Raw genomic sequence first — 62782 nt, 5'->3', positions numbered from 1 at the left:
AGTTGTGCTCAGAATTTACTTCTTGCAGAATTTATTAAAATGTGAATAGTTTGAACAAAATAAGTGAGATCATACAAAATGCTTGGTGTTTTTATTTAGTACCGTCTCGAGTAAGATATTTTACATAAAATATGTTTACATAGTTTACTACACCAAATTCAAGTTGAAATTATTAAAAAAGCCACATGCAAAAGTTTACATATGCTTGGTTTTCAACACTGTGTGTAGTTTCCTGATGATCTACGAGTGCTGCTTCTACTTTGTGATTGTTGTTCACAAGTATCTCTTTTTTTTTTTTTTTTTTGAACAGTTAAACTGAATGCTGTTCTTCAGAAAAATCTTCCATCTCCTGGAGATTCTTCAGTTTTCGAGCATCTTCTGCAGATTTGAACCCTTTCCAGCAGTGACTGTATGACTGCGAGATCCATCTTTTCACACTGAAGATGATTTAGGGACTGCTAAAAAAAAGGCATTGAAAAAACACAAGGCATTGGGGTGAAAACTTTTAAACAGGGTGAAGATATCCAATTTTTCTTATTTTATTGAAATCTCTTTGTTCCTTCATTTAGCACTGCCCTTCAGAAATAACAGAAAATATTTGGATTCATCTCGTAACACAAATTAAGTGCAATTTACCTTGATCTTCAGATTCTAATTTATTTTTCACCTTCAACTTTTAATGCCACTAACTGTCATTGTTAAAATATGTCAAATAATATCACACTTTTTTATTTAAAATGATTAAAGCTACTTGCTGACAAAAAGGTAAAAGTTGGTGATTTGCTGAAAAGCAGCAAAATAGAAACATTTAAAATCACAAATAATTTATATTTGGTTGCTGCATTGTGATCCTTAAACACATTCTTTTATTATGTCATCAAATAATTGTTGTTCTAAATGCCTGACTTTTTAGTTTAACATATAAACTGTCATTATGAACTATATTTTGGTATATAAACTACTGTTATTGAGTGTTTTTTTAAATGAATGTATGAAGGCAATAGAACACTTGAATTAGCTATGTTTTTTAGCTATCTGTGAGGTCCACATCAGTGGTGTGTGTGTGTGTGTGTGTGTGTGTGTGTGTGTTTGTGTGTGTGTGTGTGTGTGTGTGTGTGTGTGTGTGTGTGTGTGTGTGTGTGTGTATAAGAAATCATTCTCCAAGGCCCGCGTTCACTCTGTCTTTTTGCTCCCGAGGGATGGAGCTGCATGCTAGATGGAGTCAGAGCAGTTTTGAGCATTTTTCTTGCTTCTAATTCAGCTTCCGCATTCTGGACAAGCTCTGTCTGTCATCCGCATGTCTAGGTTTGATTTATCCAGCTCCAGGAATGCTGTTCTCACGGCCCAGAAGTTTGTATTTTTTGGTTTTGCCCTGAGTGATGGTATCAGTCATTCCTGGAGATGTACAAACCGACTTAAAGTGGCTGAAAAAGCCACAGACTTCTTCGCCCGAGGCGGTTTTACAGTTCCTCCAACTACTGATCAAAATCTGAATGTTCACTCTTAAAAATATAGGCTTCAATCGCCTTTATAGGCTTTGATTTTTAGCAGTGATGCTATAGAAGTGTCATTCTGGGTTCCAAAAAGAACAGTTTAGTGAACATGTCCTAAAATATAGACCCAAAACTCTCAAAACAACTTAAAAATATCCACAAATTCATATGAATTAGGTAGTATAACGTTCAATGGATAGTGAACATTTTTTCACTATTTGCTTACCCTTAAAGTGGCTCCAAACTATTATGAGTTTCTTTATTTTGTTAAGTACACACAAATACATATATTTTAAAGAAAGCTCAAAACATCTATCCATTGACTTCCATAATATAAAAACAAATACTATGGTTACAGTCAATGGTTACAAGTTTCCATTTGCTTCAAATGATCTTGTTTTGTGTTCAATAGAGTAAAGAAGTCATATGGTGAGTAAATGCTCACAGAAATTTTGAGTTTGGCATTAAGTATTTCTTTTCCCAGAGATGGGTTGCGGCTGGAAGGGCTTCCGCTGCATAAAAACTTGCTGGATAAGTTGGCGGTTCATTCCGCTGTAGCGACCCCGGATTAATAAAGGGACTAAGCCGACAAGAAAATGAATGAATGAATTAAGTATCTCTTTAAAACTGTATTCAATGAACAGATTTAATGATTTAATGAACTGATTTTTAATTAAGATCAGTTATGGGGCCATTCACATATTGTGTCTTTTGTGTGTGCAAGTTCATTACTTACAATGGAGGCACGTGGCTTGCGCACGTTTTCCAGGCACCCTCAATTGAAAACATAGCTGCTGCCTCCAAAATCTCATGTCTTCATACTATATAGTACGTTATGTTAACAGTATGCTAACCGAGTAGTATGTCTGAATTCTTGAATTCAAAAAACATTATGCGAGAAGTATACACGGATGACCTATTACTTCCAGCGAGATTCTGAAGTGTGCATCTGATGGAATCTACGTTATCTCATGATGCTTTATAAGAGAACTCATGAATGGGAGTGAAGCGACACAACTGACGTGATCATGACAAAATGGCGGATGTAGTATTTCTAATTTTCATTCATACTACTCACATTCATACTGTATACATACTTTTCTAACGGTCGAGAAGTAAATTTAAATTCAAAATTAGTACTTAATGAGTAGTAGGTGATTTCAGATGCAGCCATGAACTTTTCAGAATGCCACCAATCAGCTTCACGCTTTGTATAGAATATACACTGCACTCAAAAAATATTTTTGCTGCTTGTTCAAAATTCTTATTTATAATGAGCCGAATCAACACAATTCTTGAGGGTTTTGTGGGATAACTGAATTGTGTTATGGTCAATCAACTTAACTTTGTAAAAACAATTAAGTTACCGGAAGGAATTATGTGGAATCCTGCAGTTTTTTTACACAATCAAAGAAATTTATTTATTTATTTTTTAGCTTGTTCAAACTACTTATTTAAAATGAGCTGAAACTTGAGATTTCATTGGGACAACTTAATTTTTAATGTTTAATTCACATAAATTTGTTAAAAGTGTTAAGTTAACTTAATCAATTTGTGTTGAGACAACATGAATGAATTGTGTGGAACCCTGCATTTTTTACCGTGCAGTGTGTGAAAAAAGATCCACAGAAATTTTTCATGTTGTCCCAATAAAAATGTATTAGGTTAACATAATTGTTTCTACACATTCAAGTTAGTTGAATATAAAACAATTAAGTTGTCCCAAAAAACCTTTATAACTGTGTTTTAACTCATTTTAAATAAGTAGTTTCTCGCTTACGAGCTGACCACTTACCTCCATATGAACGGCTTTCCTGCCATTACCAATTTGTCCAGTTAGCTCGCCATATACGTCGGTGGACCTGAGACACAAAAAGGAGCTGACCACAACGATAAGGTTCAAATCCGACGGAGAACGGATTTAGAAAGCTGGTAAGACAAAAACAAAAGCCAAAAAAAAAATAAATCAGTTAATAACAGGGTGAGAATGTGGTAAAATCTGAAAACTTTGTGAAAATCAGGCTTTTATTTTTCTTGATTGCTTTTGAAAACTGTCGGTTGGCTTTAGGGAAGTGGGTGGCCGGGCTTTTGAAAACACTATTGGTTGGGTTTATGGAAGAAGGAGGGTGAGTCTGTCAATCACTCAGTCAGTCGACAGCGGCCTCTGGTAACAGGCGCGAACGCACTTGTGAGAGAAATTTGAGAACTGAAAAAATGTTCACAGTGGCCTCTGTTGGATTCACAAAAACTGCAAAAAAAAAAAAAAAAAAAAAAAAAGCTCCTGGGACGTATTTGACACTCTTCAGAAATGTATATAGAGGTTTGTTTTCCGAATGAACCTGGGTTGGAAACAATGGTTTGTCAATCGCTGAAGGAATGGTTGATGTTTGCCTACAGACTGACAGATGCCACGGTAGATTGTAAAGCAATTGTAAAGTGCATTGAAAATGTTGAAAGGCTTAAGATTTCCACACACTTTTAGACATGTCATGCGAATGGCCCCTATACCGCTATATATACTGCTTACAAATCTCTTAGATTGATTAAATATTTTTTTTTTCAAGTTCCGATAATTAATATTAAATGTTTAACCCTACCAAATCAGATGTTTGGTGCCACATTTTGTAGAATTTAGTGGCATACTCTCAAAAATTATTCCTAAGCTCTGCATGTTTTTAATAATTAAATATAATCTAACTGATGCTGTTTAAACACTGTGTAGTTCAAACTCAGATTGATCGAAACTCTTTTGTACTTGTCCAAGTATCGACAAAGTGCTTTATTCTACTGCTCTTCTAATTACCCGAGTCTTTTTAATAGCTTATGCAACCACAACAGGGCTCCTCAAAAAAGGGCCAACTTCACAGAATCGATCCATGCGAGTCTACTACGATCCAATCAGAGAGCTAATTAAAAGGTTAACGTGTTGCTGCTCAAAGAGAAACGGAGAAGCTTACATTGCTGCGGTTGAAAATGGTAGCGGAAGCCCTCCTCTCTGGCCCCTGAACCCTTCCTTCAAAGACGAGCTGGAATCCTCCAAGTATTGTGCGGGCAGGCTGTCTTCCAAACTGGCTTCCTTCTTCCTTAAAAGCTTTTCAAGAGGATGGGAGAATGAATGAATAACATTGATAGCGTGCACTGCTTTTTAAGACGCAGGCTGAGAATGTGGCACGGTGCCTAAGCAAACCCTAAAGCGCTATGCCCCATTGCAGCGCATCCTGACACAATGCCTCGTGTAATAGAGGCCTAGAAAACAATAGCTTTCTTTCAGTTTTATCAGACTCATTGTGGAGGAGCTTTCATTCCCAATGGCATTGCCAGAGCTGAAGGTGTACAAAGAGGTGATTCCACCCTCATCTTGAGAAAATTTGCAGTGAAACCGGAGACTGCACGCATCTGGCAGAGATCCTTGAGTGTTTTTAAAAAGAGGTGTATATCTAATTCCATTGTGTGTGACCGGAGTGAATTTTTTATTCAAGCTGATATCAGAAAAGCCTTGGTTCTGGCTATGGGGGAGATATTGCAGAGAGTGAGAGTGGATTTCTGTTGACAGCACCATGTGAGAAACTCATCTTTGGCACTGAGACACTTCATATTTAGGGTTCTGACAGCTCCAGCTCCTGTGAAAATCCAAGAGAGGCCTTGGGGAAGACCTGTGTCAAAGACTCCACAGGAGATTCACTGCTTCTTACATCAGTCTCCTGTTCAAAGAGAGCGCCTCAGCCACTGGCAGCATCAATACAGTCTTTCATACATGTTATGTAATCTTTTTGAAGACTAACATGCTGTATGATCTATTTTATATCTTAATACATGTAGATATTGATGTAGAAAGGCGGCACGGTGGCTCAGTGGTTAGCATTGTCACCTCAAAGCATGCAGGTCGCTTGTTCGAGTCCCAGCTGGGCCAGTTGGCATTTCTGTGTGGAGTTGGCATGTTCTCCACATGTTCATGTGGGTTTTCTCTGGTTTCCCCCAAAATCCAAAGACATGCGCTGAAGGTGAATTGGATGAACTAAACTGGCCGTAGTGAATAAGTGCGTGTGTGAATGCGAGAGTGTATGGGTGCTTCCCAGTAATGGGTTTCAGCTGGAAGGGCATTCGCTACGTAAAACATATGCTGAAATAGTTGGCAGTTTATTCCACTGATGCGACCCCTGATAAATAAGGGACTAAGCAGAAAAAAATGAATGAATTAAATAATATGTACTTATTATATATATATTATTATATTATTATATTAATATATTATATATATTACTATTCAAAAGATTGTGGTAAGATTTTTTTATGCATTAAACTGATCAAATATGACAGGAAAGGCATTTACACTGTCATAAAAGATTTATATTTCAAATAAATGCAGTAGTTTAACAATTTTTATATTTGCAATTTCCACAAAAAATGTAAAGTAGTAGTTAAATGTGGATTGAAGGTAATAATGTTATAAAGAATGTTAAGGGGCCAGATTCTCTCACACACACACACACACACACACACACACACACACACACACACACACACACATACCCACCTAACAAACCAATGAGGACACATGACTCAACACCCTACCTTTGGGGACTACCCTTTCTGAAGGGTCTAGAGACAAAAGAAAGACATGACTGCACTACTAAAAATGTGCTTATTATGAATATCAGTTGATATTTGCAAAAAAATACTTCTATAAAGACCTGACAAATTACCTTCAAAATGAGGACAGTATTTTATAACTCACCTTTGGGGACATGTACACAAACTCCGGTATAGTCACACTTTGAGGACCGCAGTTATACACAAACTCAGGTTAAAGTATACTTTCAGGACTCGGTTATCTGAATATTTCTAATATAATATTATTAATAATTATAATAATGTTAGTGCAGAGAGACATATGATAAAGTAAATAAGATCACTGAAAATAGACAATTACATTTTTTCCTTCACAAATAACTCAATCTGGTGTCAGAAGGTCATTTGGTGTCAAGTATTGTTCATGAAATGACATATTTCTCTCATAAATAGTATGTGACAGAAAGCATGTTAGCAGAATAATACATACAAACTAATTTTAAAAAACAGTAAGGGAGAAGTAAATGGATGACCTTACAGTGAGTTTATGAAGCTCAATAGACACATTAATATCCAATGATATGAGAAGTGATGAAACTCTACTGATAAGTCATAAGATGGTTAATATAGTACATCTAAAATCCATTCACACTAAAACCCATACTGTATAAAACAAGGGTTGTGAAGTTCAAATCCATATACACTACCTACTTACATGCGCCATAAGACACGTTTCTCAGTGAAAACAATTACTGGGAAAGTCTTTATACAAATGATTAGTTAAAATAGGAGTGTCTATAATTAATTTAGTTTAGACTACAGTGGAAATACACACATTTGAGGACTCTGTTGATACACACACACACACTGCTTTAGCTACACTTTGGGGACTCAGTTGATACACACATACCTTTGGGGACTCAGTTGATACACACACACCTTTGGGGACCTTGGTGATACACACACACTGCTTTAGCTACACTTTGAGGACTCTGGTGATACACACATACCTTTGGGGACTCTGTTGATACACACACACCTTTGGGGACCTTGGTGATACACACACTGCTTTAGCTACACTTTGAGGACTCTGGTGATACACACATACATTTGGGGACCTTGGTGATACACACACACTGCTTTAGCTACACTTTGAGGACTCGGGTAATACACACACACACACCTTTGGGGACACTGGTGATACACACACACTGCTTTAGCTACACTTTGAGGACTCGGGTAATACACACACACACCTTTGGGGACACTGGTGATACACACACACTGCTTTAGCTACACATTGAGGACTCTGGTGATACACACACACACACCTTTGGGGACACTGGTGACATACACACACACCTTTGGGGACACTGGTGATACACACACACTGCTTTAGCTACACTTTGAGGACTCTGGTGATACACACACACACCTTTGGGGACACCTACAATGATAAACACATAAGAAACAAAGATGCATTAATGTCCTGTTTAGATGAGAGAAGGACCCCCACGGATGACTATTTCTCTGTGATAGAGTTTTATTTGTCCATGTTTTGTTCAGTTGAGTGCGGCAGGTCTGATCATAGTCACATAAGTGATAATCAACAAGGTTACATTTGTATTTGCTAAAATCTAACACAATGTTGTGCTTGGAATAATTCTGTTTATTGTTTTCTGAGTTTCATTGTAGATACAGTGTTGCCGACTCGTTGCAGCCATGGCTCTAATTGTATTAGACTTTTGACTAGACCTACAGACAAAACTATTGACTGAGCTCAGTAAAATGTTCTTTGATTATTTATTAATAATCTGTTTAATAACTAAAGCCAAAACAAATGGTAAAATAGTAGTTGTAAATTTATGTAATATGGTTTAAACAATTAAATAAAACATTTTAAATATATAAATATAATATATTTAAAAATAAATAGGTCATGTTTTGAATAACACCCATGTCCATGTTTATCATTCCATCGAATTAAACACAAATAAAACAAACATATTTATTTCAGGTTATATACAGAACTTCTTAAGTTGAATTTAATACCTTTTACTACCTTTTTTAATGCCTTCAAAAAAAATGTAATACCAGCACGACTTAGAGCTGCAACTGTAGTGGCGTAAATTAAATCTTTCTAAATGCAATAACATATTGCAGATAACATATACATTTAAGTAAAGCAGAGGGATTAATCTAGATGTCACAATGGGCCTTTGTTTATAGTTTTTAATCAATGTTATGCATGTCATTAATATCAATAGCCGCTCTTCTAAGAACAGTTCAGTACGGTTATGGTTGTTTCTCCACTGAGCCTGGATCAGTGCGGCACAATTACACACCGTTCTCAGCACGGTTAGACAATCGTGCTGAATCAATGATGACAATAATACTAACAAAGAATTACATTTGTCATTATCATGCTGCCTTGAATGTGGGTTATCTGCTATATAAAGTCCTACTGTTACTTCATGAAGAATAAATGTATAGTTTACATCAAACAAAAATATGTTTTTTTATATGCGAGTTAATTTAATGAATAATATTTCTACTACAAAACAAACAAAAGATTATAATAAATCATTCAATTCAAGGCTAAAAGCTGCAAACAGTCATCAGTAATTAAATAGAAAAAGAATATACATCTCAAAAAAAAGTCTCACTTCTGCCACTCTTTGAAAGTTTTGATTTTGGTTTGTGTCATTGTAAATGCTCACACTAGTTATGAGCTGATTTACATTTTTCTGTGTTTGTGGAATAAAGCAGGCGGGTCAGCCGACCCAATAAATGAGCAGGCAGAGCAGGATTCTCGCGATGACCAACAGCGCAATGTGGTTCTTTGTTATGAGCTGCAGTTTCAGTGTAAACTTAGAAGGCCTGCTTCTTTGGCGATGATGTGTACAGTATTAGATTTTACATTTAGCGGACATTTGTGCTGAACACGCAGTGAATGCAACGCATCCAGATACGGCCACCTTCTCCGAAAACACTCAATCTCGGTTGGTGGATCAACATTCACCACATGATAGTGGTCATCTGTGCCATTATTTGTAACTTTAGGTGGGATTTGCAAACCTGTGTACTTTTCATTCTTCAGGCGTTTGCAATTCCTGCAGTCACAAAAGCTCCCTGTCATCTGACAGCGGAAAGCCTTAAGTGATTGACAGCTAATATGAACCATTTTAATGGCCGGGAAAAGCGATTCAGCACATCTTTAGAAAAAATCTAAGCAGGTCGCACTACAACCATTATATGCAGTAGTCGCACACATGCTCCCAAATATATTATGAGGTTGCATAGCTTAATTTTTGGGCGCATATGCAACCAGAATAGTCACAATTTCGAGCCCTGGTGTGTTGACGTTGCGGCTTTGTTGCCAAGTTACCATACCACCTCACGATATCGCTCCGGTCCTACTCTCAACATTTAAATAAATCCACGCAAATTTTAGAATAAAAGCCTGTACTCAACACAAACTGAAAATGTATCTAAAAATCTAAAAATTTATCTTGAGCTCGAAAATGTAATACCTCGTCAGATGACATTAACTACTTTTTAATACTTTTTAATGCCCTTAATTTTGACTAATTTCATTTACTACCTTTCACAACCCCTGCGGACACCCTGTATATTCTGGGTATTTGACAAATCAGTAAATATATGCACTAAAAACAAATTTAAAAAGTCCATAGGCTTCCTTTACCCGTAGGCAAAACTAAAATAGGCTATTAGTAACAAATATAAATAAAAGATGAAAAACTTTTTGTGAAAGCAAGAGATAATCTTGTGAGAGTGCTGTTATAAAAGGAGTCTCAGGTGACCAACAATTGTGCATTACTGCAACACCATTTATTCCAGAACATCTGAGCCACTTTCAGTTCTAAAGTTTTCATTTTTGGTTTTATTTTATTTTTTTAAATCTATTTAAAGCTGCAGTAGGTGATCATCTTCAGAATCATGTGTTGTTGTGCTGGTCGAAAGTCTCTTCACAGTCCAAAAGTAAAGATTAAAGAAAATGATCTAAATGTGTTTATATGTATTTTTATATTCTGGGTAAGGCATAAAACTAAAACATGTTCATCCAATTAAATATTGTCGGGCTGACAATTCTCATAATTCTTATAAGTAGTTCAAACTATCAGCAAATGTAGATTTGAACCACTGGGCATCTCTTCATGCAGATTCACCATTTGCATGTGGATGCGTGCATGTGCGCCGCGCGTTTATGTGCAGACGAGCAGTCACAGTTGCGAATCAAATGCTGAATAAAAACCTGTTAAACTCCTGAATCAATATTGGAGTGAGTTTTGCACGCTGGAAGAAGAATAATACCATGACTGAAGTATTTCTGTTAGGCAGGTCATGTTCTGTGTTAAACTCTTTTAGTCACACAGAGCTGATGTAGATTGTGTTGTTAGGAATGGGTTATTTGCACAGAAGTGTTGTTCAGCCACTGAAATCTCCCCGTGAAAGATTGATGCGACTATTTTCAGTTTCATAAGGTCCTTTTACAGCATTGATAAAGTAGATTTATATTTAGTTTAACAACAAAACATCAGTAAATAGAGCTATTCGGCCTAGCCTACTTTACTGAGCTGAAGATGCTTTTGTATTTATATTGGGTCATTTCTGAACAATGACAGCCTGTGATGCGCTCTTTATATTGTTCACCACTACTCTGAATATTCATGTGAAATAGCATGCAAATATGGTTTAGTAATAAGTGTAATTCCTGCACACCACCGGCCAAACACTAGCTACATTTATAAATGGTGAATGACATGATCTAGTGGGTTGTCCACTGCCATCTTTACGATGAGCATTCGTGTTTTAGGAGGCGTGGCTTTGGATGGCAGGGAAGGGACTGTGTTTCAAAGATATTATGCCAACCGGTTAGCATTTTGGCAGATCACCTACTGCACCTATAACTTGTTTGTTAATTAAATCCTGTTTTGTTATTTAGCCTATTATTTTTAAGTAACAGTGAAGTTGCATATTAACTTGATATGCAAAGAATGGGAAATAAATTCTTTTTGACATGCTGATTTTGGTAAAAATTGTGAATATAGGTAATACTCGCCTTGCAATTTTAAAATCATTGTATTTTTTTTCCTATGAGCAGGCAATTTTTAATTTAAATGATTGCTGCTGCAGTCTGAAAGTCTCGGTTAGGCAATGCTGACGGACACAGCTAAAGCTGGACAAATTACAGTTAATTGATTATTAATTCTGATAAGAATAACATCAACAACAAGATAATATTAATAATAAGTCTTTTATTTAAAAATGAATTTAACACATGTAATAGGTCTACATAAATGTGAAACGAACCAAACATCATCTTTAAAATAGTCAGGCCTCAGCTCTCTGTGATATCTCTCCCTATCATCGATACACAACACTAGTGTCAATCGGCACAACCCTATCTTGTAGTAAACATAACTCCAAACTGCAATATGGTCATTTAAATGTCGTTCACGCATCGACGTTCAGGGGTTCGAATCGAGATCGCCATCTTTTTACGATTAACTATGCAGTCCAACTATCACTTGCCAGTAATTAACCAATCTTTTATAGTAAAATCTGTATGTGTACTATTGGTCATACTGTATGAATTAACTCCAGAATATCTGGCATGTGAAAATACATAATTGAGCTATCCTTTCATCTTTAAATAAATTGCTTTAAGACACAATTGTATGATGTTATATAGTTAGAACAAGATTACATTTTAAATAAACCTGCCAAAGGGTCTGTCTTACCTTGTTCTGGTTACTCTGCCCTGTTCACTTAGCAGCAAATATCACTAGATAGGCTACCTGGTGCCTGAATGAAAGGGTTACCGTCTTATTCCCTGATCTTCTTGCTTTGTCTGACTGTTGTGGCTCAGTTTGTTTGTGAGGATCACTCATCTTCACGTTGTCCAAAGCAGGTGAGGAGACAGAACATTATGGGACTGGATGTCAGAAAAAAAACAGAGAATATCGAAATCAGAAATATTTGTCAAGACAGAACAAGTATATTCTTCTTTTTCTATATTCAGGGTTTCTGCAGATATCATAATGTCAAATTTAAGACTTATTAAGACCTTTTTAAGACCATTAAGTATTAAATTTAGGACCTATATCGCAATATCAAAAACACGCATACACATAAAGAGATCAGAAGAAGAAGAAACCGACAGTAAAATCTGACAAATAAACAGAGAAGTAAAAAGCTTCTGGAACTAGGTCATATCATTAATATCATTCAGGATAATCGTTTTTAATTATTTTATAATTAATTATAAAGATTTTTATAACCATTCAAGATTTTTTAAATACATTTTTTATCTAAATGATGCATCACATGCTTTTCTTCATATCTCAGACAGTTCTACCCATTAAAGTTAAATATTAATGGCAACAGATCTTGGGTTGCTCTACAATTATATTTTTTATTAAGGCAGAAATAAAAACAGAAAACAAGTACACTCACTAAAAATATTGAGGTTTTTTATTTTTTATTTTGCCCACTCAACAATTCACACATCACTTTCTGGCTAGTTTAGTTATTACCAATAAAGCCTAGAAATTGGGCATCAATATACTGTAAACTGATACATATATTCATACATTCCTTTCCAGTTGAAGTCAGAATTATTAGCCCCCCTGTTTATTTTTCCCCAATTCCCGTTTAATGGAGAGCAGATTTTTTTTTCAACACATTTCAAACATAATAGTTTTAATAACTCATCTCTAATAACAGATTTATTTTCTGTTTGCCATGATGACCGTAAATAATATTTGACTAGATATTTTTGAAGACACTTCTATACACCTTAAAGTGACATTTAAAAGCCTAATTAGGTTAATTAGGTGAACTTGGCAGGTTAGGGTAATTAGGCAAAATTTTGTTACTTAATTTTAGTTTGTAACTTGTAAATTGTTTTAAATTCGAAATTGTAATATAGGTCTATACATTAGTGTAAAACCTATGCATGATGGAAAAACATTCTGTAATATTAAAACCAACTGGGTCTACACTTTTGCATGGACTCTTTTTTTAAACAAACTTATCCCTCAGGTTTTTCCAAACTTTTACAAAAACTGTCGTCCTTTCCCACTGCTGTTGCAATTTCTAGCCAAAAAGTATTGGTCATCTGGTTCTACTTCTCCCTATGATCACGCATGGACTGATCATAAAGAAGATGTGTGTATAGGGCTGGATGATATGACAAAAATTTATATCACGATATACTTCTTAATTTCGGCCGATATGATATAATTCCGATATCGACATGGACAATATTAAAAAGACATAAAAAAACTGCCAAGAACGCACACAATAGATGTCTGTACCTACAAATATCTGCAAACTGAATTTGCAAAGTCTATAATACCTCCAGGCTCTTATAACTTTTCTTTTAATAAAAAGGTTTAAAAAAATTTTACTTGTTAACTTTTTCAAATGTTCACTCTCTTTTTTGTATTTAGCCTTTACAAACAGACATATATATATATATATATTAGGGATGTAACGGTATCAGAATTTCACGGTACGGTAATACCTCGGTATCAATGTCACGGTACGGTATTTATTGAATCATTTACAGGAAAAAACAAAACTTATGAAAATACTTCAAAAAAGTGCCAAAAGTGTCAATGACATACAAATTAGCCATCTATCTGTAAACTTTGAAACAGGAACTTCAATTTTAATAACAAAAAAATATTAAACCATGTAAAAAAAATAAAGTTTTTAATTTAGTATTGTTATCACTCACTCACTTAGATAGAGATGGGTTTAAAGGAAAATTATCATATAACTATAATCTGGTAAAAGCTGGTATCTCTGGGCATTTACAATGTCCCCTGCAACAGAAAAAAAAAACCTCTCATTTGGGACTGAGGTTTCTGGGACAAGAGAGATATGACTTATATGACTTATTTCTCGAGCGCCGAAAACGGAGCGTTTCGAAAACGCTGGAGATGCCGTTTTCATTCTAAAACGCTGCTGCTCCGTCTCAGTGTGGATGGGGAAAGACGGAGACATCTGAAAACGGAGGCGGGGCTGCAAACGTTCGCATATCTGATTGGGGCTTTTCCTCAATATTAAGTAGCCCACACACAGTTCAGTCCTGCATCATCTTCTTGTAAGTTAAGACTTCGCAAGTTTGATCAAGGCTGCAGTCTCCCCCTTCTCAGTTTGATATGGAAAACATACAGAGGACACGCGTAAATCTTCAAAGGGAACAGTGTACTTTATAACTTCATTCACATCACCTTGGCTACGTTTCACTTTCTCAACAATAAAATGTAAACATGATTTAAGGAACTGCATATTTCCTTTTTAATATTAGCAACTTAACAGACAGCAGTAATGTTGAGGCGTCGTGCTGCATATATGAGCGTCATCTTCACTGTGTGGATATTTATAACAAAACGGAGCCTATAACAACTACCTCCTTTCAATTTCAGTGAAAATACCAAACGCACCCTCTCTTTTGCTGAATATCTGTTTTAATAATCGACAATTATAAAAGTATAACATACAATAAGTTTATACATTGTAGGAAATAAAGGCAAGCGATCAGTCAATGTACCTGGATTAATCATTAACTTATCTTTGCGCTTAACCAAAACATGTTACCCGTGAACAAGTAACTTAATAGATTCCAATGACCAAAGTCAGGGAATTGGCCTATGTCGTTAGATAAAGACAACAACATGAATGAAATATCACGTTTAGCAAATATAGTGAGATTAGATCCAGCGGGAGATGCGTGATGAGCAGTCCGACAAGCAGAGCTCTCATCTGGGTAGAATGCTGGAGCGCTTGACCGAGAGTGTCTGTGGTCACGTGATGTGCGTTTTCAGCGTTTTGGTGTGGACGGAGAGCAGTTCAGAAACGCTGGGTAAAACGCGAGTGTGGACGCGGATCGTTTTCATTCTACAACGCCGTTTTAAAACTAAAACGCACTAGTGTAAACGGGGCCTTAGAGTTTTACAGCTCTTTTTGATCCCCGCTTCTAGCAGCACACTCCATTTCCGCATTACTGGATCTGTAGCGACAACAGACCGCAAGGGATGATGGGAATTGTAGTTTTCGCTACCTCCCGTTCGCTTCATTCGCCTGAGCAAATTTTCTCAGAAGACCTATAGTTTTACCGAGTCATGCGACTTCGGTAATATCGAAAAAAATTAATATTGCGGTATGACGGTATTTACAATACCGTTACATCCCTAATATATATATATACACACACACACACACACACACACAGGGCTTTACATTAACACCCGGCAACACGCCAAATTCAGGTAGATTTCAGCTTTGTCGTGTTAGACAGTCACTCCCACAAGCCACTTTGCCTGGTTGAAAATAATTTTTTTTCAATTTTGTAGTTTTCCTAAAAGCAGGGTTCGACAATATAAGGATGACCCAATATGCGTGCAAATGTGATCTTAGAATCGAGAAGTAAAATAATTGTGATCACGTGAGCAGAAGAAAGCAAGTGAATACCAAATGAGAGGATGATCATTAGCCACGACAGATTACTGTAAATATTTTTGATACATGACAATAGTTATTTTTTTAAAAGTCAATTGCTTTTCTTTCTTTTTTAAGAAATGTTTTATTAAATAAAAAGTATATAGTATACAGCTATATTTTGCTTGTTTTGACACATTAAACATTTGTGTCTAAGAAATAATTATTGTTTTGTATGGTTATAGAGATAAATTTGGTAAACCGTTAATTTTGAGCTCTAAAAAAAGTCATGCTAGTCGTGCAAACACTATGAAACCATGACTCCTTTGCTCATGCTCATTGAGCAACCTCATACTCGACACACAAAAAGTGAAATGATTGAGAACACGTGGACATAACACAAAATTTAAATCAAGTAATTTTAGCATGTCAACGTCAAACTTATGCATATAAAATATATTTTTCCAACAACAAAATTGTGGATAGTGAAAATGCAGAGTGGCTAGTAAAGTTGGAAATCTACTAGCCACAGTGGCTGGTGATCAAAAAAGTTAATGTCAAGCCCTGTGCAAATATATATAAATATATATATATATATATATATAGCTTGTTCATTCACATCTGTATTCAGGGCACACTTCAGGGCAAACTTTCTGCGACGTAGCTAACCAACTGCTGTGCTAAGCGATGGCAGCGTGTCTGTGATGTCACATGCGTGATGACGTACATCATGCTCTTTCTGATGGCTGAGCACTGACCGTCACTCAGTGACAAATGATGCAATCTAGGGATGTAACGGTATTGTAAATACCGTCATACCGCAATATAAATTTTTTCCGATATTAGCGTAGTCGCATGACTCGATAAAACTATAGGTCTTCTGAGAAAATTTGCTCAGGCGAATGAAGCGAACGGGAGGTAGTGGAAACTACAATTCCCATCAGCCCTGGGGTTGCCAACATTCTTTGCGGTCTGTTGTCGCTACAGATCCAGTAATGCGGAAATGAAGTGTGCTGCTAGAAGCGAGGATGAAAAAGAGCTGGAAATGATCGAACATAAAGCGGGTGTTGTCGCCGCGCGCGTACTGAATAGCGGTGTTGTCGCGCGCGTACTGAATAGCGGTGTTGTCGCGCGTGTTCTGATCAGCTGTGTTGTCGCGCGCGTACTGTAAAGCGGGGAGGGGGGGTTGAGTGCGCATACTCAAGAGCGGTGTTGTCGCGCGCCTACTGAAGAGCGGCACGTAGGGTGTGTCACGTCGTGGGGGCACTTTTGATCATTTTGGAAGGGCACTTTCTATCCAAGACTAAAAAGGGCATGTGCACTGCACAGGTTGAGCCCTATGTGTGCACGTGCCTGCAAGTTGGGGAATACGACTAATAGTATGGGGACTGCAGAAACAGCACACTGTTCAGATTGATGCAGACATTGACTTGTACCGCAAAGAGACCTCTATCTCACTCATGGCTTGTCCTCTCAAGTGGGGGAAAGACAATGCACAACGTTACCCACTGCTGTCAACCTGGGCCAAGTCATATCTCTGTCCCAGAAACCTCAGTCCCAAATGAGAGGGTTTTTTTCTGTTGCAGGGGACATTGTAAATACCCAGAGATACCAGCTTTTACCAGATTATAGTTATAAGATAATTTTCCTTAAAACCCATCTCTATCTAAGTGAGTGAGTGAGTGATTAAATGTTGAATGTGATGAGTTTTTAACAATACTAAATTTAAACTTTATTTTTTTACATGGTTTAATATTTTTTTGTTATTAAAATTGAAGTTCCTGTTTCAAAGCTTACAGATAGATGGCTAATTTGTATGTCATTGACACTTTTGGCACTTTTTTGGAGTATTTTCATAAGTTTTGTTTTTCCTGTAAATGATTCAATAAATACCGTACCGTGACATTCATACCGAGGTATTACCGTACCGTGAAATTCTGATACCGTTACATCCCTAATGCAATCTATAAGATCTTAAAAATATAATTATTTTATATATATATATATATATATATATATATATATATATATATATATATATGCAAATTTATATCGAAATACCGGAAATGAGTTTAAAACTCATATCACGTTACTGAAAACAATTCTATAGCGATATATATTGATATCGAATCATTGTCCAGCCCTAATGGGTGTATCAATGGGTGTATCAATGGGCATGCATCAAGTTTATATATGCGCAAGTTTCATACATGTTTTGAACATAGTATAGGTTTATATGCGAGTAATTTATATGCTCGTGTTGATAAGCAAAGTTTTATTTAGATCCTACACGGTGCCTCATAGCCATCTGTGTCGGGAAGGTGGATGGTGAGGCGACAGGTTGACTTAAACTTAAATGATGCCTCATCTTCTGTCATTGCTTCTGACTCTCAGTATGTTCTATCGGGTGGAACAGATTTGATGTGTTTCCGCTGTTAGTCGGCAGACTCGGCACCACTCTACCGCACATTTTGCAGAGCACCGAAACTAAACGTTTATCGAAACTTAAAAAGCTGAATCACTTCCACACCACTGCATTCGTCTTTCCTCTCTCATCAACTAATTTGTCTGCATTCTTAGTTGTGGAAGCTTGTTCATTCACATCAGTATTCAGGGCACACATTTTGTAGCATTTTGTAGCATTCTGCGACGGAGCAGCTTAACTAACTTCTGAGCGCTGGCAGTGGCAGCGTGTCTGTGATGTACGTCATCACGCAAGTGACATCACGCTCATTCTGAGCACGAAAAGTCATTCAGTGACAAATGATACAAGGTATAAGATCTTATATATAATAAAACAGACGTATGCAAATGTATATCGAAATACCGGAAATGGGTTTAAAAATCATCACTGTTATTGAAAAAAATCTATCGCGATATATATTGATATCGAATTATTGTCCAGCCCTATATGTGTACAGTCATACCTGTTTCAGACAAAATCTCTTCAAAGTGTTTCATATTCAATTCAAATCAAATTTGAACCGCACGAACTGAAAAAACATTTTGTGAGCTCTGCCAGCCAAAATCATGTCGCGGCTGGCAGACCTCCATAAACACAGTGATGACATCACATTTACCGCGCGCACTGAGTTCAATAACAGAAAGCTGATTGGCAATTGTCGGTATAGGGCATGTCGGTCTTATTTGTAGTTGTAATAACGCAAATTACAATTGGACTAGTGAAATAAAGAGCTACAACACCCTGAAAACCTAGCAACAACAACAAAAAAAGAATTTAAATGAGTTTTAGATGTAGCGTTACATGGACATCGCAAAAATAAGACCTGTGCAAAAATATTTTAGACTTAGAACAGTGAATTTAGGACTTTTGAAGGCCTTAAATTTCGATTTTTTAATTTTAGAATTTTTAAGACCCCGCGGAAACCCTGTATATTCCTTCTGACCAGACTTTCTACTTATACATGTCAGTCAGTATTGCTATTTTGACTGTCAATATTACAGAATAAAGCATCCGTATAATTATGGTTGAATTTTATGTTTCATAATATAGACAATTGGTAAGTGAACCTACTGATTTCTGTAGACTCATACTACTGACCCCTACTCACCATAACCAGAATCTCCATAATTGTAGGTTATATCTTCTCCTGGAAGTATGTTGCACACAGCAAAGATATGATTTTCATTTTGCAGTTAGGAGCTTTGTGGTCATCATTTACAAGTCTCCCTTAAGACCCATCTTCTTTCGATGCATCCATGCTGTAAAACATAAAACAATCACTAAGCATAAAATACAAACAATTTTTAAAGTTTATACATTTAAGATGTACTATTTTTTTTCTGTGACCATCTTCAAAGAGGTGTTAACAATAGTATCGAGAATTAATTCTATTTTAAAACTTGCTAATTATTTCACTAAAAACTACAGATTTGATTAGAAGTGTTAATTTACATTTCACTTCTCAATTCCTGTAAAATATTTTTTATGTCTGTGAGGAACATTTTTTATGAAATTGCAATCAAATATGGGAACTGATTGTAATCAGAATGATCAGAATCAGAAATACTTAAATTTTGAGACGCATAATATATTATCGGCCATATCAATATCAGCCGATAAATGCTTTTTTTTTATGTTATGGTCATCAGTCTGATATCAAAATATGGCCGATATATTTAAGCTGATAGATTACAGAATTGCCTGCCTTGCACATGCGTGGGTCGAACTTGTTCAGAGTTGTGCAGTGCTTGGACATTATTGTTGGGTGATACACAATTTTCATGTCATCCGCCTTTGAGATCACCTATCATGATACTATAGCATAGGCCAGGGGTCACCAATCTTATTTCTAGAGGTCCAGTGCCCTGCAGGGTTTAGCTCCAACTTGCCTTAACACACCTGCCTGGGTGTTTCAAGTATACCTAGTAAGACCTTGTTTAGCTTGTTCAGGTGTGTTTGATTAGGGTTAGAGCTAAAATCAGCAGAACACCGGCCCTCCAAGAACAAGTTTGGTGATCCCTGGCATAGGGGCACGGCAGTGTTATGTTTGCTTATTTGCTCACTTATTTAACCACATCTAAACATATTTAATAACCTTTCGGCTAATCATACTCACCACCCAAACTTGTACTCAAGAACAAAATCCCCTCTGAATAAAGCTTCAGTGGTGAAAACTCATCCTCCTAAACAAAAGACGTTCATTAGCTGCAGTTTGTTGAAAATTAATTATCATTGGTTCATAATTGCATTTTTTGAGTTTGCATTAAATTCTACAGACTTTTGTGTTTTTATTTGAACTAATTGTTCTACTTGTCCTGTATGCTTCTCAAGCTTTATGAGAAGTGTCATTAATGTCTTTTCAGGTGCACTCAGAGGGCAATCGCCTGTTATGTCATGTCATTCAGCTTTTAATTGTTAGCATGATGTAGGTCTTTGAAATAATATTTATACAATATAGTTATAATGACATGTACAGATGATTAAACCAGTGTGTTTAAACTAGTTTTAAATTTGTTTGTTTTTGTAGTTTGGGCCAAAACAAATGTTTGTTGCAATTTTAATAGTTTAAGTTCATTTGATTGACTATTTAAAAATCTGTGGATATTATCAATGCATTTATTGGATAAAATAAAATTGCTACCTTTTACTGTAAAAAGTCCCCATCCCCAGAAGTGATTAAGGTTACACAGTCATATATATAAATGTGTAAAAGATGAAGCACTATGAATATATATTTAAAAGAAAATATGTCAAATAAATGACCAGATCTCTGTGTGGAGCACTGGCTGTTGTCAGACTCCTTGTGCAAACAAACAATTCTCTGAATAATTACAATATATAGCTAAATGTATTTGAAAACATAGACATACTATTGAAAATTAATACTTTAATTCATTAGAGTCGTACTTCTGTGGGTATTTTGGTTAAAGTAACCTAAAAGTAATACAAAAGTAGTGTAATGCATTTCTGAGATATTAATATTGTCATGTAACCAATTACAAAAAAAGAAATGGCAGTAACTTTTAATATATATATATATATATATATATATATATATATATATATATATATATATATATATATATACTGTAATGCATTTCATTTTGGAAGTAACTTGCCCAACTGTGTTCGCTATTGTTTGTTAGCACAAAGATTAGATATTAACGGGGATTTGGAACAAAATTGTTTATGCACAATGGGCTCTCTGCACAGCTAGAGTTTTAAAGCCAACGATAAACTTCCGGTGATAGCTTAATGTGGATATTTTCAATTTCACAAAGTTGTTTGTACATCATCAATGTTGTAATGTTATTACAATACATTCAGTTAAACAGACTAAAGCATTCATTTAGTTGTTCAAGCGTAAAATTAGATGAACGATGGTATAACCACTAGCGCCGTCAGTATAGCAAAAGGCTAGCGCAGAAATTCCATTGAAAATACTGGGTAAAGTCTAAATCGAATACGTGGCCGGCTGGTATGTGCTATGCACATCCATATAGCAGCATTTTTATGACACTGTATAATAGGCGACGCAGTGGCACAGTAGGTAGTGCTGTCGCCTCACAACAAGAAGGTCGCTAGTTCAAGCCTGGGTCAGTTGGTGTTTCTGTGTGGAGTTTGCACGTTCTCCCTGTATTCGCGTGGGTTTCCTCGGGGTGCTCCGGTTTCCCCCACAGTCCAAAGACATGTGGTACAGGTGAACTGGCTAAGATAAAAATTGTCTGAAGTGTATGAGTGTGAATGAATGTGTGTGGGTTTCTTAGTGATGGGTTGCAGCTGGAAGGGCATCCGCCGTGTAAAACATATGCTGGAATAGTTGGCGGTTCATTCTGCTGTGGCGACCCCAGATTAATAAAAGGACTAAGCTGAAAAGAAAATGAATGAATGAATGTATAACAATAATGAATATTTTTACAGTACTGTGACGGTTGGGTTTAAGGTTGGGGTGAAGGTAGGCTTTAAAAAATAAAATGTATTGGGTATTTTAATAAATAGCAGCATAAATAATACTCAATACAACTACTGTTTTTACGTTACTGTGACAGTTGGATTTAGGGTTGGGGTGGGGATAGACGTTAATAAAATACAACAAATGTGAAATTTAAGAAATAATATAAATAGTTTTCGTTAACTTTCGGCTGCAACCATATCTGATCTAGCAACAACCAAAATACAGGGTAAAAAAACTGTCATATTTTAAAGACATGGCGGGGGGAAATGGACTTTAATGCAGTGCTTCTTGTCCGATCTGAAACCCACTTCATATCATAAATATAACAGGTAGTGAAGATTACTGATTTTTAAAGAGATCAGATCTTAAACGTGACAATTTTGAAATGGAAAGATGTCATTGGAAGCCATTGGAGTGCCTGGCTGAAAATTAAAAGTCTGGTAATCTGTAAAATATTTTACAACATTACAGATACATTAAAAACTAATTTAAGTGTGTGTATGGTTGGCATTGGTTACTTTAACAATTATAATAGCAAAAATAATTAATGTAGTGCTTTGTTGTATATACATGTTCAGAGTTAATAAATGTTTCAACCCAATTTAATTGCAAAAGTATGATAAAGTACAACAGGTAACACTTTAAAATAAAATTAATGGATTAAAGTCAACAGGGAGAAAAAAGCCAGATTCATTACAGTTACTGTGCTAATATAGGATAAAATAATACAACTGAATATTATTAGTTATTATCCCCATTTAGTAAAACGACTAACTTTAGTAAAACGATTGTAATCAGATTACTATAATTTTAACACATACATCAGCATTAAGAAATTATCATCACCTAAGATTAACATTAAAGGGCACATATTTTAGCCCTTTTTTGAGATTTAATAGTAATATTATGGTTCTTCTGAGTGTGCCAATGTAGGTTCAGATCAAAACGCAATTCAGATATTGTTATTATGCTGTGTTAAAAAGTCTAAATTTAGAGGCGTGTACACGGGTTGCTGTTTTGGGGTGTGTTGTTTAACATTATAATGAGTTTTGACTGCCCGCCCAACGTAACAAGGGGGCGGAGCCAAGAGCGCGTCTGCTTTGTGCACCGCGTCACAGAGGCAGACAGTAAGAGTCATCATGAGTGAGAGGAACACAATTCATACATATTTGACACAGACTCGGACACAGATCAAGCAGAGTCGACTGTTGAGGAATCTATAATCCGAATGTGCCAGAATGTGTCAGAGTGGTACATACAAAATATTTTATGTCGTTGTATACTTTTTCAGCCGCTATGTAACTATGCATGCACCATCCGTGATTTGTTTGATAAAGTTCGCGAACGTCATGCGTTACGTCAAACAGACAATACATAAAGATATCTACAAAGATAAATTTTGCATTGGTATGATTTATTCGTAATTCATGAATATTGACGTTGACAAATATTGGCAGGTGCTCGTGTGGCAATTGTGAAAAAATGCCAACTGAGGCTGAAAATGTATGCTGCTGGGAGATACCGCAGGTAAATTTCCAGTTTACGTTGCTGCTCTAAAGACATCGAATGAGATAATAAACAGCATAACTGTGTCGTGTAATAAGGTTAGAAGACGAATGGATCAACTGGAATTGCAACCCTCGTGCATGACGGAGCATCCAGGAATGGATCCCGTTTGCTTCAATATTTATTCCTTGCAAAATGCATCGAATATATACAAAGCAGACTATGGTCCCCTGCGACTTCGTGGAGTGCAAAAGTGAGTTTAAATAAATAGAAAGAACAGCAGGTTACCTTGTTCATGATCTGCATGCTCGCTTTCTTTTTAAGCACATTAACGCTGTGTAGTCAATACAATAGCGATAAAGTTGGTTTTATATCCGCACATTCAGGAGTCCCTGTATTGTTTACCATGGTAGTTTAAACAATCGATCGGATTTAGCATGCAAGTATGACTTGTAAACAACATTAACACGATCTACTTGACTGTAAACAATGTTGTACTTTGTCATTTGCTGCTAATACGATTTCCCTATTTTGAATTTGCAAAGAATACTTTACAGAAATGATACTATTAAGGAGAATGTCCGAATATCTGAATATAAAAACCAACTTTACCTCAATGTCAATAAAAATAAAATACGTACCTTTTTTGTTGCTGCTATTTCTGAGATGACAATTTGAATGACTTCATAAAAGGCTGAGTAATGCATGTACTTTTTATTGAAAAATAATTTTAATTTCACTAAACATTAATATATAAACTCTTAAAATATATAAAAATCAGTATGGCATAGAAACATCAACACTTCAGAAAAGATGCTTCAATTCCTTAGTCATATAAAAACTTTATATATAAGTATAAATTAAAATGTGATGGCAAATATAAAATGTATCCTTGTGCAAATATAAAATATAAACTTCAAGTTGTCACTTTGTTGAATGAAATACAATTGTCCATGAACATTAGAAAGTACAGTATATCTACAAACACATAAACATATCAAACATTGGCAGTTGAATAAACAAAATATTACTTCTGAAATGTTGTTAAAGCTAGTTATTTTATTAAAAATAAAAATGTATATGTGATAACTCCCAAGTTCAAATTGTAGTGCAATTTCTAAAACAATGTTTCATTATTATGTCTCTGTTGGACAGTGCCGCTTTTTGGCTTATCGGAGCTTTGTAAGCTGGTGTTGGGGTTTCCTCGGGCGGAGAGTCCGTGTTGTGATTCCTGCCTGTGTGGTGCTGAAGATTCGGAGACAGTTTCCTGAAGAGCAGGGCAGCTATGTGGGTTTTAGGATAGCTATTGATTGAAGCGGGTCACCCTGCTGGAGATAGCCTCCTCCATCTCAGGTAGATCGCAGGCTGATGATAGAGCAGGTGGTATGTGAATTCCCAACACTTCATCAACATAGGGTGATGGGTCCACAAACACTTGGTTGAAGATGAGGTCCAGCAGCTCTTTTACATAACCTGTGCAATATAACAGTTATCTCTTTAGTAACTTAATTTTGTATTTTGGAGTAGTGAGTTGTCATTGTGAATGTAAAGTGCAATTATTTTTTTTATTTATTGAATTATTAATAATACTATAAACATTTATATACATACCGAAAGTTTGCTGTGTCTTCACTTCTCGGACCCTATACTCTCCTTTCTTTGCCTTTGGAAAGGCAAGCTTGTAAATAGGTTTACCAGTTGCTGATGTGGCCTGGGGACGCCCGGCATTTTCATTGTAATGCAGTGCAGCCAAGTACAACCTAACAAAAAGAAAAATGTAAATGACGTACCATGACAAGACTGTATGGTATTGTAAATATTAATTTCTGATCATTGGCTTTACCTGCATAGCATCCCCAGAAATGGGAATACCACATTTTTGGGTGCAAACCGCAGTAGGACGCTGTGGAAAGCTTCAACAGTTGACGCCTGGTGGTGAGGACTTAGCTTGGCCACATCCTTCAATATTCTCTTGTTAGCGAGAACTTTCTCCAGCTTGTAGAATGGCATCGTTGCTAAACAAGCAAAAATTTAAGGTATTAGAGTCTGAATCAAAAACAAATCTGAACAAAGAAACAAGCTCTGTTTTGCATTAGTTTTAATCGCAAAGAATATTTTATTTGTCTGTATACAACTTACCAGCCGACAGCCATTTGTTCTTGTCTCTGCTTATCCGTTGCGGATGCAGATAAGCCGGAAAATTGGGGTCTTCATGTACATGGTTTAAGATAGAGGTCCACTTTGCCACTCTTTCAGGACCTGTTGTGGATGATGCAGCAGTCCAGTAGATGTGGTTTTTGATGCTACGCAACCATTTACGCAACTTCTCACACCCCTTTATCTGGCATATCTTGTCCAGTTTTTTGGAAATTCCTGGAAATTAAAGGAAAAAAAAGACATCAACACAAAAATAATAATAAACATGTAAGAACTGTAAATAGCAATTTAATCTTAAGTAAATTAATAACTGCTACATTACATACCTTTCTCGATATGCCACACATCGTAAAACTGAGTAACATTTCGATCCCTGAGATATTTCTGTATTTGAGGATGTCGGTCTGTGATGATGCATTCCAGACGAACACCGCGGGCATCCAACAGGTCTAGGCTTCTCTTTAGGCCTTCTTTTTCCATATGGTAACTGCCGCCCACCTCATTACTCTATAAAATTTTAAATAAGGAAAAAAAATATATATAAAAAAAAAAATCACACATTTTCCATCCAAAAAATTATGCTAGTTCACATAACAGTTTTCTGTATTACCTGGACTAACTGTAGGTCGACCACTGTGTTAGTTGCAAGGTCCATCATTGTATAACTCCCATACTTGGCCGAGTGACCTTCAAGAACAAACCGTACATAATTATTTCAAACACATTTTTGGAATAATTGTAATGTATTTCATATTTATTTTTTTTATTAGACTGTATTGAATTAGAAATGAAATCTTTTGACTAAATACCTGGGGAGTCAGCCCTCTTATCTCCTCCAACAATCACATTCTCTCTTCGACTGAGCTGTTCTAGCATTTCACTCTGCCAATTTCTCCACTTGTGGACAATAGCAGGTTCAATGCAAAGTCTTGCATGACAACGAAATGAATCATATTTAAAAATGTGTAGTTTCATGGCAGCAAATACCTGACAACAGAGAGGAGAATTTTTAGTACAATGTGCATGCACCCTGTGACAAAATTTATATTATGTTTCTAAAAGAAATGTGATAAATTTTGATAGATAATTACCTTTTCAACTACAAAAAATTATGCACCACTCAAGTAGACTGCAGCAGAAAGATGCAGGTTGCTAGCTGGAGTACTACCAATAATTGGCTGACTGTTCCATTTTCTTACAAACTCGCAGTGTGGGCAGACTTGCTGTACGCTCAGAAATGTCCCAAGCCTTTGTGACTTTACATCACATCTCCTTTGACACACTGGGCAGTCACTGAAGAGCTCCATGAGGCATGTTTCATAGACAATGAACTTGGCAATGTTATGAACTGGGCATTCTTGGATTCTGTAAAAATAAATATACACATGTACATAATAAAAAAAAAATGATGATGAATGTTATGATGACAATACACAATCTTTCAAATAATTTACATAATGCATAAACTCACGACAAGTCTGTTGGTTCAGTTGCAGATGTGCATTCCTCTGCAGGGTCAAATCTCACATCCGAGTCTTGGGCTATAATTTTTGACTCTGTCAAAGTCTCTTCGGCTTCTTCTTCTTCCTCCTTCTCCTCCTCCAGCTCCAGACGAGGTCTTTTTAGTGAAGGTTTGAGGGGTGTCGAAGTCATAAACGCAGTAGAGGATGCTGATGGTACAGTCAGTTCAAAACTGGATACTGTTGTCTGGACACCTATAGTGTAATTTTATGATTAATCTCATTGCACGTTTATGAAGATAATAAAACACGTTTCTAATGCAGCAACTTAAAATAAACTGAGAAATTTTAACTTACTTGTACTCCTGCGTTTAGCCTGAAGCGTCCTAAAAGACAACTGGGTACCAACACTGTGTAAAGATGTGTGAAATGGTTCTGTCTGGCAACAAACATCCACCTTGTTGCTCTTTGTCGACGTCGTGGCCTTTGTAAGAAAACATAATTTTTTTAAAATGACCTTTATTTGATTAAAACATACCGATCTTATTGTAAACAACTGCAGACCACGTGCAAGTACAGCGAAAAAATTACAATAAACATCCCACATACAAAACAAACTTTAGCTGTAACTTAGTCAGTGGTAATGCTTTATTACAATGTTTAATTTTTTCTACCGTTTCTGTTTCTGATGGCTAAAACCCCTTTATGGACACATTAACAATTAAAGCTTCGAGTATTTAGACTGTTTTAGAAAAGCACAATAGCTGTAAACGCGCAAACATCCGAAGTAGCTTTAGCCGCAGATGCTATTCATTTCTGCTTAACATTACAGTATACACATTACAACAAACATCCCACATAAACAACAAACTTTAGCTGTAGCCAGTACTGGTTACTGCTTTATTACAATGTTTATATTTTTCTACGGTTTCTGTTTCTAATGGCTAAAAGCCCTTCTTGTACACACTACCACTTATAGCTTCGATTATTTAGATTGTTTTAGAAAAGCATAATAGCAGTAAACACGTGCAAACAAACATCCGAAGCAACTTTGGCTGCTTTTAACTTTTAGATGCTATTCATTTCGGCTTACCATTACAGTACAACAAACATTTAACAACAACAAACTTTAGCTGTAACGTTAGCCAGTGGTACTGCTTTTTACAATGTTGCTATTTTTCTACGGTTTCTGTTTCTAATGGCTAAACCCCCTTCATGTACACACTACCATTTGCAGCTTCGAGTATTTAGACTGTTTTTGAAAAGCACAATAAGAGGTAAACACTTGCAAACAAACATCCGAAGCTACTTTAGCCGCAGATGCTATTCATCGGCTTATCATAATTAGAATGCTAAGGCTAGAAGTACATAAAATGTAATACTTACTTGAAGTGAGGCAGGATCACGTATTGTAGGAACTGATCCAGTTTTCAAAAACAATTTACTCGCGAATCCGGAGTTGTATTGTCCCGCGTTCTCGAGGCAGTCTACGCTAAAGTGGTTAGCGCAAACATACAACAGTTTTGGTACATTTTCAGGCACCTTGTCTTCAAAGATAAAACTCAGCCACTTAAGCCTCTGTTGCTCATTTGCAGGAAGACGGTGAAGGCTCTTGTGCTGAGCCTTACATCCTAAAATAGCACAAGGGTGTTCTCTCGGTGGCATCGCTTCGACGTTCACGCTGATAATGGCGGAAACGGCAAACTCAGGATATGTTAATACGCGCAGCTGTCAATCAATTCGGTGGGCGGGGGGAATCGCACACCTACGTAATGGTGCGATCGATTTCAAAACAGCTCCAATTGGCCGACCCTTTTTTTTGTAGTGAAATTGAAAAAAAAGGACTGGGTGTGTTCATATCACCCCAGTATGATGGTCTATACACTATACCAACACACAGATCTGTCCAAACAGCTTGAAAAGAAGATTTTTTACAATAGGTGCCCTTTAAACTTTACCAATACTTTTAATTAACTAATGTTTACTATTGAAGCCTTCTTACACAGAGTTAATGTACAGTACAACTGACCTATAAATGTTTTAAATTTTAGTAACAGTTTCAGTTAATATATCAACCTGTAGTAGGCCATATGAACTTGAAAATATTATTGAAAAACAATTAAGTCTCTTAGAATGTTGCACTGTTAACAATACCACTGCAACACAACATGGATTTTACTAAAAAGAACTGTAAAAGTTTACATAATAAATAATTATTCAATGTATTTTGAGTTCCCATAATGTCAATATTGTACATGTTCATTATCAGAGAGATAGAGTGTTTGTGAGTATAACTTACCTTTGTAATTGTTGATGAATTGCACTTGCAGGTTTGTCACTTTTACAACAAATGTAATGTTCTGCATCCTCTTGAGGTATTTTACGCTTTCTGTTTTTTCTTAATCCCAGCATGAAGACAAAGGGCATGTTTCCTATAAAGACTTTACGAAAAAATAAATATAATAAATTATATTATGCTAATAAATAACATAATAATAATAGCATAATACATTTTATATATTGTCTATTGTTCTGCTGAACCTAAATGATTTCACATACAGTAGATCTAGTAATGTACTTCTATCTAAAAATTTAAATCAGAAATTAAATCATAATGTAATTAAAAACAGAATAGGTAGGATGTAAATCACATCCAAGATTAATTTTCCTAAATTAGTTAAACAAAGCTATAAATACATTGTTATTTAGACTGAAAACAGGGCTAGACCCACATGAACCATTTTATATGTTTTTGTAACTTTACACACCTCAAAATTATATATACTTTGATATAATAAAGACGTTATATATATATATATATATATATATATATATATATATATATATATATATATATATATATATATATATACATATATATATAATGTTCTGTGCGTTTGGGCAAGCTAATTAACATCATTAAAAGGCTTATTTACTTAAAGTAATTTAAAATAATCACCATATTAAACAAAAAATAAAGATTTTATTTTTGGGGCAACCACACAAGCACACGCAAGCACTATTTTGATCAACAGAAATGTAGTGTGTTAAACAGTATACAGCTAACATTGCTATTAAATACATTTCAACAAATATAATCGACAAAGGAATATAAGCACTAAACATACATCTGACAAAGGCATTGTTTTGTCGTGTAAGCAGTAATTATGCATTTAAATACATAAATTGATTTACCTGCTCTCCCAGGAGAGATGAGTTCGCGGGAAAAGGCGTCTCCAATTGATTGCGTCATTAGCACGTGTTTGCAAATGCCGCGCGTTCATGAGTTGAATGAGGCGCTGTGGGGATGTGTGCTTAACACACACACACATACACACGAACAGAGGGGTGGGGGAGGGGTGAGGGAGGGAAACTGCAGCAGGTTCAACTGGAGTTGTATGCATCCACGTGTTGAAGTGTTCACATATTTGTTTTATGTTGAACATGCTCTTTTCATTTGACTTTTTTTTTTAGAAAACCTGATTTTCTTTGATTATGGTGCACTTTAATTTAATCTCCAAATAAGTAAATAAATATATATATATATATATATATATATATATATATATATATATATATATATATATATATATATATATATATAATAAAAAATAATTATAAAATAAAAATATATATATATTTTTAAAGTAAAAAAAAGTGAGGGGAAACCTGATAGGTGTTGTAGACTAGAATTACGTTAACAAACTAATTTTATATTATTGTCGTCGTCATCATAGTCATAGTCTCTACCCCAGGGCAGCTCTCACGAGGCGTCTGTGAGTTGACAGTGGGGGATGGGTGCTCAAGACACACACACACACATACACACGAACAGAGGGGTGGGGGAGGGGAGCTGCAGCAGGTAACACACTTCAACTTGGAGTTTGCTAAATGTATGCATCCACGTGTTGAAGTTTTCACATATTTGTTTCACATTAAACATGCTCTTTTCATTTGACTTTTTTTTTTAGAAAATCCGATTTCTTTGATGGTGCACTTTAATCTCCAAACAAATAAATAAATTATATATATATATAATTTATTAATTAATAAAAACAATTGATATAAAAACAGAGATTTTTAGCGTTTTAACACAATCTTAAGGCATGTTTTCAACATGCTTCCTGATCCATCAAACATGTTTTTATTACTATATATATATTTATTTTTTTTTAAGTAAAATAAAAGTGAGGGGAAACCTGATAGGTGTTGTAAACTTGAATTACATTTACAAACTAATTTAATATTATTGTTATAGTCGTAGTCTACCCCAGGGCAGCTCTCTTGAGGCTTCTGTGAGTTGACAGTGGGGGATGGGTGCTTAAAACACAAACACACACACACACATACACACGAACAGAGGGGTGGGGGAGGGGAGCTGCAGCAGGTAACACACTTCAACTTGGACTTTGCTAAATGTATGCATCCACGTGTTGAAGTTTTCACATATTTGTTTCACATTAAACATGCTCTTTTCATTTGACTTTTTTTTAGAAAACCCGATTTCTTTGATAACAATGCACTTAAATTTAATCTCCAAACAAATTAATACATTTCTTTATTTATTATATATTTATTTATTAATAATAAACAACTGATATAAAAACAGGGATTCCTGATCTATCAAGCATGTAGTTTGTATTTCTTTTTTTTTACTATATATATTCATTCATTCATTCATTCATGGGGTCGCCACAGCGGAATGAACTGCCAACTTATATAGTAAAAAAATGAAATACAAACTACATGCTTGATAGATCACATACACATTTTTATTATATGTTTTTTAAGTAAATAAAAGTGAGGGGACAGCAGACCCTCAATTTAACCTCTAAACACATCTGATCGTACTAATTTGAGCTTCCAGAACTGGTTTGACACAGTATCACCAGTGATAAAATCAATCTCTAGTAACTCACTCACTCACTCACTCATTCACTCACTCACTCAGTATCCTTCAGCATAGTTACTGATTTATCAGGGGTCGCCACAGCGGAATGAACTGCTAACTACTCTGGCATGTTTCCTACAGCAGGCCCATCTGCTACACCACTGCCTAATCCCTACCCCTAAACCTCACTCACTCACTCACTCACTCACTGTCCTTCAGCATAGTTACTAATTTATCAGGGGTCACCACAGCAGAATGAACCGCTAACTACTATGACATATTTTTCCTACATCGGGCCCATCCGCCACGCCACTGCCTAATCCCTACCCCTAAACCTACCTCACACACTCACTCACTCACTGTCCTTCAGCATAGTTACTAATTTATCAGGGGTCGCCACAGCGAAATGAACCGCTAACTATTCTGGCACATGTTTCATACAGTTGGCCCTTCCGCTACGCCACTGCCTAATCCCTACCCCTAAACCTCACTCACTCACTGTCCTTCAGCATAGCTACTGATTTATCAGGGGTCGCCACAGCGGAATGAACCACTAACTACTCTGACATGTTTTATACAGCGGGCCCATTTGCTACGCCACTGCTTAATCCCTACCCCTAAACCTCACTCACTCACTCACTCACTGTCCTTCAGCATAGTTACTGATTTATCAGGGGTCGCCACAGCAGAATGAACCTCTAACTACTCTGGCATATGTTTCACACAGCGGGCCCATCCGCTACGCCACTGCCTAATCCCTACCCCTAAACCTCACTGACTCACTTCAGCATAGTTACTGATTTATCAGGGGTCGCCACAGCGGAATGAACCACTAACTACTCTGACATGTTTTATACAGCTGGCCCATTTGCTACGCCACTGCTTAATCCCTACCCCTAAACCTCACTCACTCACTCACTCACTCACTGTCCTTCAGCATAGTTACTGATTTATCAGGGGTCGCCACAGCAGAATAAACCTCTAACTACTCTGGAATGTTTCATACAGCGGGCCCATCGGCTACGCCACTGCCTAATCCTTACCGCTAAACCTAACTCACACACTCACACACTCACTCACTATCCTTCAGCATAGTTACTTATTCATCAGGGGTCGCCACAGCGGAATGAACCACTAACTACTCTGGCATGTTTCATACAGCGGGCCCATTTGCTACGCCACTGCATAATCCCTACCCCTAAACCTCACTCACTCACTTACTCACTCACTCACTCACTCACTCACTCACTCACTCACTCACTCACTCACTATCCTTCAGCATAGTTACTGATTTATCAGGGGTCGCCACAGTGGAATGAACTGCTAACTACTCTGACATATGTTTCCTACAGCAGGCCCATCCGCTACGCCACTGCATAATCCCTACCCCTAAACCTCACTCACTCACTCACTCACTCACTCACTCACTCACTCACTCACTCACTCACTCACTCACTGTCCTTCAGCATAGCTACTGATTTATCAGGGGTCGCCACAGCGGAATGAACCGCTAACTACTCTGACATGTTTCATACAGCGGGCCCATCCGCAACGCCACTGCTTAATCCCTACCCCTAAACCTCACTCACTCACTCACTCACTCACTCACTCACTCACTCACTCACTGTCCTTCAGCATAGTTACTGATTTATCAGGGGTCGCCACAGCGGAATGAACCGCTAACTACTCTGGCATGTTTCATACAGCGGGCCCATCCGCAACGCCACTGCTTAATCCCTACCCCTAAACCTCACTCACTCACTCACTCACTCACTCACTCACTCACTGTCCTTCAGCATAGTTACTGATTTATCAGGGGTCGCCACAGCGGAATGAACCGCTAACTACTCTGGCATGTTTCATACAGCGGGCCCATCCGCAACGCCACTGCTTAATCCCTACCCCTAAACCTCACTCACTCACTCACTCACTCACTCACTCACTCACTCACTCACTGTCCTTCAGCATAGTTACTGATTTATCAGGGGTCGCCACAGCGGAATGAACCGCTGACTACTCTGGCATGTTTCATACAGCAGGCCCATCCGCAACGCCACTGCTTAATCCCTACCCCTAAACCTCACTCACTCACTCATTCACTCACTCACTGTCCTTCAGCATAGTTACTAATTTATCAGGGGTCGCCACAGCAGAATGAACCGCTAACTACTCTAGCATATGTTTCATACAGTGGGCCCATCATTTTCACTCACACTAATACACTACTGCTAATGTAGTTGATCAGTACCACTATAGCGCATGGGTTTGGACTGTGGAGGAAACCTACGCCGACACGGGGAGAACATGCAAACTCCACACAGAAATGCCAACTGGCCCAGATGACACTCGAACCAGCGACCTTCTTGCTGTTAGACAACTTCTTGTCGGCATAAACCTAGCCATAACTGTAAACTATTCTCAATATCAGAGAGGATGATTAGTCGTACAACAATGATGTAGAAGCATGTAACCCTCAATGTAAATCAACCTTAACATAAAATGTGAACTTATTCATCAATCTGATTGACTAATAGAAATGTTGTTCCAGGTTCAACAGGTCAAGGGTGTCAAACTCAGTTCCTGGAGAGCCACAGCCCTGCACAGTTTAGTTCCCAGCCTGCTTCAACAAACCTTTAGGTTTCAAACCATAGACATTGTAATAGAAAGCTAAACGCCTCATGGTCCGCTTCAGTCCGTTGTTCCGATAAGTCAACGAGGTTAATCCGGTTATGACTGCTCTATAAACAGAGGCAACTGAACAGAGGAGCTGCTGTTTTGCCTGATATAAAATATAAGAACAGTATATTTTCTTAACTGATTATAATTTTATGGTGTCAAAAAAAAAAAAAAAACGTCCTGGCAGGTCTGTTGGAGCTAAACTCAGCAGGATTGTGGCCCTCCATAACCAAGTTTGGACACCCCTGGTTTAAAGTGATCTATTGTCTGGGTTGGTGTTGTATATCCAATTTAAACTAGCTTGTAATAAGCTGCCAGTACATTTCCTGTTATTTTACAGACGTATTTCTCTAGATATTATTTCTTATACACTTTATCATTCAAATACTGAAATATCAGTAAAAGTCACTTTGTTAAACTGTAGAGTTGAATTTTCCACATCAAAAAAGTGGACAGAGCAGAGATCGACATCCCATAATTAATTTTGTTATGAGTTTAGTTTTTTGTAATGCATATAGTGTATAAACGGCTCTAAATAGCTGTCCCACAGTAAAAGCTCTTCATGGAAAAACGGTATAGTTGTTGTACCAAACATTGAATTAGTTATAATAAAGTTCTACTTTTCAAGTTCATAAAAGTGATATCAAGGCTTGTTAATGGGGCATCTAGCTATCTATTATAATGTCTGTTTCAAACAAGCCTGGAGGACTCAATTAGTTTGATCAGGGGTGTTTCATTGAAGTAAAGCTGAACTGTGACCTGTAGCCTTCCAGGAAGAGTTTCACACATGTGAAATGTTGATCCAAGAACATGTTCCACTAGGTGAAATCACAATATCGGTGTATTCAGCACTCTCATTATGCAAAAAGCACAAGTTTAATAGAAACAGTGAATGCAAAGTAAGGCAACTGAAACTTCTGTCAATGAGAGACTGACTGTCTTCATACAGAGCTCAGTCTGAGGCCTACCCTCTGACCAGGCTGATCAGGCTCTTTCATCCTCCTTTTCCTTCCCTCTTTTCAGGTTGTCGCCATTGTTCATATCTAAATTTGTAACACCTGTGTCTATTCTGGCTCATATTTTGCACATGCACCTGTGAAAAAAATAATACAGAACTGGCACACATTCATACAGCTATCGTATCATTCCAAGTGTTTTATTTTTTTTTAAACTGACACTCTTTCTGTTTGGTGTTTTGTAACAAGAGCATCACAGTTCAAATCTGTTATAGTGGGCACACATCTGTTTAGACTTTTGTGTAAAGAGTGTCTGAAACTGCCTGAACTTAAGTTATTACAGAAAGACCATGGCTTTATTCCATTGAGAATTTGGCTGAAAAATATAAAATGCATGTCATATTAATACATTATTATTATCAGTGTTGGGTAAATGATTTTTAAAAAGTAATGAATTACAACAACATTAAAGTTGTATTTACAGCTCTTCCAGAATACTTATTAATATTTCTTGAAACTAGTAACTGAACACACAAACAAATATCCACAAATACACTACAGCAATGGACTTGTAGTTTTGTAGAATTGGTGTTAATAAGGTAAGAGTGAAGAGTTTCAGTGAGTCTGTGTCAGTTCTCACGTTTAGTGTCTGAGCATTTTAAAAAGGCTGTAAATTGCTTTTCTACCATATCTAAAATGTAATTAAATTACTCAAGAAGAAATGTAATCACTTCACTCAATACTATCAGAATCTCTATAAATCTCAGTGCATAGGAAATATAAAACAAACACTTTTTATTCTTTAAATATAATTTAAACCTGGCCTTTTAGCTTCCCTAACTTAAACAAATACTTTATTATCAACATGTTATTTAGATAACAAACAGAACTCTGGAAAAAGTTAAACATATAAAAAGTTTCCAAGTGATTTAACTATATATTAAACACAGAACTGGCAACTGTCTTAATTCATTGTTTACATTTGAATGAAATAAAAAGGCTTGAAGTATTTTTTATTTTATTTCTTTACATTTTTTAAGTTTTAGAAAAAATATATATTCATTATGTGATTTCGTTACAGTAAGTTAACTGATTATTTTGGACTATACTCCCATCACTGATTATATTTATCTTTATCTAAAATGTAATTAAATTACTCAATAAGAAATTTATACACTCATACTATTTATAATATATATAAATCTCAGTGCAAAGGAAATATAAACAATACACTTTTTATTCTTTATAAATGATTTAAACCGGGCATTTTAGCTTTCTTAACTTAAACAAATACTTATTAACATGTATTTAGATAAACAGAACTCTGGAAAAAAAGTTAAACATGTATACAAAAAGTTTCCAAGTGATGATACCATTTATTATACACGGATATACATCAAATTATATATTATATTCTGCCTAATTTCCTCCCGGTTGGACTCGGAGCTCCTCTCCTCCTTTCGTTCCCGGGCAGCTGAGCTCTTTGTAGCCGGAGGGAGCGTAGCTGCGGGCGGGGGAGGTGCGCGGTGCGGTCGCTGACAGTGTAGGACAGACAGACAGTTCAAAGAACACACAAACCAGGAAAACGTTTGATTCTGTTGCGTGTCGCTCTCGCGGGCCGTTTCGCGCTATTATGCCACAGTATTCCTCGGATCTGCTACTGTACAGCCTAAACTAAGTTACATACTGTACTTCCGTGTTGTCCGTTCCCTCGGGGATACAACGCGATCTGCGCAGAAACAGTACGATATAAACCTAGAATAAAATACCGTGCTTAAGGACACCTAATATAAGGCTTTCTTGACGCAGTTTGGTCATTTTCATTTAAATACTAATTAAAGTGCAATTTTATTTATACTGTCTCTTTTATTCTGTGAAGTAACCATAGTAACTTGCTGCCGCCATCTTTATTTTTACGCACTTCGCCTCTGATTCGTCAGATCAATAGGGGGCGTGACATCCTCCTTGTATCTTTCTGATTGGCCAGATCCCAAAAGTGTGTATCATTGCGTCATTGCAGTTCTCCTAGAGGGCGCTGTGTTATACACACTTTTGGGGTGGGGGGATACACACTTAGATACACAAATCATGTAAAAGTGCATTTTGAGGACAAGTGAGATTTTAAGCCAGGACACCATTTTGAAGCATGCTGAATACTGCTATATGGTCAGACAAATGAGGACCAAGAAAAAGTCCTCATTTGTCAAGGTGGTCCTCATTTTACTGGTGTGTACTCTGGCGAAAGTCCTCATTTTGGACATAAGCAAGTACACACACACACACACACACACACACACACACACACACACACACACACACACACACACACACACAAATTTTTCAGTTTTTAACTGTCATTCATTGATTCATTTTACTTCGGCTTAGTCCCTTTTTTATCAGGGGTCACCACAGCAGAATGAACTGCCAACTTATCCAGCATATATTTTACACAGCAGATGTCCTTCTGGTGACAACCCAGTACTGGGAAACATCAATACACTCTCATGTATACACTTATACACTACGGCCAATTTAGCTAATTCATTACACCTAGCACATGTCTTTGGACTGTGTGGGAAACCCGAGCACCCAGAGGAAACCCACGCGAACACAGAAAGAACATGCAAACTCCACACAGAAATGCCAGCTGGCCCAGCTGGGAATCAAATCAGTGACCTTCCTGCTGTGAGGTGACAGTGCTAATCACTGAGCCACCGTGCCGTCATTTTCTTTCTTTTTTTTTTTTAATACCTCAGAAAAAAAGTTATATTCCCAATTCAATCTTCTTTACCCCGATTAAATCAAATCAAAACACAATAATAATTCAAATTCTTTAGAAAACTAACTTAATAAAAAAGCCATCTTAAATACATTACAGTTTTTTACAATGGCTATGACAGTTTTTTCAATACATTTAACAAGTTTGCTAAACTCTTAACGCAGCAACACACCTAAAACAAACAATTGACAAAACAGTTAATTTCATGCTCAAAATCACACATTGTGAACTAAACTTCTAAACTTCTTTTCAAAATACAATAATAAACTAACACACTACACCATGTCTAACAAAACACTGCAAACATGTTTCAAAATGACATAATTGTTCAAAACACTAACACATGTTCTCTTCCAACAGAAACATTCAGTCAATCAGAAAACACTGACAATAAAAACACTATCATCAGCTAAAATTACAGAAACTGCATTAGTTTACGTGTCAGCTCTGCCCTTATATTTAAAGCCTCTTTACATTTTCATTTTGTTGGTTTAGAAAATGCAGGCATTTTCGTTCTTTTACTGCAAAGATTCAATACAAAAATAAAGAAAATAATTGCTTTATAAAATTTATAGTTGATTTTAAAAAATACAGACACAGAATTGCTGCAGTACAGACTTTATTTGCAAAAGGACATCACTGCTAGATATACAAACAGAAAACCATCGCAATTATAATAAAAAAAACAAAGTAATTTTCTATTCTGCCTGGTCTTCTGCATTTGCCCGATTTCTTCTCTGGCCCGGCATGGTAACGATGGCCCTTTGGCCTATTATGTTTCTCCTACGGCGATGCCTTTTCGCCAAGTTGAAGCCAGTCTCGTCAACATAGATAATTTCATGTGGGACTTGATTGACCTCCAACTTCATGACTCTCTAAAATTAATTAGACACAGTGTAAATGGTTCACTGTACTATAGCTAATGTATGTACTAATGAATGCCAGGTTTATTGAGTCATTTACTGCAAAACAGACTGTGCATAAAGTAATCACTGTATTGCATAACCTTATCTGGACGTATTGGTGACGGAGTTTTGCAATGTGCTTACTGTTCCTTTCAAAAACCTTATGAGTCCTTTTTTAGAACATACATATGATCATGTGATTTGAAAAATCTCAACACATGAGTGTGCTTTCTAGATGGGAAGCATGTTCATATGGGAGATGGGAGCTGTCATATACAGTATACACACACACACACACACACACACACACACACACACACACACACACACACACACACACACACACACACACAGGGAATGTATTTGTGTTTCAATTGACAATATGAACAGCTGTTCACTTTGGCTTTAGCCTATATAGGTTCTGTTTAGAACATGATGTTATCTGTTCTGACATACTGTGTGAAAGCATTGGTAAATTGGACTACGAAATTACAATGTTTTGTTCTTGGTTGTGCTTGTGTGTAAAAGAAGTTAAAGCATTTTAAATTTGTGTTAACTGGATGCATTTTGTGTCAAAGCAACAAGAAATGTGTTAATTGTATAGCCCACGAAGACGGATGTTGTGCTAACCGTGTTAAGAGTTTAGGAAACTTGTTAAATGTATTGAAAAAAGTGTCATAGCAATTGTAAAAAACTGTAAGATGATTAGAAACTAGTTGTAGATCCACAAAGGTTATGATTTCTAAAGAAATTATTGTTGTTGTTTTGCAAATATTATACACTCAATGTTTTTAGCGCTTTTACAAGGTAAACTGTATCAAAGCAACTTAACACAGAAGTTCTAATAAATTAACACTGTGTCAGTCCAGTTTTCAAAGTTCAGTTTGTTTCAGTTCAGTGTGGTTTAATTTTCAATGCTGAAAGTCCAAACACTGAAGAGCAAATCCATCAATGTGCAGCTCCACAAGTCCCAAACCAAGCAAGCCAGTGGTGACAGTGGCGAGGAACAAAACTTTACCAATTGACGAAAGTAAAGGAAAAAAAAAACTCAAGAGAAACCAGGCTCAAACCACACTCAAAGTGAGTGAGTGTGTTTAATATTTGAAAACTACAACAATAATTTCTTTAGAGAACAAAACCTTTGGCTTATTCCCTGTTTTATCAAGGGTCACCAAAGCACAACAAATCACCAATTGACTATTAAACGTTATAAAATTATAAAACGTATAACATATAATATAAAATAGTGTAATTACTACAATATTTGACTTATTTAAACTAGCACACTTGGATGTTTGTGTTCTAGACAGAAAAAACATGGGTGTCAACAGCTCTTAAGCGAAGTTATTTAGTCAATTTTATTCACAATTTCTGAGTAGTTTACCCTTTCAGAGTAAATGGTTTTTGACGGTTCATGTCATCAGTGTTACAGCTACAACAGGTATAGCTGACTTTTTCCAGCCCAAAAGCTGTCCAAAACGCCCAAAATATTACATTCATATTTTATTTCATTTATTTAAATCAAAATTAACCTAGTTTTTAACCATACAGCAACCAACACCAGCAGTCACAGAACCACAACATAACCTGGTTTCATCGAAACACTTCCCCCTCTCACCCCCACACTGCACTTAATTTTAGACTATGTTATACTTTTAAAATGGGGTATAAATTCATCTTATTTGGCATTTTTAATTATATTGAACATAATTAGATGCTTCTTGCCAATAAGACAATGCTTTTATGTTTGTTCTTGTTGTCAATTGTGGAAAAAAATGATCGATAAAAGTGCCATGATAAACCGCTGTGAGTTTAACTGCAGGCGCTTCAAAATGCGCGTGCACATGAAGGGGAGTCCGATTTTGTTACAACTTTCTTTCACTTTCAATTCTTTCATAATTTCAACCCCCCTAATCAATAGTCTTTTCTGATCCTTCCTTTAACAAATGGCTGACGATTCCCCCGTTGTAAGTGTGTAGATTCCAAGGAACACAGCACAAGGCTGGGTCGATAATGTTGAGGTATTATTGCAAAAATAAACTTCAACCACTGACTCTTCACAGTTTCGTCTTTGAGTAGAGAAAATAACACTAACTCTTTTTCCTCACGCTTCCAATAATATCCAGCTGAGCACGGCGTCTTCATGATTTGATTCAACCATGATTTTCTACTGTGTTTCAATTTTTCCTGGGTTTGTGCATGCAACAATTGGGCAGTGATCGAGTTTTGTATCGACGTCGCACCGAAACGGCTCATTATTAAGACGTTTCAGTAACATTTAGAATAACTATCCATTATAACTAGTTTATAGATCATTAATAAACTGTTAGTTCATGAGTTACAAATGACTTGTTAAATAAAGGTTAATAGTTTGTTAATTATTTATAACTGTGCCTTATTGATAGCCAATAGATAACTTACAAGCAGTTAGTTAACAAGTTATAAATAGTTTGTTAAACGTATTTTAATGATTTATAACTATAACTAATACATTATCAATAGATTATGAACAAGCTGTTGGTAAATTACTAACTAAAGACTTGTTAAGTATCAGTTAATAGTTTATATACGTTATTGGGAAGTTGTTCTAAAGTTGCAACTATTTTTCATTTATTAACAGTAAATATGGAATAGTTGCAACTTTAGAATAACGTTCCAATAACACACATAAGCTAATAGCTAACACTTAACTAGTATATTAACTCACACTTTACTGATCAGTTGTTCATAGTTTGTTAACCATCTAATAATACTAGTGAAACTTTTCTAATAAAAGAATTTTGTATTTATTTTGTTTTCACGTTTAGCACAAAAAGTGCCCAAACCTCATGGGTTTGTATAAGGCACAGTTGTAAATAATTAACAAACTATTAACTTTTATTTAACAAGTCATTTGTAACTCATTAAATAACAGTTTGTTAATGATCTATTAAGTAGGTATAACAGATATTTCTAAAGTGTTCTAAAGTGTTACCGACGATTCATTTGAAGCACTATGAGTCAACTCTTTTATAGAATAACCAGTAGTTTTAAACACGGTGCACTTTCAGATTTAAGCCTTAGCAGGATATTTCACTTCACTTGGAGCTTTGTTACACACTACATGGAAGGTCATTAAAAAAAAACTACAATTGGAGCTCTTTAACTAATATCTTATAAAGATTTTAGTGAATCTGTAACAGATTGATAACTTAGCTTTAGAAGACCTCAATAAATCATTAGAAGCCACAGGTATTAACTTAGTTTTGCCTGTATGTTTTGACTTGTATTTTATGTCACCAAGAACCATGGCTTCAGCTAAAAATGGTCTATAATGAAAAAAAATTAAATAATTTTTGGGTGAACCATCACTTTAATGAATTTATAAAAACCACCACCAATGAGTAAAACCATTTTACGCTCCTATTTCAGATGAAACATCTCTTGAGGGTCTTTATTCTCCTTTGTTTTTGCTAATAATTGCTGCTGGAAGGTCATAGTTTAGTTTGGACTGAAAGACGTGACCAACGAGCAGATTCAGTTCTGCATGGGTGGGCTTAAACCTCAAGGTAATCTCTGCCTCACGTCAGCTATAAACAACAACAGGGAATAAACCCGAAATGTGGTTAAACTTTGGTTAAACGTCACCATGGAGGACTACTCATTCAGCACAGGTGTCACGTTTAATACCTCTCATATATCAAGAAGTGAGCAGGCAAATAAAACTGAAGGAGCGCCATATGGGCCGGCGTGGAGAGGAGGGGGATTTCAGCTTTTTAAAAGCCTCTGTTGCTCCTCTGCGGGTCTGGACGCCATAAAGTGGATACGATTACTATGGTGCCATACGGTTCTTTGGACACATCAGAAGGTCAGTGCACATTTTTTATTAGTATCTGACCTTTGGCTGGAGACAAAAATGTCAGCACATGGGTAAAGGAATGGGGACAGATTTGTCTCATCTCTCCGTCCCTTTCTAATTATTCAATCATGCTTAATTGTTTTTGCTCTAGTGAGAGAAGGTAGGTGAGAGAGAAACAATAAGCCCTCATTTTTTATTTTGTGGGACCAAATGGCTCATTCTTTTTTCGGTAAACAGACAGCGCTACAGAGACACAAGATGTCCTCTTGAAGGACATCGGAAGACCATGATGTCTAATTAATCTCAATACATGTAAGCCTAGCTGTTCTCTTTGAGTGAACAGTCAAAACACACACATATAGTTGTATACATGGTTTACAGGGACACTACATCGGTGTAATGTATTGAACACTCTAACGGTTATTATATGGCCCTACCCCTAAATACAGCTCTCACAAGAAACCTGTGGCAAATTTTACATTTCAAAAGACCCTGTTAAGTATGATTTGAATTACAGGGACAAGAGGTGTGTCTTTGTAAACCACCTTAATAGAGAGAAACTAAGTCATACTATGTCATTATACAACTTTTTGTCTACATAAATCTGTACACAATGTAAAAATATCCATAAATTAGCCGTTTTCCATATTCATCCCCATTTATTTAAGCTTTTGAATTGCATTATTAGACCTTGATCTTCTTCCAACAACTTTAAAAATTCGAAAAAAATGACTTATTTACATTTTTTATTAGTTTAAAGTAATATGCTGTCTGGGTTGGTGTTGTATATTATGATACAAAAGCCTTAATAAACTGCCAGTGCATTTTTTTACAGCCCTATTTCTTTATATATTATTTCTTATGGGTTATATTATTACAAAAAGAGTCAACAGAGCAGAGATCAAGCTCCCATAATGCAATTCACAATCGTAAATAAACGGAAAACTCTTGTGAATCACAAAATATGGAAACTGGTAAATAACAGATTTTTTTTTAACAGATGTAAAAATCATGACTTTTTTAAGGTATTTGGAAAATTAGAGAACATTTTTGCATCCATTCCAGTTACTAGCGTTAATATAGCAACTGGTGGATATTTCTTTACTAATTTGACAAACACTGTTTAACTGGCAGCTGAAACTTTTAGACTTTGCAAGATGGTGAGTCATTTGTTCACCCATAGTGAGAGTAGTTGTTTAGTTAAATTAGTTATTTCTAAAATTACTTCCCTAACTCACCCTTAGTTATTAAAGTGGCTCTCTGTAGCATTGGTAAGCCAGTAACCAACAGTTAACAAGGCGAGCTTCATGGAGACAGCCGATTAGTCACATGGACATGATGTTTGCTATGTCAGACTTTATTCTATCTCCCATTATTTGCATTAACTTTTTTTCCCCACACTATTTCCAGTGTTGACAAGCTACTTGAAAAATGATACTAAACACTAAAAGCTACCCCCTGGGAAATGTAGCAAGCTAAGCTAAAAGCTACATGACAAAAGCAGCTTAGCTACATCTAAGCTATTTTTACAATTTTCATTTTTAAATCAAAGCAACTTATACAACAAGTAAAATTATTTGCAAATTAAACTATTCTTATTAGAAATTTTCATTATTTACCATGGGGTGATTGAAATCCAGCTACAATCAGTTCAACACTGCAGCTGGAGTTGATCAAATCGTTAGAGCTTAAAAGACAAAGGCACAATTCTGCCCCTTAGCCCTTCTCCTTACCCCTCGTTTTGCGCATTCACATGAAGGGATAGAGGTGTCCCAATTCTCTTTAGCTTGAAGGGGTAGGGCTAAGGGGAAGGGGTAGACATCCCTCGAAAGAGAGATTTTTCAAGACATCTCTTGAAAGCAAAGGGTAAGAAAATTTCCCAGAATACACCAGCTACGCTGCACCCGGTAGTCAGCAGATGCACAAATTTGTATTTCTTTGTCATTATTACAAATTTTTACAACAAACAAGTACATGTTTTAATATATTCATAACCGCGTTTGTGTTTTACAGTTATGCTTAAAAAAAAAAAGCAAAATTTAGATTTTGATTTGATTAAAATATTACAAAATTAATTTTTTCTAGCCTACATAAATATAAAAACCACTGCCTTCATGCCTTGTTCATCTCGGGGGGCTTTCAGTTTATTCAAAACAATTTGCTTTTGTATAATGTTATTATTATTAGCAGTATTATTTATTATGTGCATATTTATATTTGTTTTATTAAAAACAAGCTTAGATTTGTCCACCTGTCAGGTTTTAGACCATATGGGGCACAGCATGTGCATTTGGTAATAACTGGAAATGTGCATTTTTTTGACACACGTCGTTTTTATTGTTCATTTATTAGTTTGCTGGAAATTAGAACTGAATTTAAAAATAGTTTTTAAAAAATTTTTAGTGTTTAATAAATAAAATTAATTATGTAGGCTAATGGATGTCTGTGCATACAACAAGTTTTCCTATCCACAAGAGTGAAAGTGAAAGTAAAGAATGAGGAGGCTCATTCTCATTCTCGCCTGCAGATGCTCTGTTTAACTGTTTTCTCTCTAGTGAAGCGTTCAGTTTTTCCACTTACAAAGTCCGCCAGGTACATAGCAGATGTGCTATGGCACGACGCAACTGACTCTTAAAGTGAATGGGAGATGAGACTCTGATTGGTTTATTCTCAAAACACACCAATAACTCATTAAGAGAATAAACTCAACCCTGTTAGACCATGCTCCACGGCGTAAAGCGGATTTTTCCGTCCTTAAAATAGCAAAAGTGGATTCTGACACGCACTTAATGCTTTTCCACCCTGCACTCAAAATTGAGCCCTATGTGTTTGTTTTTTAGTTCAAACTTCACATACACTCTAGGACCATCAGACACTTTTTTATATCTTGTAAAAAGGGGCAGAATAGGACCCCTTTTAAAAATCTAACATTTTTAAAATAGTTCTCTAATTTTGATATCTGATGTATACTTTCATACAGACACACATTATTACCAAATGAGTCACAACAACAATAAAGGGATGGCCATTATAAAGACTTTTTCTGAAACCAATGTCGATTGAATAGTGTAGAAAATGCGGTGTAGTTCATTAAAAGGTGATTGATGATTAGCGGGCTGCGTGACATATGCTAAATGGGTGGATGATTATCAGCTGAAAAATTAAACACCTCTTGTCCTTGAAATGGTTCTAAGCTCTCCTCCTGCGCTTGTCTAGTTAAACCCTCCCTGGTGATAAAGCTGTGTTTATTCTCTCTCATTATAGACCTCAGAGGCTGGGGAACGGACAAAGGAATTCAAGTGCCTGTGAAGTTTCTCATTCAAACTCACACACATACACATAAAGGACAGATTTCAGATTATGTTGTCTCAAAAACCCAGAAGCTGCTTGAGCAGACAGCTTATATTTTTTCCATGAACATTTAAAACAACTAAATACTGTTTTCTAAGTAGACAACTCATACATACATGTTCAATTCAATTCAATTCATCTTTATTTGTATAGCACTTTTACAATGTAGATTGTCAAAGCAGCTTCACAAAGAAAATTATAGTGAATTGAAACAGTGTCAGTTCAGTTTCCAGAGTTTCAGTTCAGTTCAGTTCAGTGTGGTTTAATATTCACTGCTGAGAGCCCAAACACTGAAGAGCAATCCATCGACATGTGTACTGTACATATATGTACACCAGCCTATATATATTTAGAGCTCAGTTGTATTATGACTATTTTAAACTAGACTTAAATAATTTAATTTAATTTAATTTAATTTAATTTAATTTAATTTAATTTAATTTAATTTAATTTAAATATTCATTCATTCATTTTCTTTTCAGCTTAGTCCCTTTAATAATCTGGGGTCACTACAGCGGAACCGCCAACTTAACCAGCATATGTTTTACGCAGCGGATGCCCTTCCAGCTGCAACCCATCTCTGGGAAACATCCATACACACTCATTCACACACACTACGGACAATCTAGCCTACATTCACCTGTACCGCATGTCTTTGGACTGTGGGGGAAACCGGAGCACCCAGAGGAAACCCAATCAAACGCGGGGAGATAAATAATAAAATAAAATAAAATAAAATAAAATAAAAAAAAATAAAAAAAATAAAAAAATTAAATGAAAACATCCAAGGTATTTCTAAAGAATTACAAATATCAAATTTAGACTGCAGCTTTTTAGACTGCATTGAAAATAAAACAAATAAAAATATATTTTTAGTTTATTTATTATTTTCTGACATTACTTTGGACAAGCATTTGTTAAATATAAAATAAAATAAATTTAATTTAATAATTAAAAAAAGGACAAATTCTTTGGAGAAATTAAATTAAAAACATTAATTACAAAGAACATATGCTTTAGAGAAATAATTCAAAATAACAAATAGAAACATCCCTTCATTTTATTTATTTTTTCTGATATTATTTTGGACAAGCGTTAGATGAATAAAATTTTAATTAAATAAAAATAAAAAATAAAATAAATTAAAGCATCCAAGATGTTTCTCCAAATAAAATTAAATTAAAACTTTTAACACCATGTAGGACAAGCACTTTGAAGAATTAATGTACTTTTTTTTTAGATAAATGAATAAAGTTTTTAAGTCTGAACTCAATGTTCATTTAAACTCCAGCATATTCAATAGCTCTCATTTCAAAGAGCAAACCACTTACAGTATACCTTTATTCAAACCCAGCATACGCTGCAACAGAATATACAATATGTGCAGCAATATTTCAATTTAAAACTCACTTTTCATTCCAAGTTAACTGTCTGCATTATACACAATACCTTCATCACTGAATCTCCCAGAAAGCCCTCTTTGTATTTTTGAGAACTCTTTGGTTGTGCCTGTGAAGAGGATGAAGGGATTAATCAGAGTGCCAGTTGTCTGCTTAATGTTAATGATTTATTGTGGACTTGCCCTTCAGCTGACTGTAACTGACAGACAGATTTTGACAGGAAATTGCTTTTAGCTGACTGTCTCTCCGGTGTCCTCTCTGCGTCTGACCATCATTTTTCATTCTGTCCCTTCTGCAAATGAAAGTGGGAGACAAAGAGAGGAGAAATACCTTCAGGAACATCAGCTACAAGAGAAAATTTGTCCAAAAAATTATGTTGATAATACAATCAACTATTGTTTTTTGGGATTGTTAGTACAGTAGTTGTATTGTGAATCTTTATTAGCATCTGGAATGACACTGAGTTATGCTTGTTATCGTAAAAACTATTATTTAAATAATTTATATTATGTATATATAGATTTTTTTTTTTTTTTTTCAAAACGCCACTGGCCACTTATTTATTTTCTAGTTTGGTTTGCTATAAAAGAATTATGCTGTGCTTGAAAATAAATCAAATTGAGCAATTGATTGAATTGTTCTGCTTGTGATTACATTATTTTGTTTCTCAATCACTGTTAATGATCCCGGAGCTGCCTTTACTGTTATGAATGATCTAATTAATTTAGCTTTTTATGAGTAAGATTTACATAGTAGCTTCTCTGTTTTCTCTCATTTTACAATAGTATTTTGACAATTGTCTTATCAATACAAAGCAGCATTAAGCATGTGTTTGCTACAGTAATGTAATATTTTAAGCTTAAAATAAAATAAAAATAAATAAAAATAAATAAAAATAAATAAATAAATAAATAAAAACATCCAAGGTTTTTATCTGAAACACTGCAAAGGTCAAATGATTTAGAGATTGAAGGACAAAACAGCTTTGACAAATGCTTTGTAGAACAAATGAAAAAAAAAAAAAAAATCTATCAGTTGTTATATTTTTGTTAATTGTTATATACTGTTATATTTTTTTTTATTTTTTGCTTTTCTCACATTACTTTGGACAAACATTTTGGTGAACTACTGGAAAAAAAATAAGAAAAAAAAAATTCTATCAGTTGTTATATTTTTGTTAATTGTTATATACTGTTATATTTTTTTATTTTTTGCTTTTCTCACATTACTTTGGACAAACATTTTGGTGAACTACTGGAAAAAAATAAAATAAGATGAAAAATAAAATAAAATAAAGTAAATAAGAAATGTAAAATAAAATAAAATAAAATAAAATAAACATATAAGGTGTATATCCAGGGTTTTAAAGGACAAACATTTTGGAGAATTAAAGAAAAAAAAATACAAAAATGTTTTTTTCTTTGACAATACAAAGAATAAATAACTAAATGGAAAATAAAAACATCTTTTTTTTTAAATTACATTAATTTGGACAAGTGTTTTGGTAACTAATTGTAAAACTAATTTGAAATAAAAGAAAAATAAAATAACAAGTGTTTAGAAGAACAATTGGAAAAAAATAATAATAAATTAATTTATAAAATACAATAAAAATGTCATTTAAATAGAAATGTAATATGATACTTTTAGCAAGTTGTTTAAAATACAAATTGCATTTAGCAAGTTGTTTAAAATAAAAATTGCATTGAGAAAAAGTATCATGTAAAATAAAATAAATATCAACAAAACAAATAAATTATTATCCGTTAATCAATTGGTGAAGTTTTTTCCTCATTACTGTCGCCGCTGGCTTGCTCAGATCAGGACTTGTGGAGCTGCACTGCAGTGAATTTGTTCTTCGGTGTTTGAACTTTCAGCAGTGAAACTTAAACCACACTGAACTTAACTAAACTGAACTTCAACTCTGAAATCTGGACTTTACTACAACTATGTTAAGCTGCTATATAAATAAGCTTGCATTGAATTGAACAAACTAAACCAAACTAAAACAACAACACAACTGACATATAAATAAAACTAAAAATGTATGAAAGAAAGTTACTAAAAAATGATATCTAAATAATAAAAAATGTATGTAAATAATACTAAACTAACACTAAGCTCTAGTAATAATTATCTGGTGGTCTTCAGGTTAAATGAATCAGGTATGCATCACTCATCACAAACACACACTAAAATCCCCAGCTTCCCCATATAACAGCGAGTCCGGCTGAGAAATGAAAATGATCCAGAAGAGAAATATTTGCACAGTGTATTTCATATGATGATCTGATAAGATTCACATTTAGCATAACAAACACTGGCTTCAATAATCTCTTTGGACGCAAACCTTTACCAATCAGACGACAGACTGGGTTTAAAGTCAAATTCTTTCCGGATCCTTTAATCAAAGTAACTCTCCCTAGAAACACAGTCAAAATACTGAACACATAAAATGGAGCCAGTCCTTTAGAAATGAGTAAAATATTCCCGGGTGAGACCCGATAATGCCAGATGTAGCTTTTGTGTCGCCATTAAAGATTAAAATATTCATTCATTCAACCATTTTCCTTCAGCTTAGTCACTATTGCTGAGGTCGCCACAGTGGAATGAACCGCCAACTATTCCAGCATATTTTTACGCAGGGGATGCCCTTCTAGCTGCAACCTAGTGTTGGGAAACACCCATACACTCTTATTCACACACAAATACACTAGAGACAATTTCGCTTATTTATTTCATCTATAGTGCATGCCTTTGAACTGTTTGGGGAAACCGAAGCACCTGGAGGAAACCCACACCAACATGGGGAAAACATGTAAACTCCACACAGAAATGCCAACTGTTCCAGCTGGGACTCAAATCAGCGACCTTCTTGCATTGAGGCAACAGTGCTAACCACTAAGCCACCGTGCCGCCCCAGATTTTTCAGAATAAATAAGAAAATGTGTTTGGTGTAAATAAAGGCCTTTAAACTTTCAAGGGTACCTAATATATCCCCTTTTTACAAGATGTAAAATACGTTTGATGTTCCCTAAGTGTGTATGTGAAGTTTTAGCCCATAAATGTATATTTTATTATAATTTGTTAAAACTGCCTCTTGTAGGCTTTGATCCAAATTGTACTGTTTTGATGACCGTCACTTTGAATTCAAATGAGATTGTACTCCCAGCCCTCTTTTTATAAGAGGTGTGAAACAGTTGTATGATGTAAAAACTCTAATTGAGGATGGCTGCTTCTCACTTAGGGCTGTTTATGCTAATGAGGGAGAGTCATCACTAATGGGTGGGGCTTTCCCACTCTGGTGACATGTGAAATGGGAGAATGTCAATCAAAGTGTTTCTGCAGACTGTATTTGGGAACTGTGATTACAAAAATATAATTCATATATTTTTATGAATAGAAGCTGGCCATATTCACAAATTTTTGTCACACAACTATGTTTAAACACCTTATAAAAGAGAATTATACTTAGTAGGTCCCCTTTAAGGAAATATAAGTTGTTTTGCATAGAATTTCAAACTGCCTAATGTCATATTTTTTCCCTGGGTGCTTTCTGTGTCTGCCAGTTTGATGATTGTTTTTTGGTTGTTTTTTTTATTGTATTGTATATATATATTTTTTTTTATTTATGTACATTCTCAGTTATATTTATAAGTTATATTTCTCAATAACTTTGATTTCTTTCTAATACTGACACCCTTGGTAAAAACAAGACTTTGAAAATATATATTTTAATCAAAATATTAACAAAAACAGATCTAATTGAGAACAAACAACTGCAAACAAAGTATAAAAATAAATCTAATGAATAAATAAATGTGTGCCACAATTATCAGTACCATTGTAAATTCGTAAGATTGAATTATTTTTAAGTATAATTCCATTGATATTTCAATGTCTTTTTACCACACCAGCATAACTTAAAACAGATAATTGTTCAAAAATGACCTTCTGCTTAACTTTAGTATACATTCAGGAAACATAAATGCCAAACTCACTCACTCAATAAATTAAACAAACAAACAAACAAACAAACAAACAAACAAACAAACAAACAAACAAACAAATCAGTGATTTGCTGCAAAACAAATTATTCCAGTAAGTGTGTCCATCTTGCCACAACACACTGTTTAAGAGAAAAGTTTAATGGCTCGTTTCCACTGAATGGTACGGTTTCCACTCTCAAAAGTTACCTAAAAGTGATGCGTACCGTACCACTTTTGGGTACCCTTTGCAAAGGGTACCTAGTATGACAAAAAAGTACCAAAAGGTGGAGCTAGATGCACAGATGAACGCTATTGGTTTACAGAGATATGTCACTAACGCATAAACAAGCAGGTGAATAAAAATAAAGGAAGCAGCATTTTTAAATACACAGCCAGGACATTACATTTTAATAATATATACATATAATAACGAGCTATGATCGACCAAGTTCAAACAAGCAAGCCACAAAGCCAAGAAGAACAAAATCTGCCATGTCCTGTTTTTGTTTTACGAGGCCGTTGAGCGGTATCACTTTCTCCAGAGAGCTTGCGAGCACATTTATACACATATTTATATTTGTAATAACGAACTTGAGCTAATGATAATAACGTGCGTGTGATTATTGAAGTGTTTCTCACATCCGACCCTTTCAGAAACAGACAAACACTAGAGTGAAGTGTAAAAAACCAAAGAAGCAGCCAGACAAAACAAAGAAGCAAATGATTCTTTCAGCAACCTAAAAGATGAACAAACTGCCATGTTTAACTATTATCGTCACCTTCTGGACTATTATGAACTCGGAATGAAGGAATTACTTTCTAACAAAAGGATACATGTGCTGGTGATGATTAGAGATACAGATGAGAGGTTTCCACTGACTGGGCTATACGTTGTGTGTTGTTTTTGAACCCAAAAAAAGACTAAAATGTATGCTGTGTGTAATTTATCTGTATCTGGTATATATTGCAATTATATTAATGCAAATGTTAGCGCAGGTTATTTCGCATTATCATTGAACTGCAGTTATAATCAAATCATGTTCATAGAAATGTTAGTAATAAATATTTATACACAAGGACATATGTGTATAAAGCATCTGTTTTGTGAGAAGTGCTTCTCATATGATATGTGAACAACCCGTACAGCTTTACTTTGAGCGAAATTTCCTCGAGCGAGAATGACGTCATCTGAAACTTTCTGTCTACACCATGCCCACCATTGGTACCCTTTTAGCAGTGGAAACGCAAGCCTGATAAAGGTGACCCATACCTACACGTACTGTACCAGTCAGTGGAAACGGGCCATAAGTGGTCAAAAAAATCTCCAATCTGGAAAACTGTTAAAGTTAGGGGTCAGAAAGTCTCTAAAACTAGAATCCAACATCATCGCAATGTATTTTAAAGGTTTTAGGCTTTTTAAAAATCTTGATTATTTTTATTATAAATGATCAGGGTCAAATGATCAAAGGTTTCATTCCTTTGTCCCTACCAGGAAGAATATTTTTGGGTATCCCTCTCAATGAATTCCTTGCATTTACTTAAAAAAAAAAAATATATATATATATATATTATTTAACTTGACATCTCCCTATCAGGATTATACAATAACATTTTTTTTTCTTTTAAATGTATTTCTTATTATCATGTCCAAAAGACACTAAATACCATGAACAACATGCCCCAATCTATAAAAATGGCCATTTCAGAGTGATATGGACTGGTGATTTTACTTTATAAAAGTTAAACTGCACAGTTACACAGCTCTCTCCATTGTTTAAAAGCAAGTCTGACAAGCCCAATTCCTCCCAATGTTGCTTTAAGATATACAAAGCAGAGAATCATTTTCACAATGCTGATGGAAATTTGAGAGCAGTTTTGATATTGGCAGTCTTCCCTTGTGTACATTTCTCTATCTTAGCCTCTTTTCATAAATTGGCTTTCCTCACCCGTTTGCGTTGGCTGTTCATCATGCTCTGCTGGGTTATAAGTTTACAGGTCTGATACGGGTGGAGAAGTGTCCGTCTGCTGAAAACCTGATGTCATCCTGCGGAATATAAGCATGAACGTGACTGCGAATGAGAAATGTCAAACAATGTGAGTGCAGTTTTGACAAAGTGAGAGTCATTGAGACATGCCTGAAGGTTATACATCATCAGATCTGTAGGAGATGAAATGAGAATTTCTAGATGTTGCAAAAAAAATCTGAAATATATTTGCTGCAAAATGCCATTGCTCTTTCACAGCATATGTTTCTTTAATGACTTCAATCAAAACCTAATCAGCTTCAGAGATGCTTCTCATAAAGTTCTACAGGATAAACACAAAGAAACAGTTGCTGGCATCCGGGAAGAGTGTTATAAATTTCATGTGGATTGTAAAACTCGGATAATCTGAAAAACTGTCAGTCATGTGGATTGTAAAACTGATTCAACCCTTTTTTTCATCTGTGGGACACAAATGAATGTCTTCTGTCAAATGAAGAAAATAAATATGTTTTTGTTCAAACAATGAAAGTAAATGGGGTTCAAAACAGCACTTGGAAGAGAAGGAAAATGATCACATTAACACATTCAGGTCAATTCAGGCCACAGCCATATCACCCTGCAGCCCAAGACTGCTTACTCATTGAAGCTAAGCAGGGCTGAGACTGGTCAGTACCTGGATAGGTGACCACATGGGAAAACAAGGTTGCTGTTGGAAGTTGTGTAAGGCCAGCTCAACCTGCAGACTGTGTGAGTCCTAATGCCCCAGTATAGTGAAGGGCACAGTGTACTGCCAGTGAGAACCGTCTAGACGATGTTAAACCAAGGTCCTGACTCTCTGTGGTCAATAAAAATCACATGGCACTTCTCATAAAGAGGAGGGGTCTAACCTCAGTGTCCTGGCCAAACTCCCACCATCGGTCCTTACCTATCATTGCCTCCCAATCATCCCTATCCACTGAATTGGCTGTATCACTGTCTCTCCACTCCACCTATAGCTGGTGTGTGGTGATCTCATTGGCGCTGTTGTTTTGTGGCTGCTGCCCAAATGGATGTTGCAAACTAGTGGTAGTGTGGAGAGACCCCCCTCGTGATTGTGAAGCATTTTGCAGAGCACTTTGTGCTATTCATTCATTTTCTTGTCAGCATAGTTCCTTTATTAATCCAGGGTCGCTACAGCAGAATGAACCGCCAACTTATCCAACACGTTTTTACGTAGCGGATGCCCTTCCAGCCGCAACCCATCACTGGGGAAAAAATGTTCCATATAAATACACATTACATTACACTTTTTGAGCAGAATTAAACTTAGGAATGCATTTCTAGTAAAGCATGAAAAACTTAAACATTTAAGTTTTTTCATCAGAAAGTTTGCATGCCTTAAAACATTTCTGCTGAGTAAAATAAAGTTAAAATTAATAACTGGAAATTAACACAGAGCAGGTTTTAAAAATAAAACTGGAATAAATAATAAAAGGACTGGAATAAAATGCAAACTGAAAATGAAAAAACAAAACAGATGATGCCAACCATCAAGAACCTCAAGGACAGCACATCCGGAGAGATAATCCCAACCATTGATGACTTCATTAGACATGTACACATAGACATCAACTATATGCAATAAAACTGCAGGTTAAATATGTATATTAAGGCTGCACGATGTTGGCATTCTAAGAAAAGAGGGTAAGATAGAGAAATAAACACAAGGGACGAATGCCAATATCAAAACTGCTCTCAAATTTCTAGTAGCATTGTGAAAATGATTATCTGCTTTGTATATCTTGAATCAACATTGGGAGGAATTGGGCTTGTCAGGTCTGCTTTTAAACCATGAAGAGAGCTGTGTAACTGTGACTGTTAACTTTGTACAGTACAATAACTAATCCATATCATTCTGAAACGACCATTATTACAGTATGGAGCAGGTTGCTCATGGCATTTAGTGTCTTTTGAAAATCATAATATCAAATTATTTTTAAATAGATTACAGTCATAAATATACACAATAGAGCAAACAATAACGCGAAATAAACCATGCTTTATGGTTTTGGTGTCAGTAAATGCAGATACAGTTGAAGTCAGAATTATTAGCCCCCCTATTAGACGCCCTGTTTATTTTTTTCCCCAATTTTTGTTTAACAAAGAGAAGATTTTTCAACACATTTCTAAACATAATAGTTTTAATAACTCATGTCTAATAACTGATTTAGTTTATCTGTGCCATGATGACAGTAAATAATATTTGACTAGATATTTTTAAAGACACTTCTATTCAGCCTAAAGTGACATTTAAAGGTTTAACTTGGCTAATTAGGTTAACTAGGCAGGTTAGGGTAATTAGGCAAGTTCTTGTATAACAATGTTTTTTTCTGTAGACTATCAAGAAAAAAAATTACTTAAAGGAGCTAATAATTTTGTCCTTAAAAAGATGTTTAAAAAATTAATAACTGCTTTTATTCTAGCTGAAATAAAACAAATAAGACTTTCTCCAGAAGAAAAAAATATTATCAGACATGCTGTGAAAATTTCTTTCCCATGTTAAACATAAATTGAGAAATATAAAAAATAAATAAATATAATGGGGGCTAATAATTCTGACTTCAGCTGTATGTATGTGTGTGTGTGTACTGCAAACGGAATTTGTGTGTGACTCATCATTTCAGAAAGGCTTGAATATTTATTTATTTTTATTTAAATATGCGAGTAGTAGAAATAAATAAATAATATAAATAAATGAGAAAAAAGGCTTGAATAGACTCCACCGCAAATATGTATCAGATAAACTTATTTATTATTTTTGACTTGTGACCTTATTTCAGCTTTATCCGTGTCTGTCTCTATCACTGACTGCTGTTTATCTGACATAACATGAGAAGCAAACACGCATGTGGGAGTCGGGGTGGGGAGAAGCAGCTCATTTGGATTTAAAGCTACAGGCTACAAAAACAGCTAAAAAGTCCTCAAGACACAAACATGGGCAGACTGTATAATATATAATAAATAATCTGATTAGTATTTTAAGCTGAAAAAGACAATGTCTTTACTAAGACATTCTAAAGACATCAAAGTCTTATCTTATATCTTTTAGAAGAGGTAACATGGGTGCTCTTTAAACTCTTCAAATACTCACACAGTCACAGGCCCTAAAAACACATGGAGATGATAAACTTTTACTCTATTATGGTTCAATTCTGCAATGTCTCCACAAATCTCCTGTATTTTGACCTGTGGTTTCTGGTCATCTATAATCCCAACTTAACATTTTATATGTTGCGATGTGACTTGCAGACGCACACATTGCGATATCAATGCTGAAATTATATATTGTGCAGCCCTGATGTATATAATAACTTATATTTGATTGTAACTTTAACTTAATATGATTGCAATGCAATAACATGCAATAACATGCAAGCTGCAATTCAACAATAATTAACAGAAAAAAACTGCTATACAAATAAAATGAATTGTAAACAACATCTAAAATAGTCTGCTGCATGTTCACAAAGTTTTACAGAACACAAATGTCTTTGAACGTCTTTCTGGAGTTTGTTCTCCATCTCAGAACATCTGACTAATACTGTTTTTTCTTTTCTTTTCCAACAACACTTCTCGCTGTCATTCACGGATGGACTCCTGGTGCATTCAAAACATCATTACAGCTAATAACCTTCATTTCCTGAGCATGATTCATTATTTATTTGCCTGCTTATGCATAGCTTCTTCTATTTTTACAGGTTGATAATTGGACCTAATAGGACAATTTCTGTGATTTTGCTCAGGTGAAAGACGTCTGTCATCGCCAGAAGCCTCTGAATGGGTTCACATGAGCTGTCAGCATGTCACTGTTGATGACCGTTTTTGAAACTGGAGGAATTTGGGTAAAATGTTAGAGTAATTTGTTCCGAGTTTGGTGTGGCTTGGAGGATTTCCACTTGGCCTGACTGCGTTGTTGTGAAATGCATTTGACCAAAACGGACATGCATACTACGATTTCTGGAGATGAACGCTATTTAATTACTGTTTGATGAACTAAAACAAAGAGCTTTGTGGCGGAACTGGTATTTTCCCCATGTTTACTGAGAAGCAAAGGATAGAAGGGCCTATTTGAGGTCTGGCAGAAGCTTCCTGTCCAGTCAAAAACAACTACAAAAATGATTTCTAAACTGAAAAATAGACTAAATCCCAATTTACATACTGCCCGTCTAATTTACTATAAACTAGAAATGGCTCCCCTACGGCACTTCCCTCGCATACATATATGCCAATGCCAATTTGCGGCATAACATGTAGATCAGATTTATTTGTACTGCACTTTTTTTTTTTTGCAGTTTTAAGCATTTTAACCAATCACACAGATTTCCATTCAAATAATAATCTCATTAGCCGATCAGTGGTGTTCAGTAAACAATAAAAAGGCTGGATTTTTTATAGTTTAAGAGATATTAAAAGAGATTACTGCAGAGTTTATCTCCAACCCAAAACACACAATAACTACATAAATACGCACAATTCAATTCAATTCCTCTTTATTTCTATAGAACTATGTAGATTTCTATACAATGTAGATTGTGTCAAAGCAGCTTAACATAGAAGTTCTAGAATATCTAGAAAAACATTAAAATCCAGATTTCAGAGTTAAAGTTCAATGTAGTTCAGTTCAAAGTGTTCATTTACACTGCTGAAAGTCCAAACACTGCAACTCTCACATGGTCACCCACTCATGTGGGAGACCACATGGTAAAGCTAGGTTGCTGATGGAAGTGGTGTTCGTAAGACCAGAGGGCGCTCAACCTGCTATGTGGGTCCAAATGCTCCAGTATAGTGAAGGGGACTCTATACAGCTTAGTGAGCACCATCTTTCGGATGAGACAGTAAACCGAGGTCCTGACTCTCTGTGGTTATTAAAAATCCCAGGATGTCCTTAAAAAAAAAAAAAAAAAAAAGGGTAGGGGTTTAACCCCTGCATCCTGGCCAAATTTGTCCACTGACCTCTGTCCATCATGGCCTCCTAACCATTCCCATATTATAATTGGCTTCATCACTCTGTCTCCTCTCCACCAATCAATTGGTGTGCAGTCTGGTGCAATACAGCTGCCATTGCATCATCCAGGTGGATGCTGCACACTGGTGGTGGACAAGAAGATTCCCCCCAAAAAATGTGTAAAGAGCTTTGAGTGTCCAGAAAAGTGCAATATAAATGTAAGAAATTATTCTTGTGGATTTGTGAAAAAAAAAAGACCTGGCCACGTATTGAGCACATATTTCCAATCAGCCTGGGTTGTGATTTCCACTGCACTTCTGACAGTTCCCCCCCCCCCCCATGGCTCCACCCATCGTAAGTTGGCATCAGATGGTTCAACATTGGCATAGCATGGGTGTGGTTCTCCTGGCACTGACACGTGGCTTAGAGCCTAATAGAGACATCTCAGAGGCTATTAGCACAGATGGTTGTCTGCAAGTGTATGCAAATAAGGTGCGCATTGAATCAGGCATCCCCATCAACACCACCTGTCTGCCTATAACACACGCATACACAAACACACACGTCCCCCGACTTCCCTCAAAACTCAAGAACAAGCCTGTACCTCCCTGTTTCTAATCAGCTAGTGCATATTAATTAAAGCAAACACATTAATCTTCATTCCATGCCTTTGAGGAACACAAAGCCAGAGGAGATCAAGAAAGAATGAGAGATGCACAAAGGAAAATACTTCAAAGAGGAAGAGGGGGATTGGGATGTTTTTGTGTTGTTAAAGATGTGTCCTTGGGAAGATGCGTTGAAGAGGGTGGTGTGGTCAAGGAGGACAGCTCTTGTCTTTGTGTGTGACACTACTGGCAAACGTCCCAGCAACAGAGGGGCTTTAAAATGTCCCTAGTGGGTATTTGCCTGTATGCTTCATCTCATTTACCTCCAGGAAGAGAAACAGTCGGACATGGGCTTAAATGGATAGTGTTAAGGCCTGTCACTAGCACACAGTTAATGCTTAGTTTTGCATACCCAAAGGAAAACTGTATTGCTCAGAAGTTGGTGATTTATAGCTCATGTTTTAAAACGAACCCATGGAGATGATGGTCCCACTTTATGCTAAGTGGTCTTAACTATTAGGTACTTAAATTTAAAGAGTACAATATACTTACTTTGTTCAATATTTGTATTGCAAAATATTGGTAGGTTTAACCCTTGTAAACCACTGTTCAAATGTACTACCCTTAAAAAAAACTAAATGTTTTATTATTATTATTATCATTATTATTATTATTATTATTATTATTATTGTTGTTATTATTATTACAGATTTTAACTCTTTAATTGCCAAATTCATAAATAAGGTCACTGATTTGGTGAAAAAAACACACAAAATTACTTGCATTGTTAGTTTTTGTGTGACTAGTCACTAGGCCATGAACATCTCCTGCTTATCGTCAGAACTGCTTTCATAACTGTAATAAAAGGCAATTTAATCATATCTCAATGTTAAAATGGCTTCCATAATATTATTAAGCAATATTGTAACCTTTTTGAATTCTTGGAAGCTATGGAAGTTAAAATGTATTACAGGAAATACATTAGGATCTTTGTTATTGTTTACATCCCTCAAAAAGGTCTATAACTACATTTTTAAATGCAAAGCCATGACATCATATATGCATACTTTCAAGATACATACTTTCAAGCTGATGATTGATAATAAATAGGGGTGTCAATCGAAATCGATCGAAATTTATGCTCAATTTCGTTTATCGAATAAAAAAATAGAATCGTCGATGCTGCCATGCCCCCATGTCACGTCAGCTTGGCTTGCCAAGCGGGAAAAAAACAGACTTGTTGAAGTGCTTGTTAAACTGCAGAAGCAGGAGACCCGTCGACAGAACTTAAACCCTCTCCTCTTTCAATGAAGTCGCCGGTGTGTTAGCATTTTGGATTTCCAGTGAGTTATGTTGACAACATTTGTGTTGTCGACAAAAAACACACAGTTTGCTAGCTCTGCTTTGTACGTATTACGTACGGTTCGTCCGATAGACAACACTGGCATCGCGATCCTCCACCCGCCCCTGTTACAAATCCGCTCGCGAAAAGTACACACTCAGGCCCTGTTTACACTGTCTTTGTTTTTAAATGGCATTTTAGAACGACAACGATTTGACATCCACAGTGGCGTGTAGCATTTCTGAGCAGCCCTCCTTCCTCTCTACCTCTGATTTATGTGTGTATCTTGCCTTTATTCATTTACTGTATGATTTGCTTATGGGTAAAACAAAGACCATGCATGTCAGGTAGTTTAAACGGTAGGCTACAAATAATTAATTGGTCATTAACTAATTATTCATAATCGAAAATCTAATCGAATCGTGCCTTTAGAATCGAAAATATAATCGAATCGAGGATTTGGAGGATCGTGACACCTTTAATAATAAAGCATATTTGGCATGTTGTCCCGGGAGAGAGCCCTAAGCTCAGAATATCCTCTAATATCCCTCCCATTTAAAGGGCGAGAGGGGAGTTTGAGCTCAGGTAGATCTCGAGAACTCCCCTGCTTGTGAACATGCTGAGATATACCTGGCAAAGAGTTGTCTTAACGATTGGAGGAAACCGGAAAATCTGGGGGGAAATCCACACGAACACGGGTAGAACATGCAAATTCAGCACAGAAACGATGACTGGCCTGGTGAGGGGCCAAACCAGCGGCGTTCTTGCTGTGAGGCAACAGTGCTTACCACTAGGCCGGTTTGCCACCTTATCAGAGAAGGGCTTCAATGAATGTGGACCTTCAGCATACACTGGGGTAGTTTGCTGCAGAGTGTGTGACGCGGCTTGGATGAGAATCAGCACCTTCAAGTCCAAGGCCATAGTAGTCCACCGGAAAAACGTGGTTTACCATCTCCAGGTTGGAGGAAAGTCCTTACCCCAGATGGAGGAAGCATCTGGGGAGAGAGAAGTCTAGGGTTCTCTCCTAAGACTGCTGCCCTCACGACCTGGCTACGGAAAAGCGGATGAAGATGACATGACATGACAAAAAACAAATAGAATTACAATGCTAAAGCACAAAATTATAATCAAAAGCAGAAATGTTCAACTAAAATATAAATGAATAATAAAAATAAACACTAGGAAACATTACTGCATTTTTTGTGTTCAAATAAGATTAGAGAAGGAAACGTTAGTATCTACACAATAATACAGTTTTTATGTGAGATTTTTCTTTACTTTGTTTAAACAAATTCCCAAAAAGATAACACCACAAGGCAACTTTGTATTTATACAATCATTTAGCTGTTGAAAACAAAACTGTGGGCTATTATAAACAGACACTTGAGTATGGTATTTAAAGTGCGGTCACCTTACCTTTTACTCTGAAGCAAAATGAGTCTCTGTTTACAAAAAAACACTTATAACCAGCACATTGTTGCCACACAGTTTTGTGATTTTTGAATCTGACCTCTCGCTTGTGTTCCAGACTGGCATCTGTGGTGAAGTTCAGAGACGAGGAATTCTGTTTTGACCAAACAGAAAGGGCCTTGCCTTAAAATAAAGCACACGGAAACTAAAATGTGACTGGTGTTTGGTTTAATTTCCTCCTGTTTTTTTGTTGTTGTTTTTTTATGCTGTGGGTCGACAGTCACAATAGGAGTTAATTAGATTTGAGGTGGCTGGAATTCGCTGTGTCATCAAAAACACAGCAATAAAACTAAACTAGCAAATGTGAACAATGCATCTATATGGGTGAATCTATAAATAAAGCATATTGCTTTTAAATAAGTTGCTCACTAAAACATTCACTCCAACTATCCTATTGAAAACTACACTGTAAAATGCAATTAGTTCAAAAAGTGAGTAAACCTACTGCCTTGAAAATGACAAGTTGATTTTACTTTAAACAATTAGCAACAAAGTATTAATAAAGTCTTACTGTTGCAAATTAGAATTATTAA

The 62782-nt window shown here is 35.8% G+C and overlaps 1 protein-coding gene and 1 long non-coding RNA gene across 4 annotated transcripts; one reads left to right on the top strand and one right to left on the bottom strand.

Moving 5' to 3' along the window:
• Positions 1 to 11323: 11323 nt before the first annotated feature.
• LOC108179108 (uncharacterized) lies at positions 11324 to 30323 on the bottom strand. Of its 3 annotated transcripts, none has more exons than XM_073918813.1 (11): positions 30274 to 30323; positions 27436 to 29519; positions 27090 to 27333; positions 26710 to 26983; positions 26428 to 26605; positions 26229 to 26305; positions 25945 to 26125; positions 25601 to 25834; positions 25305 to 25476; positions 25073 to 25221; positions 23473 to 24934 (listed from the first exon to the last, which is right to left on the bottom strand). In XM_073918813.1, exons 5-11 carry the CDS (start codon positions 26591 to 26593, stop codon positions 24765 to 24767), a joined length of 1149 nt encoding a protein of 382 aa, XP_073774914.1. In that variant the 5' UTR covers positions 26594 to 26605; positions 26710 to 26983; positions 27090 to 27333; positions 27436 to 29519; positions 30274 to 30323; the 3' UTR covers positions 23473 to 24764. The 3 variants fall into 3 exon arrangements, 2 of the variants coding, with proteins under 2 accessions (XP_073774914.1, XP_017214052.2); XM_017358563.4 differs by lacking the exon at positions 30274 to 30323 and having other exon boundaries at positions 27436 to 27562; positions 28465 to 28767; XR_001800694.4 differs by lacking the exons at positions 23473 to 24934; positions 25073 to 25221; positions 25305 to 25476; ... (4 more) ...; positions 26710 to 26983; positions 27090 to 27333 and adding exons at positions 11324 to 12021; positions 19109 to 19259; positions 20117 to 20183 and having other exon boundaries at positions 29378 to 29519.
• A 12587-nt stretch (positions 30324 to 42910) lies between these two features.
• Positions 42911 to 60063, top strand: LOC141376856 (uncharacterized). The gene is made up of 3 exons (XR_012388129.1): positions 42911 to 43132; positions 53859 to 53957; positions 57586 to 60063. It is a non-coding gene; the product is annotated as an uncharacterized lncRNA (long non-coding RNA).
• Positions 60064 to 62782: the final 2719 nt, after the last annotated feature.

The sequence above is a fragment of the Danio rerio genome, chromosome 12 (genome assembly GCF_049306965.1).
Source record: "Danio rerio strain Tuebingen ecotype United States chromosome 12, GRCz12tu, whole genome shotgun sequence".
NCBI classification, from domain to species: Eukaryota; Metazoa; Chordata; class Actinopteri; order Cypriniformes; family Danionidae; genus Danio; species Danio rerio.
Note: the sequence above shows the minus strand (reverse complement) of the source record. Positions and strands in the feature narration are given on the sequence as shown.

Excerpts from the sequence above, each read along its gene's own strand:
- LOC108179108 (XM_073918813.1), bottom strand. The coding sequence starts at position 26,593 with ATGAAACTACACATTTTTAAATATGATTCATTTCGTTGTCATGCAAGA. Across the intron at positions 26,306-26,427 it reads TAAGAGGGCTGACTCCCCAG|GTCACTCGGCCAAGTATGGG; the intron begins GTATTTAGTCAA and ends TTGTTCTTGAAG. Across the intron at positions 25,477-25,600 it reads GAACAAATGGCTGTCGGCTG|CAACGATGCCATTCTACAAG; the intron begins GTAAGTTGTATA and ends TTGCTTGTTTAG.